The following is a 70800-nucleotide window of genomic DNA, read 5'->3' on the forward strand; positions in this document are numbered from 1 at the left end:
CAACTCATACAATTACAGATAAATAATAATGGCTTGGATTTATATAGCGCTTTCTTCAAGGAGACTCAAAGCCCTTTACAGGAACCATTATTCATTCACACCAGTCACTCACACAGTCATACCGGTGGTGGTAAGCTACAATGTAGCCACAGCTGCCCTGGGGCATACTGACAGAGGCGTGGCTGCCATTTCGCGCCTACGGCCCCTCTGACCACCACCAACATTCATGCACAATTTATACTCACTCATACAAGGCAATGTGGGTAAAGTGCCTTGCCCAAGGACACAACGACAATGACTCGGTTAGAGTGGGATTTGAACCCCCAACCCTTCAGTTACTGGACAACCCACTCTACCACTGAGCCATGGTCGTCCCGATAAAGGGGGTACACATGATATGACAAAAAAAAAGTTACTGTAGTACAACAGGTTAAAAAGGTCGGCACAACAATGACAAACGCCTTCTTGGGGAAGACGAAAAGTCAATCATTGGCCGTCTTGACATTGTCTTAATCATATTGGCATCTTGAACTGAAGAGTATGATACCAGTTGCAAGTTGCTCCTTTGGCATTGACAAGGGTTCGATTGCTAAAGTTTGTCCACTTTCAGAGAAAAGATGGAGATTACAGTCAATCCTTAAATTTAATTCTACATCAGGCACTTCATTGACTACATAGTTCCATATTTGAGGTGTTGCACACACACACACTTAAAGCGCTGCCTAAACAAAGAAGTCTTTTGAATATTATTGCACAAAGGTTCCAGTCATTGCAAAGCTGGTGAGGTAAAATACACAACAACAAAAAAAGACAACATAAAGAAATTAAACCAGTTTGACCAAAGAGAAGAATATATAGTTGTACATCATCAGGTGACGCAATAAAGGTTTGGTCTGAGTGCAGGAATATTTTTGAGGTAACCCTAGTGAACTTTGGTTTATTGAGGAATAATATACATTTAGTAATTTTTCGTTTGTTTGTTATGGTATCCATGGATTGTTTCATATTGGAATCAAACTAAGCCTGGATATCTCAGAAGTCTTACCCAGGTTTTGTCTTCGGGTACATTTTACAAATACAAAGCTTGACTTCGTCTAATGTGTAACGTTTCTTTGGAGTAGATTTATGTCTGTGTTAGTTTTTTATCCCCTTCTTGTGTTTTTTTATGTCCATGGCGTGTTTCTTTTTGAGAATAAGTAACACTAATTGTCAAAATTCTTCCGCCTGTTCTGTTTTTAGGTTAAGGGCCCTTTTTGTATGTTTATATCTATTTATTGGACACGAGTAAGACTAAGCCTTGATGTCTAAGAAGTCATCCATGTTTTGTGGTACAGTTTAGTTCTCTTCTTTCAAGTATGTGTTACATTTCTTTATGGAGAAGATTAGTGTCTTTTTCAGTTTTTTGAGTCAACTTTTGTTCATTTGGGGCTGTTTTATGGTTTCTACTAAATTATAGTCCAAACCGTAGTTTATCCCTCTGAATAAACTATATTTATCCTCTAATGCGTCCACCAAGTAGACAACAACTATAGCTTTTTTGTCTAAAAGACAAAAGAAAACAGAAAAATAAGGCAGCACATTGTTGTCACATTTCAAACTAAACAAGACCTCCTGTTTATCTCAAGGAGTTCCTTCGAGTTCAAGACACTGTTACTCAACAGTGGAGTTGAAATGCTTTGAGTGAGTTTGTGACGACAGCAGTGGAGGATTTTTTAAGTTCAAAGAAAGGCTTAGAGCCTCACAGAAGATTAGGATGGATTTGCTCTCCAACGCAGCGAGACAAAGAGGGGTTTGAGGTTTCTAGGTTTCTCAGTTCAGCAAAACTGCGAGTGTGACCGGTCCATAAAAAGATAAGCGTTTGGCACATTTGATGTCTTTGCACATTCTACTCAAACCATATTATGTCTTTTCTGGACTTTTCAGAAACAGCCAAAAGTTAGCGACAAAGGCCATGTTCGTAGAATCCGGTTTTATCACCTGTGATTAAGTGATCTGTTGCAATATGACAAAACTAGATTCTTGAGACTGAGCAACTTTAAAGGAGCTAAACACGAATCAACACAAGAAATATGACAATGTGCGTTCAAAAAGAAATTATACAAAAGAAAGCACCTTTCTAATTTCAGGTCAGAAACCTGAGTTCACAACATTGTATAAAATTACCCACATCTCAAAACCTGTAGAAAAGTCTACACCCAAACATTTTTACTCCAGAACTCAACATCCACCCAAACACTTTGACACCAAACTTCACACAAATATCCAGAACCATTCTCAGTATCCCACATTCCTTATTCTCCACAATTTGAAGTTCAATCCACCCAAAAGTTCCCCCATATGATGATATTCAAACACCCGTCGCAACTCTTACGTTGGTACGTTTTACGTGGTAACATTTTTTTCCTTTCTTTGGTTGTGTCAACTCTCCTCCAGCCAGGAGGGGGGGACCATGGTGGGGTTACTGAGCTGTTTGTTGGCTTGTTGCGTGTTTTGGTCCATGAAGTGGTGACACGAGGAGCTGTGAGCAGCAACTGCACTGTGAAGCAGCCACAGCTGATTGTGGAGGACTTTGACCTGTGGAGAACAAAACAGTTGGTTATTCCATATTTGTTCAAAGCATAGGCACCGATTTCTTGAGTGCTTCGGGGTCCGAGCACCCATGTAGATGGCTGAGCGTCGACGTGTGCCAGGCAGCCTACACTAGTGCTAATGACCACTCCCCCGCTACCTAATAATCAGGGGTAGACTGGCCATCTGACATTTGGGGCAGTGTCCCGGTGGGCCGTCGACCCAAGGTGGGCCGGTCTGGTTCGTAACCTTTTTTTTTTTTTTACATGACTTATCAGACGACTTATGTGGGGCGGTGCAAGTTTCTCCCTTTTCTAAATTCTCTCCTAATGAGCCGGCTAATCACTCATCATTGGCTAGCAGTGTGTTTCCAGCAGCCATGAACACATTATTGGTTCATTGTTTGTCATTGTCAATCAATCATCGGCTGACTGACAATGCTGTCAATCAGTACATGAGCCAGGCTGGGGTGTGGGACCTCATTGGAGTGACGGGTAAACTGTTTGCTAACTTTAACTAGTCAGGAAAAATGGACAAGAGGACAAATGCACGGGTTTTGCTGAGAAACAGCTGGCCAAAAAGATAGAGTCGCTAGAAACACCACCCAGCAGCGTTGTTAGCGCTGCTGCTGCTGCTGCTGGGCCAAGAGACGAGCAAGGATGGGGCTGACTCAACACCGGGAGCCGATGAAAGTTAGTGACCAGTGATGAATTGTAAGAATTGTAACTGAACCGCAACACTGCTCCCTTCATTAAACAGTCAAGAGTGCCAAAAGAATTGGCAAAAAAGGTGGTATGTTATGGTAAAAGGTAGTTTAAATTAACAAAATGTGGAAAACAATAGTGAAAAAGGGCAAAAATGCAAAATAAAAAGAGGTAAAATAAGAAACAAGTGTTATGTATTGGGCAAAAGGTAGCTTATTTGAATAATAAATGGTTAAATAAAGGACAAAAATTAGATTAAAGTATCAAAAAGTAGTGACAAAAAAGTGGTATTTATTGGCAAAAGGAAGTTAAAATCTGAAAAAGTGCCAAAAATGTTGAAAAGGGGCAAAAATGTGACAGAGAAAGTACTAAGAATTAGGTAAAGAAAGGGGTTAAAAAGCGGTAACATTCAATACCAATCCTAATGTTGATATCAATGCTATCAATATTTTTGGATCAATCCGCACACCGTAGTGAGCACCCACCAGCAAAAACATAAATCGGGGCGCCCCTGGTTCAAAGAGAAAAACCTTTACCAAGTTGGTAATCTATAACATTTCAGGTGTTTCTCATATACACACAGTCTAATTTAATGTAAACAACAGTTACAATTCTTTATTTTACTACGTTTAAACCAAAAACTGACAAATTTCCCATCATCTGTTGATCATCAAGAATGTATCGGAGGTTTCTCTTCCTCACCTTATTCTCCTCCAGCAGCTTCATTTTGACACTCAGATCATCTCTGATCTTCTGATATTTCTCTTTCTGACTCTGGAAGTCTATCTGAGCTTGTTCCAGTTTAGGTAAAGTCACAGCATCTCTGGGCCCCAAGTTCAGCTCCTCCAGGTTGACTCGGTATGCGTCGTAGGCAACCCTGAAAGTCATGGAATTTTGGGCATTCAGTCTGTTGTCTGGTGTATCAGGCGTCTTGTGTGCACGGACGTCCTACCTGGTTGTCTCGTATTGCTTCACGTTGATCATTGTGTCCTCGATAGTTTTGTTGACCAGGGTATTCATGTTGGATGAGAAGGCGTTGATGGCCATGGTCAAGGTCTCGCCATTCTTGGACAAAAACTTCTGTGCGTCTGCGTTCATGCCAAACTCCACCTGGAGTCACATGGTTTTTAATCAATGAATGTTTAAAAAAAACAAACTGTTTTTAAGACTTACATGTAGTGTAGGGGATTTGAGGCTGAGGTCGGTAAAGGCATCACCCAGTGACTTCTGGGTCACCGTGAACTGAGCAAGTTGATTGGCCAGTGTCTGCGCCAGCTTGGTCATGTGACTATAACGCAGCCGGTTCTCCTTGAGGACTTCGAGGCGGGGCTCCAACTCCAGGTCCACCGTATGTGATCCAAGGCCGAATTTCTCCGACAGAGTCTGTTTGGTGCACTGCAAGGAAATAAGACCATTAGAAGCAAGGGACGTTCCCAGATCCCAGATCTATGCTGGGATCAGGATCAGGTCAATTACAAAGGCGCACACTCGGATTTTTGTTGATAAGACGTCATTTTAAACTCGACAGATTTCATTTCTTTTCTATTAATGAGAAAGTGTTTTGGTGAAAGAAGAATGTCCGTAATTTTGTAAATACATTTCTTGGTGTTCCAAATAAAGTTGTAGAAAATGGAGTGATGTCAAATGTGTGGAAGCATTTCGAGAAGAGCATCATAACAATTTAATAATAATATGGAGTTCATATTCTAAAATAGAAAAAGCTAACTTGTTCCACCTCCTTATTTAAAGTCAGGCCCAAATTTTACATGAATTTACCTTGCATGTATGTTTCGAGACAATATCACACATTTACAAAGTATTTCCACCATGAACCGAGTGATTGAATGTCTAGCAAGTGTAGCAAACAAAAAAATACGTCAAAATTTGCTCATATTTCATTCAAAATCATAAACAAAATTTTGGCAATTCCAGCAAGTTCATTTCGTCTTCTTGTTTTAATAATATGTTAAGGTTTTATTTATTCATTTCCCTGAAAAAAAATTGTCTGAATAAATGAAACTAAGGTCATTTTTGGAGCCCCTACTCGTATAGGTAACTGGTATCTTTGAGAACACAAATCTGAGTACCGGTGCTGGTAATAGTGGTATCACGACATCACTATTTGAATCCAAAACAAAGGTTAAAAAAGCCAGCTTTGACTCCGCCCACCTTGTACGTGATTATGCTCCACTTGCGGATTCTCTCCAGCTTCTCGCTGGCCTGGTTCTTGTTGCCTGGAATGATGACGGGGCCGCTGAGTGGTTTCAATGGTGTCACCGGCAGCTCTAAGGGTTTGGATGGATTAAAGGTTAGAGTTCAAACAATGGAAAACATCAAAGGAAATCTGACTTTCAAAGATTTACCTCCAGTCTGTTCAACAGGTCCACTGTTGACCTCTGGGGGGAATTCAGAGGGAGCAGCTGTCGCTTCGGGGCTGGAGTGATTACACTTTGGTTCCTGTTGGAAAACACCACAAATACAATCTGTACACAATCTCATGACATTGGCTTTAAATGTTATATTTAAATGCACAATTTTATTACAATTTAAACAATTTTCTTGATTTTGGTTGCATACGACATTTAAAGGACACCTGTAGTGGAAATATAGAAAACAAAAAATGTGTTTAATGTATTAGAAATTATACGAAAGATTTGATAACTTTAATATTTGAACTATTAAAATACAATCTATTGGGGACAGCCACGTTGGGTTGATTCTGGTACAATGTTTACATTGGGTCCTACCCAATTCCTCTTTATTTAGGTTTTTTAATGTGCTTTTCTCCACATTTTCTTTAATATTCTTATGTATGATCTTTAATAGAGCTTTAAGTTTGTGTCTTCATACCAATACCATTGAGAAACAGGGGTTTAGGGTTTGACGATGGGACGAGAAGGCTGCAATATCTGTATCATATCGGAAATTAAAAAACTGTATCGGAACATCACTAATTTCTATGCAGAACAATATTTAAGTGTTGATTAAAATTCGCTTGGACCAGAATTTTAATGACTATTAATAATTTATGATAATCTCTAATGTAAAATGTTGTGCTCATGTAAATTGTAACCAGTGAAGACACACTTTGCCCAACACGTCTAAATAACGCTTTTTTTCTTTCCAACTATCACGTCCTTTTGCAGGTGTCTCACATTCACAGCTGCAAACGTCTTAAGCCTCTAAAGGGCGGAAGTTACCATGGCAACCACACACTTCGTTAACACCTGTGAGACTATTTTTGCTCAAGTTCAAGGCCGTGAAACTCATTTCATTTCACAGGGACAAATACGAACGTCTTTAATGTGAAGTGGGCCACAGATTTTATATGAGAAAGTGAGAAATGTGAACATTAACGTGACCTGGTTTGCGCTTCCACGTATAAATGATACGTGAAGTATGTGAGACATCAAAGTGATCAGCAGACACCTCTGAAGAAGACTGGCAGTTGACAGTCGAAACGCGTCGGGAAATTTTCTAAAAAGTTAATTTTGTCTTCTTTTTGAATAATATGTTAAGGTTTTATTAATTCAGACAACTTCTTTTCATGTAAGAACTCATAAGGACACATCACAGTGATCAGCAGACACCTCTGAGAAAGTCAAAAAACGTATTTTTGAATATGTTATGGTTGTATCAATTTAGGTGACTTTTTCAGGAAAAACTCATAAGGAGTTATCAAAGCAATCTGCAGACGCCTCTGAGGAAGACTGGCAGCTGATAGTCAAAACTTGTCAGGAGATCAAAGTTAATTTCCTGAAAAAAGTGGTCTGAATAAATGTAGCCTATATAAACATGAACTTTCTGTAATTATTCTTCTCTTGGTGCTTTTTCCCCTTTTTTCTTATTTTTTTTTGTACTTAATCATTAGTTTTCAATTAAATAAACTAATTTCAATGAGGTATAGCAAAAGTTAAGGTGCAAAAATCTTGAAAATAAAACAAAGAAACCCCGCAGTATTTTTTAGTCTGACTTTAGGTGTAAACAAAAACAACGTCGCCCTCTGGAGGCCAAATAAGGTAAACAAAGAAGGAATCTCACCTCAGGAGTGTCTTCATCTTTAATGGCTTCAATCTGCTCACCCTCCATCATCATCATCATCATTCAGTTCTTCCTCTGCTTTGTCCTCAAATCTAAACGTTTGTTAAAGTCATAAAAACAGTTTTTACTTTTGAATATTCAAAGATGAGTTAGGAGGACATAGAGTCACACTAATGTAAATATTAATAACACACACACACACACACACACACACACACACACACACACACACACACACACACACACACACACACACACACACACACACACACACACACACACACACACACACACACACACACACACACACACACACACACTTATACCTTCAATCAAACTATTTCCTCCCCAAGTTTCAGTTCTTCATCTTTCTCAACTTTAAAGGAAGGAACAATCAAACACACCCGGAAGTAACGAGCGAACTTTTCTTCCTGCCTGGGAACGCTCGGTCTGAATTCCAGCGCGCACCGGAGGGGCGGGGAGATGTCGGCCAGTGTTGATTTATCGACTAAAAAGATTTTCAAAGTAAACTAAGTGAAATAAGACGAAACGCAAACGAAAGCAGAGTGACTACAAATGTGACTGAAATACGTGAGGCAACATAAACTGAACCAGATAATGTACGCACCCACATATAAGTTAAATTAATATATACTAAAAAATCAATTAGTTTTACATTTTGTTGATTTTATTACATTATAATTATTAGAAATATAATGATAATTATATATTAAATGTAATTTCAAAATTATTATCAATATCAAATGTGTAAAATAAGCCTTTTCACACTCTCGCTCTGGTTCAGCACTTCCGCATTAGGTCAAAGGTCAAGAGGGATAAACTCACCACGGCTGTAGGAAGCGAGTCTGACAGAGATTTAGATGATTTTTCCCGTTGGATCGTTGATTCTTTCAAAGTTTTTTTTTTTTTTTGGTGAAAACGTGGCATCAGCGTCCAAGGCAGAAAGACCGAGTTAGCTGCTAAAGCTAATGCTGCTCACGAGCTGAAAAATCCGGTTTTGCCTGTAGTTTGAACGGAGAGCCAGGTTGTCACACTTTGTAAACATGAATCAGCTGATCAGCGCTGTTTCACTTAATCAGAATCAGAAAATACTTTATTGAACACCGTGGGGTTTAATAAAGTATAATATCAGTATAGTATAAACGGCAAAGAGCGGTGTGTTTAAAAAACAAAACAAAAAACAACACTAATAATGATAATTATACACACACAGAAAAAAGGAGCAAGATTACACAAAGAAAATCTGCAAATGAAATGACCTGTCCATCTTGTGCATTTCCTTCAAATTTGTAAATTAATTAATTAAAAGTAGTCATGTAGTCTGAAAATGTTAATTATAAAAACTTCACAAATCAGTGATAAACTGAAAATGTTATTGTGTCTTTAAAGAAACGATCAATTGATAAATCCAATTTTTACAGAGTATACTAATTAATAATTTATTTGTATTTATTTATTTTAAATAAGTAAATTGTTGAGGCTCCATAAAGTTTTCTAGGTATTGACCCCTTAATTGCTACGTCACGAGTGACGTGGCTGGAGGCAAAAACAGGAAACGCCGCTGGCTAAAGCATAGACATATACAAACTAGCTGACGCAAGCGGGATTCACCAGCGTAGCTCAACGGCGGCCATCTTTCCTCAGACAACTGACGTTCCGACATTCCGACGTGCTCTACTGTAGCTGTTGGAAGGTGAGTGATCAGTTTAAACAAAAATACCCTCAACTCGATGAAATATTGACGGATTTACAAACGGTTTGTCTTATTACAAACCTTATTATACGTAGGGATGACATAGGATGCTTGTACATGTTGAAATTTCCGCTCGCCGTTTAAAAAATGGTTGAAAATTGAGTAAGTTATGGTTATTTAAATAGTACATGCTCCATTGACGTCGACGTAATGAGCGGGGCCAGCTGTCTGAGGTAAGATGGCCGCCACGTTGCTACGTCGTTCCTCATTGTCTAACAACGCGAGTAAGTCATCTATCGTGGTTTGCCTCCAGGCTAAGCCCCGCCCAACAAATTACGTCACAATGTTTACAAACAATCAAAGGGTCTACATTGCACTTTTATGATGTACAGTACTTAACAAAAAGCCAAAATAATGGTGAGATTCAAGTGATTAGAAATAGGCGATACAGTATATTTGGTTCTTCTCTGTGTATTTTCACCATCTCACATTATCACTACCATTAATATATGTTTAGTTATCATGTATAATAATAAACAATATAATATACAATTTATATTTATCAATTTTATACACATTCAGCTAACCATAGATTATGCCAGGCACTTTTTTTTTTGTCACTCCTCATCCATTATGAATAAAAGCGCAAATACTCGCATACAGTATATATAGTGAAATTTCATTATTTTATCTTATTGTTTTGCACATCCCAAATGTACCTATTTTTTTTTACATTTAATCTTATTCGTGTGGCATGCTTTCTCATGGCAATAAAGCTGTTTTGAATTGAGAGAGAGAGAGAGAGAGAGAGAGAGAGAGAGAGAGAGAGAGAGCGAGAGCGCGCGCAGCGATTGCCTCTGGCTCGCACGTGATTGTGGTTGCTCTGTTTTTTTGGACCAGTTTATGAAATAATGAATTAACGGTATCACTGCAGTCCAAACAAATCCGACGTTGCACACTATTGAACCAAGCGGCAGCCATGTTGAAACTCTCAGGTCAGTTTGATCCGGATTCGCAGAGATATTTGAGGAACACACAGACAACTGAATATCTAAATACTCATTGTAACACAAACAGCGTTGTGTTGACATTTTTGTCCCTCTTGACCTATGACCCTAGCCCGTCACGCATGCGCACTTCCAGAGTGTGAAAAAGCTTATAACCTCCTGTGTGTTGCTTTTATACTAGCCCACCGTGCACACTTAAAAAAATGTCTCCATATAGTATACATCCAAATATTTCTTGCGTACGCTCGTATTTTGATGTCAGACTTAGTATGAGTAGTACGTTAGTATGCGATTTCGAACACTAGTCATACTCAACCGCTCCATGATGCATTGTGAGTGGAACATAAAATATTTCCTGGAATCTGCTACAAGCTTTTTTTGGTGCTTTTATGTGTGTGTGTGTGTGTGTGTGTGTGTGTGTGTGTGTGTGTGTGTGTGTGTGTGTGTGTGTGTGTGTGTGTGTGTGTGTGTGTGTGTGTGTGTGTGTGTGTGTGTGTGTGTGTGTGTGTGTGTGTGTGTGTGTGTGCCAGAAAAATGTATTAAGAGGATTATTGTTGAGGGTGCTTTCGTGTATGGCAGCTTTCCAACACACACACACACACACACACACAGAGAGAGAGATGTGTGATTGGATGACACGTGCACATTTCAGATGAAATTTCCTCGGCTTCCATTTCCCATGATGCAAAGGGACGAGCGTTTTTAATCCCATTGACAGTTGATAACCAGTGAACGTCAGTTGGTGTGAGATGGTGTGTGTTAGTGTGTTATGGTCTGTGATGGTCTGGTTAGGAGTGAATGAACGTCATTGATTATTTGGACATTCCTACTCAGTGTTTCCAAACTGGAAAAACTGAAGATTTTAAACACACTTTTTTCTTTTTTTTTCTGAAACAAGCCTCTGTTTGGATTTTATTTTTTAATTATATGAGTGTGAAGGTGTTTTAGTTTCCTGCTTTTTCATGTCCAGGCAGTCGAGGCTTTAAAAGAAGGAAGTAGGAAAGTGTTTACCTCAAAAACAAACTAAACAGGGAGGATCTTTATTGGTTCATTGTTATTTTTATTCTAATCTTGAGATGCAAAGTGCATGGAGCGCGTGCGTCGACTGCTTCCATCCACCAGGAGGCGATACCAGTTCTCCTTCTGGACAGGTAAGGGACTGCATGCAGTGCATCAAACATCTGGATACTTTTTGCCAGGGTTGAGGTCAATTATATTTTGAAATTAAAATTGTGTCTTCAATTATCCATGTTCAATTACAACTCCCATGTAATAGTTCCAGCGAGATTCATTTTGTCTTCTTTTTGAATAGTCCTAGTGCATTGTCCCCCGTAGAAAGTCTGTATTCATACATGCACGGGCAGACTATCTATATATACAGTTTGCCCATGCATGTATGAATATATACATATGTAGGTTTTTGTGTACATGTACTGTATGTATATATGTACTGTATGTACTTATGCAACTGAATGCATGTGTGTATATTGATATGTAAAATTCTGTTCATAACCTTTTCCCCTTTTATAACACTCATAACGTAATTGTAAATTTTGTTCCACATCGAGTATATATAGTGAAATTCTATTTTTATTTTTATTTTATTATTTTATCTTATTGTTTTGCACATCCAAAATGTAGCAATTTTTTTTTTACATTTAATCTTTTTCGTGTGGCATGCTTTCTCATGGCAATAAAGTTGTTTTGCTTGACAGTCAATTACAATTACATTCTCAATTACTAAAGTTCAAGTGCAATGAATTGTACAAGTACAATGAAAGCTTGTGTTAGCTTTCTGTTAGCATCTCTTATAGGTTAACGGCCATATCTCAAAAGGGCCTTATTTGGGGAGATACCTCTCCCTCCCCATGGTAGAACAAAACATAAAAATATGACATGAAAGAAGTAAGAAAATTATTCTTGTAATCTCCGGAATTGGTGGAATGGGTGTTGGCATCGAGAAAGATTGTTCCACCAAAATTTAACGGTATATTTCTACGGTGCTGACAATAAAGATTGAAGGCCCGGGGGCCAAATACGACCCTTTCCAGCATCCAATTCGGCCCACAGCAGAACGTATAAAAGTCAGAGAAACCATGAATCAGAGCATTTTTCTCCAGTATTGGATTCCCTTAATTGGCTTCCTGTAAAATCTAGAATAGAGTTTAAAATCCTCCTGTTAGCATACAAAGCTCTACATGATCAAACTCCTGTGTATTTTAGAGACCTGTTAGTGCCCTATCGTCTGAGCAGAACACTCGCTCTCAGTTTTGAATGCCGGTGTAATTTTCATTATATCTCCCACCACATGTTTTGTCTAATTTAGCTATTGTACATGTACTGTTTTGATTCTGACATATTACTGTTAGGTTCATGTCACTGATGATAGTTCTACGTCAAGTGTGTAGTATATGTTTTCAGTGAAATGGTTCCAAACTTTTGAGACTTTAGGTTGGTTCTTCTTCTGTTGCGCAATTCTTCTTCACAGTGTAAATGGTGAAGCAACACTGCACCCAGCAGTTCATCTATGGTACTGCAGCAACAATGAAGCAGAAAGATTTCATCATGAATTCACAACATTAAATGATGCGTTAAACCACTTTTTTGCATTATTGTATATGTTACACATGGTGGTTGGCACGAATCTCAAGATGGTCTATATATTTAATTCTATTTTTTCTTTTGCCCCCCCCCCCCGGCCAGAATCTCAAACTCCGCCTATGGTTATAAAACCAATAGATGGTCCTGGCGGGGCTCCCAAATGAAACCAGCTGGCTTTTACTTTGAAAGGTTAAACCACTTCTTTACTGGTTCTCTCTATCCTGGAAGTGTTTCCTTGTAGAAATGATGATAATTCCTAAAGTAATTTCATTAGTTACCAGAATAAATGTTCTTTTATTTAAATTTAAACTGTGAGAAAACCCAAACAGGCAGCAACTACATGCTGAGACACAAAATAAAAAATAAAGAACCTAAAGCAGATTTTAATCTAAAGTGGGAATTTTATTGCAATCAAGAAAAGATATAAAACCTTCATCCCACTCATTGTGTGCGTGTGCGTGCGTGTGTGTGTGCGTGTCTTGATCGGTTGAGTGCGTCAAGGTAATCCCCTGAGCTTTCGGTTATCGTCATAGCAACAGAGTGATTTGATGACTGTTGAAGAGGGATTTTTTTTACGTGCACATGACTTTGTGTGTGTGTGTGTGTCAATCTCTTCCAGGGTTGGGGTCAATTATAATTGTAATCGCGTAATTGATAATTAATTGCAATTATGACCTAATCGTAATTGTAATTGTATTTGAAAAAATCTATTGCTGTTGTAATCATAAATGAGTTGTAATTGAGGTAAGGCTATCATAAGACCCTAAAAACTAGTTAAACATGATGAGCACACTGAAACTGGGGTGAATAAGGTTGTATAAAGTAAAGCATAAAAATGGAAAAATATTCGCTTTTTTTGTGTGTGTTGAGATAATTTTAATATTTGAAGAAAAAGACACCCACACGAAGAATATTAATACCAATATTTTTCATTGATAAGGAAGCCCAACAAGGTAACCAAGAGATGAAAATATAAAAAGACAATACATAATGTTTTTAGTGTATTTTACAGCTGATTTAAGACATGGGTCAAAACCAGAACAGACCAGTTAGAGTTAGAGATGCTAACAGAAAGCTAACACAAGATGAATGGGGTTATTTATTAAAGGCTCAGTAATTATGATTAATTGTAATTCAACTTTATTGATTGAGAACATAATTGTAATTGACTTTCAGGGGGAAAATAATAATTTTAATTTGAATTGTTATTGGAACAAATGCTGGTCAAAATACTCATAATTGAGTTGTTATTGAACATGGATAATTGAAGACGTAATTGTAATTGAAAATGTAATTGACCCCAACCCTGATCTCTTCACACAGTCACAGTTTTAAAATGAAAGAAATATGTTCTGTTTGTATTGCTTTTATTTTGAAGGGAGGTGTCATTGCGCACTTACTTATAAATAATATTTTTCATAGAAGAAGAAAAAGTAAATAAAATAATTTCCTGTTGTATTATCGCTATAATGATTTCCTATTACAAATGTTATCATAAATTCAGAAAAACCAAAAAATATTTCCTATAAAAACAGAAAAATGGGGCTATTTTTTTTTTTTTGTTCACTGATTTTTATCTCATCAATTCAGAAAAAACAAATACAAAAAAAATATTCTGCGAATGCAATAATCTTCCTTCCGGATGCATCCTTTTATAAATGTAAACTATAGGAGGTTTTTTGGTGCTTGTTGTTAAAACGTGAAGCCTTCAGGGTCGAGGGCCATAATAATACTGAACTGTAAAGATAAAAAACAGGACTTTGGTTTATGAGTCAAACAACAAATCATGTCGTCTAAAACACGGCCATCTTTGTTTGTCTTTCAGGGAACTTTCCTGGGCTTCGTCTCCACCATCAGTGACCTGCTCCGGTGGAAGGAGTCGCTCAGCCTCAGGTCAAGCTTCACTTCTCTTTATTCTGTATTTATGTCAGAGATCCACAGAAACAGACTCCAATGACCAATTATTTTGAATTTCAATGAACTAAAAAAAAAAAAAGGTTTTCTCCACATGGTCCTTTGTCATCATTCATATTATGTTTTAAAATCAATTTACACTTATTCTTTTTTTGCTGGTGACAGACAATTAAAGATGATTTTTATAGTATTTGTTTGTTGTATTGTTGTAGTTTTTCTATATTTTGATGGGTTTTTTTTATCCATTTGTGTATTTTTGCAATCAAATTTAACAATTATTGTAATTTTTTTTCTTTGTTGTCCTTTTAAAGCTCTTTTTGTGTTTTCTTGCCGTAATTTCAGCTCCGTTTGATAACTTTTAGTGTAATTTTGTTGTTTTTTTTGTATAGTCTGAGCAGCAGTTGTTTCATCTTCCTTTTGCCATCATTTATATTACATTTCAAAATTGGTTTACACTCATTATTTTTTCTTGTGACGGAAAAGGAAAGATGATTTCCCACCTCTGAGATTTTTGTTGTAGTTTTTCTATATTTTGATGTTTCTATTTTGGTCCTTTTGTGTATTTTTGCAATTAAATTGTGAGCTTTATTGAATTATATTGTTTCCCTTGTCCTTTTAAAGCTGTTTTTGTGTATTATTGCTTTTTTTTGATAACTTTTAGTGTAATTTTGTTGTTTTTTGGACAGTCTGAGCAGCAGTCGTTTCGTATTCCTTTTGACATCATTTATATTACTTTTCAAAATCAGCTTACACTTGTTTTTTTATGACTGATAAGAAAAGAGGATTTCCCCACTCTTTTTTGGTCCTTTTGTGTATTTTTTAAATTAAATTGTGAGATTTATTTAATTTTGTTTTGTTTTTTTTGTGCTTTTAAAGCTCTTTTGGTGAATTATTGCGGTCGTTTGAGCTCCATTTGTTTTTTTTTGGACAGCCAGTGCAGCGGTCGTTTCATATTCCCCCAAATGTTGTTATTTTAAGTTTTTCTTTTCAGGTGAACAACAATAATAATAATAACAATGCATTGGATTTTATATAGCGCTTGATCATAGAAACTCAAAGCGCTTTACAGAATTAAGGCATAATTCTTTCACTCCACACTTATTGATGGTAAGCTACTATTGTAGCCACAGCTGCCCTGGGGTAAACTGACAGAAACAAGGCTGCCATAGTGCGCCATCACATCAGCCCCTCCGTCCACCACCAACACTCACTCACACACTGCATTCATACTAGGCAATGTGGGTAAAGTGCCTTGCCCAAGGACACAATGACAGATGCCACTGGAGTGACTGCTGCCCACTGTGGCCCCTGGAATTCTCAGTGGTCTCCATCCATCTACTAACCAGGACCAGACCTGCTTAGCTTCAGAGATCTAACCAGATGACACATGATGAAACTTAAACACAGTTTTCCTCCATTCCTCCACAACCTTTGTATGTATTTTATTTATGTGTTGTATATTCTTGTTTTTATTGTATTATAGTTGACGTGTTGCTGGCACAGGCAGAGACATAAAGTGTGTTGAGTCAGAGGTTGAAGCAGTCTTATCAGCCGTACACTAAGAGGAAATGGGGCGGTTGGCTCCGCCCCCACAGACTTGAACAAACAGTGCTTCCTGTTTTGGTTACACAGCAGCTTCAGAGAGAGAACTAATAACATCATAATGATGTTTGAACCGCTGACGGGTCAAAGGTTGTAGCTTTGGTTCTGACACGTCAACGAGACGCCGTCAGGAGCTACGACACCTGAGGAACTGCAGCTCTGTGGTCAGTATCAACCTGCTCCAAGTCATAGATGAACGAATGATGAAAGGGTTAAAGGTTCGGATCCCACAGACCACTGAAGACCATGGTCACCCTTCTACAACAGAACAGAAGCTGGATTTAAATAACCAGGAGAATAGATTCATGCAGACAGTGTTGGGTTCACAGTCCTTTCAGTAATCTACAAACAGGAATATTCAAAAGCAGGGATTCTCAACCTTGGGGTCAGGACCATGAGAGGGTTGCCAGATGCCTTCAAGAAACTAAGAATATATTTTTTTGAACAATTTGAGCCCATTTAAGCTTATTTTTATCCCTTTTTCTGCAACTACGACAAACTTGCCATATTTTAACCTATTTCCATCACTTTTTCTTGCCATATTTTTGCTATTTTTAATGCACTTTTGCTACATTACTCCCATTTCTGCCACTTCTCCATCAAATTTCAATCACTATTTTCCACTTTCAATACATTTTCAGCACATATAAACCCTTTTCCACTAAATGTCACATATTTTGACCCATTACTGTTACTTTTAACCTCTTTTCACCATATTTCATGCTTATTTTTGCAAATATAACCATATTCACGATTTGTCATCCATTATCAGCCAGTTCCTGCTTTTTTTGGCCACTTTTAAGCCAATATTGACACTTTGAAGTACCATTTTTACCACTTTTTCTGTCTGTTTTTGCCCACTCTAATTAGCAACGTTTAACCAACTTCTGTGGTTTTTAAAATCCCATTTCACCATTTCATCATTTTTGGTCACTTTTAACGAATATTTGCTTTTTTTTAACCCTTTTTATGCAACACCAAACTTTCCATATTTTAACCTATTTTCATCACTATTTTTGCTCATTTTAATGCATTTTTGCTACAATACTCCTATTTCTGTCATTTTCCCATCAAATTTCAAAGCCTTTTTTGCAAATTTTTTCCACTTTCAAGACATTTTCAGCACTTATAAACCCTTCTCAATTACTAAAGTTCAAATTTAATCAATCACAATTACTGAGCCCTAACTAAATAACCCCATAAAAATGTATGCCTTAGAGCCTTATCTCAGAAAAAAAATAGCCTTTGGGTTTGAGTGTTTTTCACATTTTTCATGCCTTACTGCAGTTTAACCCCAGTTTAAGTGTGCTCATCAAAATTAACTCGTTTTTAAGTTTTTATGAAGGCCTTATCTCAGAAAAAAGTTCCAATTTTACAATAATAATTGACCCCAACCCTGGTGAGCACCATTCTTAATATGGAAAGAAACCAATTACAACTGAAGTATATCATTCTAAACGCTCTTTTGAAAGATTTTTTGCAGAATGACTTTGTACTTAGAACAAAAAAATATCACTTTGAGGGTAAGATTATGTGTAGTTTTTGCCCACTTCCAGTACTTCCTGTATCTGTGCCTGGAATCCTTGCCTGGAGGGATCAGGAGTGTTTTCTAAGGGTCAGGTGCTCTTATTGTTGGGACTGTGTGAGTCTCACTCACTGTGATCTGTGGTTTCCGCTCGTCGTGTTTCTACACGTAAGACTTCCTCATTCCTCCTGAAGTATGTTCAACCTGCGTGTTTTAAAGTGAGAGCAGGAAAGACTGCTGTAGCACAGAGCAAACATACGTACTACGGTTTGTTTTGGTAAACATTTACGTTTTCTTCTGACTCATCAGGACGGTGGACGGGGTGAAGGAGGTCCAGGGAGGGAAGGTCCAGGTTCCAGGTCTGCAGATGGAAGGAGAAACCCAGGAGGAGGACAGACCCTCTCAGGTACTCAGGCTTCAACCTTTGGTCTGGTTTCCTTTCCTCACTGGCTTGAGTAGAAAGTACCACCCTGCAAGTCTGTTTGATGTTTGCGTTTCCAGAACGTTTTAATGTGCTACAACTCTGCAAACATGCAGGACTTCATCCTGGCCAGGAAGCTCCTGTAGTGCCTGGACCTGGTTTAGATGACCTTCATCATTCAGATGATAACCAATACTTAATTTATAAATAAAATCAATGCTGAGCAGTGGGCGATGGACTTGGCAGAGGTTACACGCTTCAACCAATTAAAAGGAGTATTTACGAGAATCATCTCTGGCTGTAGGACAGGCTTTATATTTGGCTGGGAACCTGGAAGGGGTGGGGCTTACAAAGCCCAGGTCTAATTAGATGATGTGTATTTGTAGCGTTTATCAATCTGTACAACAGAGGCTTCGTCAGCGAACGGATTGACCGGACGAGATTCAGGTGCTACTGATCATTCTTGAATCTTGATTAAGATGAACTTCAGCGAGTTTCTCCTGTTATTTCTTAGAAGAGGGGTTCTCAACCTTGGGGTCCCAAGACACTGGAATGGGGTCGCCTGATGCCCTTTCCACCACTTTTTCACCTGATGTCACATATGTTGACCCATTATTGTCACTTTTAACCTTTTTTCATCATATTTCATGCTTTGCCAATTTAACTACATTCATGATTTTTCATGTCCATTATTTGCCAGTTTAAATGAATTGTTCCTACTTTTTCTCAGTCACTTTTAAGCCACTATTGACACTTTGAACCCTTTTTACTACTTTTGATGTCCACTCTAATTTGCAACTTTTAACCAATTCCTGTGGTTTTTAAAATCATAGAACAATAGACCATCATTTTGCTGACTTTATGGATGGACCCCATAAAGCGCTCCCCTTTATTCCCCCTTATAGATGGTCCTGTCTCCACATGACTGTTCTTCAATGTTCATGTCTGTGTTCAACCACCTTCAGCTACAGTGGGGGTCCCCGCTCTCTAGAACCTATGTTTTGAAATTGAAAAAAATGTGCAGAAAAGGCATTGAAATATGACAAGTTTGGTGTAGTTGCAGAAAAAGGGTAAAAATAAGCAAAAATGGGCTTATATTGTTAAAAGAATATTCTTAAGTGTCTTGAAGGCATCTGGTGACCCCCTCCCAGTGTCTCACCAAGGTTGAGAACCCCTGTGCTAAAGCACATGTCTGTCACCAGTTATATTGATCACCTTTATTTTGGAGGTCGTGGGCTGAAAAGGTTGAGAACCACTGCTGTAGACCACGAGTCACACAGACATTAACAGTAAAATATACAGTAGTTGGGAGGAAAACACCACAAGCTACAAACATCCAGGAAATGTTGGTGGAAACTGCGAGACATTGTCTTTGCCTGTTACCAAAGTTTCTGAATGATTTCATCTTTTCTTTTCTTTATTTATCCTTTCTTATCCTGAATATATTATCTCTTCTCATCCTAGTTGATCTCATTCCATCTCATTCTTGCATATGACGTAAACAGACCCCTTTTTTTTACTTGTTCAAGAGGTAAACCTTTTCCAATGCTTCTCAAACTGTTTTAGCTCAAGTACCCCCTTTGTCCAGCTACAACATTTTGCTTAAAAAACAACTATAGATCACAATGATGGAATGATCGAGTGATAACACACATTTTAAAGAATCTCATTTTGTAAATAAGTGGAAATAAACAGTATTTAGTGCAGTGGTTCCCAACCTTTTTTGGATCGTGACCCCATGTTGATATCAAGCATTTCTGGTGACCCCAAAGACTTTTTTTTCTAGAATTAGATTTTGATCATGTTTGAGCTCAGATTTTTTTTTCTTTTACTGAATTTTAATAGAGCTATATTTATATTTCACAAAGTGAAAGTATATAAATACAGTTTTTTATGATTGTGTGTTGTTTTGATTTATTTTATTTTTTTAAAGAATAATACTTAAAAAATTTCAAAAATCTATTTCAATTTGAACAGATTTATTTCTATAGTTTTTATCCTTTCCAGTCATCTCACACCTGGGGTGGGACCAAGATTGACACTTTATTTGTTCTTTTTCCACTCTCTCTCTCTAAAGTACCCCATGTAGTACCGTTGCATACCCCCAGGGGTACACGTACCCCCATTTGAGAAACACTGACTTATTCTATCCTAGCTTATCTCATCTCACCTCACTGCTGCATATCTACTGGCAGTATCGGCTCTACTCTCTTTTTGCGCATTTCCACTTGGAAAAAGTACCTCCTCCGTGGTACCTGGTGCTGCTTTTTTTAGTACCTAGTTCCTAAAAAAGCAGCCCTGGTCTGAAAATGTGCCGTAGACACAAAGCAGACACTGATTGGTTCAGAGAATCATCACGGCGAAGAGTCATCAACATTTGGCCACCATTGATAGTTGGTGCTCAATGGAAACATTCCAGAAAAACTGTATTGGGTCCCAAAAGCGAGGAGTGAGGAGCCGTGTAGAGCTGATCCCACCAATAGAAACACGCCTTAAGTGTCTGTTTTACTTACATCTGACCTTGTCTTCTTGCCGTAGCGTCTAGGGCTGTGCGACAGCCTCCACACCTCCGTCCACGACCAAGAGAACAGTCCCACAGTGAGGGCAGGTGGGTTGATGGTGAATTGACGGTGACGCCCCCTGTGAGGGTTTCCTTCTCTGACCTTCTGTGTGTGCAGTGCTGTGCTCTCGGGTGTGTAGAGTCTACAGGTTTCAGACGAATGACCAGCGGTGGTTGCTGGTACGGGAACAGATGTCGGAGACACCGCTGTCCTTCTCTCTACCCAAGAAGCTGATAAGGATGCTGATCCACGAGCTCACAAACAGGTACGTTCTGCCTCAATGGTTCCAAGGAACCACTTGGACCAGCTAAAAACCAATACACGGAACGTTATAGAAAAAACATCTCCTCCACATCATTTTGTGATTTTTTGTTGTCATGTTGTGACTTTGGTGAAACTCTGAAGTATAACATCTGTAAAATCGTCATTGTAGATTAATGGAGTGGCTACAACCTACATCTTTTTTTGTTCAGGTCGCAGGAAGTGAAGGAACTCGGTGACCTTTCTCCGCACTGGGACGAGCTCCGCCTTGACGTCCTCGACCACTGCAACGACCTATTGAGGTGCTATCAGGAGACGCTCATTGAGCTGGATAAGCTCTCAGGTGAGGACGAAGTCAGAGTTAGTGTTGACCAGGGGATATTTGCACCCAAAGGTTCTCAAGGTTTCCAGGTAAACGTCCAGAATGACTTTACATTCCACGGACTAGTACAAGACAATTGGTCTGAACCTGTGGGAATGTTTATAGGGTTATGGTTCTCTTATTTTTTTTATTCTGTTTTTCAGAGGGGAAAGTAACGGATTACAAGTACCCACGTTACGGTAATTAATTTATGGGTACTTGTACTTTATTAAGTATATTCCCGAATCATTAATTTTTCTTGTACTCAAGTACGTTTTAAAAGAAGTAAAGTTATTTGTTCCATTTCTACAACCAACAATTACTGTGTAAATTATATTATTTTTTGTGTTAAAATGATCAACGGACATTGTGAAACTACAAAAAATGAAATAACCAGACAACAATCATATGCATCACATCATAGCCGACCAGTCAGATTAAATGTAATTATGGTACCAAAACAGCATTGAATGCTGGTTATTTTCTTAGTTTTAGAGTTCATAAATGTAGCTATACTAAGTGTGATAAAGTTTTTATTTTTAATTGACTTAATTGGTGTTATTTTATTTTATTTTTTAAATGTACATTTTGACAATCTTTTATTTTATAGAGATGCCTTCATGGAAAATAAATTAGGTTCTAATTGTGGTAAATTTCATCTCTTCTTTTTTAAGTTTCTACATGAGATGTTTACTGTATGCAAGGGATTTATTACCAATAATAAATGTGGGGGGTGAAAGTAACTAGTAATTTTTACTTTGAGTAATATTTAATTGTACTTGTACAATTTCAATGAAGTAACAGTACTTGAGTAGAATATATCAGCACTCTTTACACCTCCACCGTTTTCAGAGTCCTGACAATAATAAAATGTCTAAAACAACTGGTGCTCACTGTTACAATTACGGTTCATTTACGATTATAATGACTTGCATTTTTTCCGAATTACAATTAAACTACAATAATTTTTTATCCTCAGAAAGTCAACTACAATTACGTTCTCAATTACAAAAGTTCAATTACAATTCATCACAATTACTGAGTCTAAAATAAATAATCACATTAAAGTTAACCTTCCTCTTGTGTTACCTTTCTGTTAGCATCTCTTATGTCAACAGGTTCTAAATCAGCTGTAAAATACACTAAAAACATATATCTATCATCTAGTTTATTTACTATCTATTGGTTACCTTGTTAGGCTTCCTAATCAATGAAAATATAGGTTTTAATATTTTTGGTGTGGGCATCTGAGCCTTTTTTGTGTCAATATACCTCTGGCAGTGACGTGCAGTCAGGGTAGGCAAGGTTGGCAGTGCCTACCCAAGGGTGAATTGATATTTTGATGATTTTCTTTAATTATAATGTAATTATAAATGATTTATTTTTCAATTTCCGATTGCCTACAGTACCTATAAGTTTGAAAGTGTCAGCATTTTGTGCTTTTCATAGCCCAAATGACTAAACATTGTTAAAAGCACATTGCTGCTCTGCCTCTGTTCCCATGGTGTGTTTTCATGTGTTTGCGCATGCGCAGTCAGTTCCCCAAATGAAAACCATTTAGGTAAAAAGGCAGCTCTCTACGCTGCCTTTGGAAGTAACTGTGCTATGCTAAATGCTATACTTAAATTCACAGTGCATTAGTGAATTGATAACGCGTGGCCGCTGCTGCCACATTTTCTAGCTAGAAGCGGGATAACACTAAAGGTAGGATGACAGCGCTAGAGATGATAAATAAACTTTCTTTTGAGGGAAAATGACAGCTTTTAAAAGATGGGAGACCAACACCTGAGCTACCAGACCTTCAGCAAAGGTCAGGTCTGAACATTGTTCGTATTTTCGACAGTGAAATGAAGGATTAGCTTTGTGGATGTCTCACTGAGGCTGTTCTGAGTTGTTGTTGTCATTTTCTCCGTGTTTCTGTGTTTCCAACACAAACAACGGATGCGCTGCCGTGTCATGAGATATATTTTGTTGGAGAGTATGGAGGCTATATTAAATAATTGTTTATGTTTTTTTAATGGTGTTTTATGATGTTGATTTTGTTAGATGGCTAAATGCTTGTTCATGTGGATCTTATTGGGTTTTTTCTTTCTTATTATGAATTTTATATTTTGATAAGCGCATTGAGATGACTGTGTTGTAAATTGCACTATACAAATAAAGTTGAATTGAATTGAATTAACACTTGCCAGCAGAAACATATGAAATTGTCATTGGTGGTCTCGATTTTCAACGTGCCTACCCAACCCTAGTGGTCATGGCATGTCAAAATAGTAAAATGTTGGAAAAGCTTGACATACTGTAAAACATATTTTAATAACTGCTAACTACATATGTGTAGAACTGTACATAGAACTGTAACATGGTTCCCCAGTTTTGCATTAAATTATAATTGACCATTTTATACAGTTTTTATGGCAATTACAATTACAAAGTTAATCATCTAAACTCAATTACAATTTCATTACAATTACAACAGCAACAGATTTTAAAGACACAATTACAATTATAATTACACTGTATTTGTAATTCATTATCAATTACGTGATTACAATTATAATTGACCCCAACTCTGCTTTCAATTTGACAACAAAAAATCATCACCTGTCTTTTGTCATTATTTTTTTGCCTTTCAGATCAAAACACAAATGTCCTGTTTTGTACTTGAAGGATTTTATTTTGTAATTGAAGAAATAAAATAAAATAATTGAAGAGATGTTTCATTGTCTGAGTAAAACATGCTGCATTTGATTGATAGGTATGTTGTTTATTTACAAAAAAATAAAGTATTCCGAGTTTGGTTGTGGATCGTTGGCCTTGAGTAAAATATGTTTTGTGTGTTTGTGAGGTTTGGTCAGGATTTTAACTCCATCGTCTTCTCCCAAAACAGCCTCCTCCTGTTTCAAGTCCAGCACCAGTAAATCTGAGCAACACCTTCAGTTCATTCCCACCAACCTGCACACACAGAGGATGGAGGTCACAGGTCCGGACGGCCCAGGTCGGTCCTTTTCTCTGGCAGAATCACAGCAATCACAGCTCGCTTTCCCCTCCAGTCACTGTTGTCTCCGCCCCCTCAGGCGTGTGGTATGATGTCATCACGTTTGGCGCTCCGGCCGACCACCACCAGGCCTTTAAACACGGCGGTCTGAGGCGACTTCTCTGCAAACACACCAAACACCAGGACAGGTTACAACCTCTAATAGCATTTATGTCCTTCTGAGATTAGATAATCCCTGTAATCTCCTCTGCGTCCGGATTACTGAGGCTCTACTCTGGATTAGTTCACCCATTCTTTACATTTCTATCTCAGTATAACAATACTACCTGCCCCGTAGATTAGCTTCTTCCCCCGTGACTTGGTTGAGATATGTTAGTGTCACTTTCCTCTGATTACAATTAAGAAAAAACTGTAAAAGTAGAAGCTAAATAAATGAATTTGGGTGAGCGCGCATGAGCTCAGTTTCCATGGATACAATTCCAATGCGTTGGGTCACAACTGGCAAACCTGTTTTTATTTACCATTAGATCAAACACGGTCATGTTTAGTAAAGTCTTATAACCCGAGCTATTTCACCTTGTGACAGTAAACATTAATTCCATTCAGTTTTTACTTCTCATACATTTTTACAAAAATTACCTAAAAAGTGTTGCAGTTGAAGAACTTGGAGGTCATAATAGGGAAGCCCAATGCGTCAGTTGTTAATCTGTACACCCCCCACCCTGCTTGGCCGCAATATTCATGCTCTGTACAGGAAGATAACTTTTCAAAAATAAAAAAAAAAACAATCTTAAAACACTTATTAAAGCAAAATACATATATATTTTTAAACATTTTGCTTTCTTTGTGGCCATGTTACAAATTGTCCATGTAGCCTGATGTAGTCTAGACTTTCTACTTTATAGGATTCTGAGTGTCTGTAGTTTAGACTTCCTAAGCTTTAAGGTTTTGAGTGTCTGTAGCATATTATCGTTTACAACCTCGACTCTGTTGTTACAACTTCTCAAATCTGTTGCTATAGACGCACAAACAACTTTTCTCGCGTGAATCTGCGCTGCTTGAATTTTGCAACACATTTTGCGAGACATCTGTTGCAAAATGAGATTTGTACCTGAAGAAATCGATTTTGTTTTTCTCATTGATGCAGGATCTCAAGTGTTTCTTTATTTTTATGAGACAGATCATATACGTGTTCATTGTTTTATTGCTTCGTCACATTTTACAGATTGTAGAGTTTGTAAAAATATGTTAACCGCTTGGCCACTGCATCAGCTGTCAGCTCTCGATCCATAATCTCCATATAGTGTTAAATTTAATCAAATTTAATCAAAGAGAAGCACTCTCCATGACTCTTTTTGTTCAGAAATGACTCTAACAACCTGTTTCAAACAATCTTTGGAGACAAACTTCAGTGCGCAGCATTTAGAGTCCCAAACAATGACGTTGTTTTGGCCCCATAACACCAGCTGGTGCGCTAAAGCGACTCAGCTTTTCATCTCCAATTCTCCCTTCTGATTGGTCAATCCCCCTCCACACTCACGGGGGAGGGGGGAGGGAATTTCTTCAGGTACGTCATTGTGTAATAACACATTAATGATCTAATATTATACATTCTTTAACATTCATATGATTTTTATTATCATACGACATTTTCAAAACCACAAAAATTCTAATACAAATTTATTTTCTATATTAAAACAAAATATAAATAAATTTGCCCATTGTACCCATGTGGTAATCCGATGGTCGGTAGTCTAGACTTTCTACTCTTTAAGGTTTTGAGTCGCTGTAGTTTAGACTTTCAACTCTTTAAGGTTTTGTTTTATGGAGTCTAGACTTTCTTCTCCGTGAGGTCTGAGGTTTGGTCGTTCCACTCTTCCAGCTTTGTCTCCTATTCCCGGGACGAGAGCTTCCGAGCTCGGGAGCTTCTTGACAGCTTGGCCCAGCTTCAGCCGCTTATTTTTGGACTAGCTGAGGAACTCCTTTCCATCTCATTGGAGATGAGTCCGGCCCGGCTGAAGCAGATTCTAGACAGCCTCGTTTACCAGGTGAGCGAATGGTGAGGAGGAAGTTGGCTAACATTTACGCTCAGGCTCAAACCATGACGGTGCCACTTCTAAACGCAGACGGAGCAATTCGTCCACGCTGTGAAAGACGAGTTGGTAAGGAGTGCGCGGCAGGAGATCCACAATCACTGCAACATAAGGCAGCTTCACGCCAACGGGTTCCTCTGCGACAACATGCCAACTAATCAGAACGGCCTGCAGTATAGCAAAGAGGAGGAAGAGTATGACGAGGAAGAGTGGGCAAGTCTTGAGCTTCATTGCTGCAGGTTCAGGATGTTTTAGTACACATTGGCAGTATTACACGTGTGTGTCTGTGTGTTTGTGTAGGACCGGGCATGGGCAAACGTCACCAAGAGCATAAACTGCATCGTGGTCATGGTAGATCGACTGCAGGGGAAAGAGGCCCGCCTCCGTGGGGACATATCACCCAATCAGCAGGAAGCAGCAAGAGAGAGAGATGCAGATTGTTTAACCAGTAAGACAGAAACTAGTTAATTACTACATTGACTAGTATCTATAGCTCTACAGCTAAGTTTCCTTGATCCATTTCTACCAAGTCTCACCTTTTAAAACAAGTTGTCAGAGCAGCGACAGGTTTGAGAAAGGTTTGTCCATGTCTGAGATCCATGTACCATATCACCTCTTTGTCTTACAATAATAATGATAATAATAATAATAGTTGGTTTGTGACTGTTGATGAGTTATTTGAGGTACACTGGTGTCTTACAACTGTGGTGGTTACGAGGTGTTAGCATCTCAGGATAAAATCTTCTTTTCATTCCTCAATATTGTGAGTCCAACTATTGTTTTTGTTGGTGCTTTGATAGTTAACCTGAGTTGAGAGAGCTTTACAGCATGTATTCACCTTGTAATGCAGAAACTAGTCTTTTCATCGTAGTGATGTTCGAAAGCTGTTTTGTTCCATGAAGTTCTTAAACTCTCCAGCTTCTCCTCTGTTTTCCATTGTTCTTTCAGCCTCCTCCACCTCCTGGCAGGAGCAGCTGCTCCCTCTTGTGGTAACACTCAGGGACTGCGTACGTGAGGCAGTAGAGAAGGCCCGAGCATCAATGACATTCGTGGTGCTCCAGGAAGCGGTAGCAGCGTCCGTTGGTCAAGGGCCAGCCAATGTACTGCAGAGGCGTCACGCTGTCTTCAGCCAGGCGGTCAGAATTATCACATAGGATTTTAAAGCTGACTTGTCTTTTCAATTTGTCTGTGATGATAAAACTTTGCATGCTTCGCAGCTGTCAGCAGTTGTATGTGGATTCATGCTGAAGCTACAAGCAGGTCTGGAGGATCCTGAATTTCTGCAGCAGCTTCACAAAGTAGGAGTCCTGGCTCAGTTCGAAGGCCTTCTGAGCACCTACGGTACATAAACAACTGCCATCGCACTGAACACAGTATCTGTGACAGTAACCACCACCATGTGTTTGCCTGGGTCAGGTGAGGAGATAGGAATGCTCGAAGATATGGAGGTGGGCGTGGCCGACCTGAGAAAAGTCAGATTTAACCTCGTTGAGGCCAAAACGGAGCAAGTGGATGACCTGCTGCCGACGCTCAGTGGCACATGGTGAGAAATACAGGCAGTAACACATTGTCCAGAGAAGAGAGTTGTCACATTATTGTGTGTTTGCCTTTTCTCAGGAACGGTGTTGTCATCAATGTGCCATTACCCTCAGAGTCCTTTGCTTCCCTGCCATCAGAGCTAAAAGATGGATGCCTGATACCAATCTGTCCGGTTCTATTCAACATTGGGATCAACCAGCAGCAGAGTTTTGCCGAGAGGTATATATGGACTTTACCAGCAACAAATGTCTTTCTCAACACCTCATAGATTCTAAAACAAACTCCTAGGAAAACCCCAATGCATTGTAAACTGTATAAACTGTTTGTGTTGGCCAAATTTTTTCATTTAGACTATTTTCAGACAGCAACAGTTCTAGTTCTGCTGGCAATGAAAGATTCCACATGCCAGTCCAAGTGGGGAGCAGGTGTTGTATAAAGATATGGTGGATGTAAACAAATTAATTTTTTTTGCGACGTAACAGACATTTGTGCTCAAACGTTGACTTTAATGATTATTCTTTCCAAAATACATTGCAGTTGAGTCTGAATGTTGTTTAAAATACAAATTTGTTTGTTAGGTTACTCAAGTTTTTATGTTTGAAAAACAATTTGTACACATGAAAACTTCTTAGAAGGTAAGCAAGGGGATGTGAACTATCTGAAAGTTCATCACAGACCACAGTTCAGGATGTTGAACACAATATCGGTTCTAAACTATACCTGCATTTCAAGTTCTGAACTGATTTATTTATTGGTTTTAATGTGCTAGGTAGCTTGGTTCGGGAACTGGCATGGTACCATGTGGGACTGAAACTGCCCACAATGTTGATTGCTTTACTTCTTTTTCAAGGTGCTAGAATTTCATGAGTGTGGCTTGAGGCAGAACCAGAATTGGGGCTAGCTCTGAAACATCAGTTTGACATAGATTGAGAGCCATATGAAGGTGGCCACCCCACACTTGCTCTCTGCCCCTCCCTGGTTACCAGTGACGTGCCGTCAGGGTAGGCAAGGTTTTTTTTTTTTTTTAATTATCATATAATTATAAATTATTTATTTTTCCATATCCAATAGCCTACAGTACCTATAAGTTTGAGTGTCCGCATTTTGTGCGTTTCATAGCCCAAATTACTAAACAGAGCTATTTCCTGGAACAGCTGCACAGTCTTTTTTTTTTTCTTTGCTCCGCTGTAAGGCAGAGGGAGGCCACGCCCCCTCCCAAAGGCACGTCGCTCTTCTGCCTCCGTTCTCATTGCGTGATTTTACGTGTTCGCGCATGCGCAGTCAGCTCCCCAATATGACATCCATTTACGTGTAAAGGCAGCGCCTTTGCACGTAACCGCGCTATGCTAAATTCTATACGTAAGTTCACAGTACATTAGTGAATAGATGACACGTGACTGCTGCTGTTACGTTCTCTAGCTAGTGGGTGGGATAACATTACAGTGTGGATGACAGCGCTAGAGATGATAGAGAAACTTTGTTTTGAGGAAAAACGACAGCTTTTAAAAGATGGAGACCAACACCTGAGTTACCAGAGCTTCAGCAAAGGTAAGGTCAGAACATGTTTCATACTTTTCACAGTGAATGGTACAAAAGGAAGGATTGACTTTGTGGATGATCCTCACTGAGGATGTTCTGAGTTGTTGTCATTTTGTCGGTGTTTCTGTGTTTCCATGTGCTGCCGTGTCATGAGATATATCTTGTTGGGAGAGTATGGAGGCTATATCAAATAATTGTTTATGTTTCTTTAATGGTGTTTATGATGTTGATTTTGTTAGATGGATAAACACTTCTTCATGTGGATCTTATTGGGTTTTTTCTTTCTTATTATGAATTTTGTATTTTGATAAGCGCATTGATATGACTTTGTTGGAAATTGCTTTATACAAATAAAATTGATTTGAATTGAATTAACACTTGACAGCAGAAACATATGAAATTGTCATTGGTGGTCTCGATTTGCAATGTGCCTACCCAGCCCTCGTGGTCACGGCACGTCACTGCTGATTAAATTCTGTCCCTAATGCACATGGATACGAGTTCTCCATTATAAAAGTCCTATCATGTTGATTTTTCCCACTCTGGCCAGGTTTAGGTAAGATCCAGCAGTTTTCTCTTGTGTTCAGGTTTGGTGACAGTTCACTGCAGGAAAAAGTGAACCAGCAGAACTGTGAGTGTCTCAAAACGTACTGTCAGACTCTCCAACAGGCTCTTCCTGACATGGGTACCTTTATAATTCTTACATACTAATTAGCCTCTGATGTATAAGACATCAACAGAGTTCACTGACCCATCTTCTTTCAGCTGGTATCCAGTCTGTTCCAGACATGTTGTTATCCCTGGATCGCAGCCTGGAGGCTAAGAAGAGGAAGAATGTGGAAGTTCTGTGGAATGCCGCCATGGTAAGCAGAGCTATGACTGGGAAACTGAAGCATGTGATTTAGATTAGATCCAGAGACGAAACTCTATCAATTATTGTGATGACGTAGGATCAATGTTCACTTTCATAAGCCATGTGCTCAGAAAAGGGTTCTGCCATCACAAATGAACTCCTATCAGAGGTGGCTAGGGGATAGTTGTTTTCCCAAGCCCCTTGTAATCTAGCCTGGAATCCATCCTAATCTCCTTCTATTATTCAATGATTAATACGGGCGATTAGCCTGGAAGCACTCACAAGGCGTTTGAGTAACCAATTAAACGATGAGAAGACGTGATGAGAATAGAGCGACAAGCATAGATCTTTTTCACTAAATGAAGCCGGCAAAGGAGAATAGCATTTAGTACAGTACAGACAGCCGGTTTAAAGCCTCTTGTTGTTGTGGTTTCAACGATATATCCAGGTCTTTTAAAAACAAGTAGATAAACGTCTTCTCCGTGGAAGGCGACATGTTTGTTTTGACATTCCTTGTCGCAGGAGATATGACGTTCTTTCTGTACAGCTCTGATTGGCTTGGTGTTTTTCGAATCAAAGAAATTAGCAGAAACGGCTGAATTACCATACCCACTTTCTTACAAAAAGCAAGGAAGTGGGCGTGGCTTATCACCAGGCTACTTGTAATCTGCCTCCTGAAGCCTGCCCATTCATCCGGTGTTTCCTCAGCTCCAGTCCAAAACACCAGCTCCAGTTCCAGGCGCTCACTGGAAGATAAGGACAGAAGGGTAATTAGTCACTTCTTTATAGCTGTGACTATTTACCCACTTTGGAGCAGTTAGCTGGCCACCTCTCCCTTGTCCCTACCCGACTCTTGTGGCTGTGGAGATAATGACAGCAGCAACATGTAATAAAGAGTAAAAGTTTCCCAATGACTGCTATCAGTTGTGTTGTTTTGTGTGCAGGTTTGCCGTAAAGTGAATGGCATTCGTCTGACAAGCTGCAAGAGTGCAAAGGACCGCACCGGGATGTCGGTGACGCTGGAGCAGTGCGTGCTGCTGCGGGAGCGACACGCGCTCAGTCAGCAGCACTTCGGCAGAGCGCTGGACACCATGAGGAGGTGCGTTTGATTCTCAGACGCTGAAGCATCTCATCCCGTTGGTTTCTCTTGTGTTCGATTACTTCCACGTTCCCGGTTTAACGTTTCTCGTGCTTTCTGTTTGACTTCACCCTCCTCGCTTCTCCCTGTTCTTCCACCTTTGGACACAATCACTCCCATTTACAGATCTCATGCGTCCTGGGGACAGATGCTTGGATGTTTTGCTCAGTCAGGGTTTACTGACCCCGGCTTTGAATTCAACCAGCGTCCATCAGGGTCGACCCTGCTGCCAACTCATTTTGCCCCAAAAGCTCCCAGACGCCACTTTTATCCCGTGGCCTTCCTTCTAGTCACCTCTCACCTGCTGGTTCTTTGGCTAATTCTCAGCCTGGTCATTCTGTTGTCCAAATACCAGTAAAGTGCCACAGACGGGAGCACTGGGGAAGCGTTCCCTGGGCTTTTACCATCCCAAACATACCAACTAGTCCCAAATTTCACTGCCAGATGATGGTTGCAAGGAGGAAAAAGCTTCTTTGGTAACAGAGGAAGGCTACTGTACAGTCAGTGGTCTCTCCACACTGACAGACAGAGGTCAGGATCAAAGGTCATCGAAAGGATCTTTAGAAGTTGTTTGGAATTTTTATCCAAGCATGACTAGCAGGGGTCCTGGTCCTTGTCTTAAAGTAACAGTAACTGCAGTAATTGCTTCCGTCAGTGACGTAGAAAATGTTTTTTTGTATTGTAAATGTATTGTGACAAGCCGAGCCCTTTGTCTACACAGGTGGTGTTCAGGTGCAGCGATACTTAGCATTGGTGGGGACCACTTAGTAGCCTGGTGATTGTGCAACCTCAAAAACTAATACAACTACAACTTTTTTCACACTTTTCATCATGTAGTATAATCAGTCTTACTTCTTTAATGTAATATTTACTGAGGAGTATGACTTTGTGGGAGTTAATTCAGTAATGTTTTTTGTTAACAGAGAAAGAACATTTGTAATTTTGTGGTGAAACACTAAGAGCAGTTTGGAGTTTCTCTGGTGTTTTGGGTAAACTATTAGCGTGAGCTCATGACTGACTTCTGGTTTCTGACCCCTGACCTCTAAAATACAGCAGAGGGTCTCTCTGTTACTCATTCCCTGTCTTTTCTTTGCTTCCAATCATTAAAAGAAAGGAGCGAGTGTTTAACTGCGTGGCCGCTTTTCCGCAGAGACGGTTGCCGGATGGAGAACGTACAGAAGAACATTGGAAACAGGAAGTTTGCCTTCAGCGCCGTCCAGCTCCTTACCTTTCCCAAACTCTACAGACCCCCGGACGGCAGCTACGGATAGACGCTGACAATCTACGCTGTCGTCTGTTGACTCTGTGATGCACTGTGTACACTTTAAGTTCCAGTTGTCTGCTGTCCACAGCTGGAGCAATAAAAATTAAATGTCCCTACATTTATGTCACAATAAAGCTGGATTTCCTTTGTTTTGTTTTTTTTTATGTTGATCTGGTTTATTTTTCTAATTTTCGGGTTTTTAACTTGTAGGACGAAAGCATTTGCCTTGGCAAAAACAAACAAAAATATTGATAAAATAATCTTGGGCTTTTATTTTGAAGAAGGTAAATCGAGCAGCAGAGGATAATGAATGAACGCATCAAACACATAGACTATTATTTTTTTTTTAAATTGAGTCAGCGCTGGGTGCTCGGCTACTTGGGGCCTCCTCGGATGTGTGTGTGGGGGGCGGTGGCTGCCTCTCAGCCTGAGATCTTGGGGGCATCTGGGGGGTTGCTCGGCCGTGGGGGGTGGCCTGGGGGTCCCTGGCCCACACTCTTTCTGCTGGCCTGGCTGCATCTGCGGGTCTGGGGCAGCTCCTGGGTTTGCGGTAGCAGTTTATTGCACATATACTGGTATACGATGCACTGGCACGCCTTGGGATGTGGGATAAAACTCATACTGGGCTTAACTTTAGACACGTCAATCCCAAATACCTGCTTTAGGTACTACCACTCACTCATTCCCCCTGTCCACAGCCACCACCATTATAGCTAAGCTTCACACTTGTCACTATACTGGCTTGATTACACAACATAAGCACAATATATTCTACAACTTCACATCTCACCCTCACTGTAAAACAATCTATTCTTCCCCACCCTTTCTATTTCCCACCTTGAGTCTCTCCTCCCTGCTGTCATGGGCATGTGTGGGTGCAGACCCAAATGCAGGGACGGAGGCAGAGCACAAGTCCATAATTCCAACATTTATTGATTCCATAGGCATGGTAAGTCCAGGGAGGCAGATGCAAACAAAAAAAACATAAAGCAAAACCAAGAAGCGAGGGTAAACAAGAATGTCCAAAAGTCGATCCAGGAATTACCGGTAACCAACCGAGCCAAGATCACAAGTAACAGAACCATAGTCACAGCACAAGTAATTTCCCAGCACTGAAGTGAACCAAAGCCTCCACATTTATACTCAGCAGTTTAATCAATTGCAGCTGGAGGCCAATCAGCAGGAAAAAGCTGCTGGAAGGGAGTCCAAGATCTCCTGCCTGCCCTCCAAAATAAAACCCCATCGTGACACCTGCTCCCTGTCCCCTCCCCCTCCCCCTCCCTCTCCACTTAGGTGTAACACTGCTCTCCCTTTTTATATCCTCCCTATAATAAAAGATTTCTTACCCTTCCTTAGGGAGGGCTGGTGATGGTCACAATTAAGCAATAAAATAAATCAATTTATTTTATTGCAATAACAAAACATGCATTGCTGTCTCATAATGATTGCACTTCTTGTAGTGTTGATCTTTGACAGCATGTGCAGACAAGAAAAAAATATATAAAAATTTAGTCAAATAATTTAAATCAGGGGTTCTCAACTGCTCTCACCCTGGGACTCACATTTTGCCACGGTCATTAAATCACGACCCACTTTTTTTCTTTTTTTTTTTAAAGAATTCAACCAACCAAATTTAGTTTTTCAAAAATAGCTGCTGAAAATACATATGTATTGTAATCTATTTTTAAAACATAAAAGTATATAATTTTCTGTGCAACATGCATTTCACAGCATGTCTGTCAAAGGAAAATTTCTTTTTAAATTTAAAAGACAAGCCCAAAATGAGAGCCATTAAGTATTTATTTATTTTTGACCAGCTGTCCGGGACCCACTCAGTTCAGGTTTGTGACTCACTTTGGGGTCCCAACCCACCAGTTGAGAATCGCTGAAGCAGATTATCCAGTGTTTACCAGTTATCAAAGAAAAAAATAAATCTAGCCTTTTTCTTTATCTATCGAGGGTTTTCAAAGTGCGTCATCAACATGGAAGTCGCCATTTTGGAGATAAGCAGCCGGTTTACAAACAGCACACAAACGAGCCAATCCACGAATTTTGAGAGGAAATTGTGAAATATTACTGTGTTTTTGGCTGTACTAATTGGTCAGAACATGAAAAACGTGGAGTTTTATAGATTGACAAAAGGCAGCTGGAGTAGCTGAGCCTTGTACCAGCGGTGTCCGCTACGAAGTAGCAGAGCCTCGTACCCCCGGTGTCCGCCAGTGGAGGAGACATAAGCGGTGTGATCAGAAGCCGAGCGGAGCGAGCAACCAAGCTAAAAGCTAATCCTCAGAGAACGCCGTATTTGGCCCCTGAACTAAAATGAGTTTGACACCCCTGCCATAGAGGGTAGTCACTCATATTTTACAACAAAATACACCAAACTGAAATGTCAATCAACAACAATACTTCAGACCAAATTGAAATTGAATATATGATCCGTTTGGGGAAGGCTGAGTGTGTCAGTTTTTTTAAAACTACTATGTATCAACAATGGCAAAGGGAGTGGGAGAATGAGACTAGAGGAAGGCACTATTTTAAGTGTCAACCTTGTGTACAGGGCAGTATAGACTCCTGCGGTCAACTTTCCGATTAAAAATCAAGTGAAAATAACCAGATTAAGACTGGGGCATTGTTGGCTTGCTGCATTTTTAAATAAAATGGGCAAGCATCAGGATGGGCTATGTCAGTGTGGTCAGTTTGAGAATATTTCACATGTTTTACTGTCCTGTGTCCATTAATCTGTTGAAAGAGGAATGTTATTTTAACAGTGTTTTCAATAAATTCGACGTTTTCGCCAAGAACAAATTTGAATTTAATAGATAAGGCAGTCGTCAGCAATCTTCTGTCCACCAACCTCTATTTGAGAAACTAAAGTAGAGTGATTCTATTGAACAGAAGAGGGCAGCATCGCGCTTTTTTAAAAAAAACAAAAACAAAAAAACATCCTGCCAGAAACCATTAGTAGAAGAAGAAGTGTGAGCGCGGTAAAAAAAAAAAAATAAAGTGTGCGAGCAGAGCTGTGAGAGACTCCAGTCTGTGTTTGTGAGGAGAAAAGCTGGAAGACACTTCCTGTGTTGTTTGTCAAAGACTCAAAGAGTGGTGAGTAAAGTTGTTCACATTGACTGTTTGGCCACAGGCACAAGTATTTATTCATTTTAATGTGATCATTACTTTATTGTTTTATCCCAACTTAACAGGGGGGGGGGGGCACACACTCACCGCAGCCCAAAAGGTATTTTAATGACGTAACTCGAGCCGTTATCACAGTTTTACAGGCTTTAATGGAGGTCGTAGTAAAACGCCAAAATTAACAATCAAACACACAAAGAACCGTCTTACACCGTCATACACTCACACGACCGTGGGAACAGAATTCGCTCTTTTCCCCGCTTACGCCCGCCCTTTCCTCAGCCTCCCAGCCAATCAACACTCAGAACACATGCAAACAAAGACACACATTGGCAGAGAAAGCTGCACGTAACCATGATGCCTTCACGGCCATAGGAAATCTCAGCATCAGTTAAGCACTTAAAGTAATACACACAAGTGGAACATAACCAGAACATAGAACCCAGTCCGTTCCAGTATGCAGACCAGACCTGAGTGAAGAACACAATCATATTTGTTCCCTGAGCTCCATCAGCACTTGAGGAATGAGCAAAATCAGCAAATATTATTCAGTGAATGTGAACACTGAACAACTAAACACAACACCGTCAATATCCCGTCCCACTCCTAACAGAAATCACTTTAGAAATGATACCACAACAATATAGAAGTGTTTTTGTGTTTATTAAAAAATAATATTCATGTAATACAGATTTTTTTTAAAAAAAAAGTTAAAAATGAAGCCCGAGCCCAATAATCTTAACTCTAAACTACTTGAATAGATGTTTATGTTTTATTTAAACAGTCTTTAAAGCTTTGTTTTTTTCTGAGCACTTGATGAAGTCGTATAGTTTTTAAATTCTGAAATAAATGCTTGGAAAACAGGTTTTGAGGCAGAATAAATAAAATATTAATAATAAAAGTCTGTTATTTAAAAATACCACATGACATGTAATAGTTGAAATAATAATATACTAGGGATGTAACGATTAAACGTAAGGCAGTTCAAAATCGATTCATAGGTATCACGGTTCACATCGATGCTCTGAAAGATGAATCGCAGTACTTTTTTTAAACAGCAGATATATATATATATGTGTCCTTCTCGTCTAAAAGTGTAGGCAGTGGGCGTAATCTGCTACTACTTTCTTTCTGGCCACCATCTACTCTTAAACATGTTCATAAATGATTCTTTACCTCTTTAGCACCGAAAGATTATCTGTAATATTACGTGAATATCTGAAAAGTCACATTTCTTTATTAGATCTGTCTGCTAGCATAGCTTCTCTTCTTCACTGCAAGGATATCTACATGCCAACCGACCACTGGGTTACCAGCGCCCTCTGCTGGTCCAAACAAATATCTGATGTAAATACAGTAAAATTACTGTTTTGTTTTTTTTTTATTATTATTTTTAAGTCCAATTGTTAGGGCACAAAATACATTTTCAGTTGCACTTTTAAAAAGAAAAAGAACTATTATGCAGTTTTGCATTGTTTACTATAGAACCAGAATTTAAATTAATAGGCTTCTTCATTTGTATTATTCCTTTATTTATTTCATTCAAGATTTATTTTTATTTAAATTGCATTGCTTTGAATAGTTTATCAAGGGATTCTTTTGACAATTAAATATAAAAGGAAAATAGTACAGTATTTTCTATTTTTTTTCCCCCCAAAAAATTGAGGAATATTTGTCTACAGTCCCATTTTGTAAAATAAATCGTGAGAGAATCGTATCGTGAACCCAGTATCGTGAATCAAATCGTATCGGGAGTTGAGTGAATCGTTACATCCCTATAATATACTGATCAAAAAACATTTAGAGGCATACATAATATAAAAATAAATAAATTGAAATAATACACCCAATGAGATTATTTTTTATTATATTTTTCATTTATTCAACCAGACAACCATCCATATCTGAGGCTAACACAAAAGCTAGAGATTGATGTTGGTGTTAGTGTGAATTGACGTAAATTTATATATTTTATTTATTTATTCAGTTTATTTCCGAGACATGGTTACATTCACTTTTTTTTTTTTACATTTTTTTTTTTTTACATGCCGAAAAAGGAGACGAGAGAAGCAGTTTGCTTATCTGGGTCCCGTCCCCTGTTTTACCATCGCAAATTTACATGGGTTTACATGTCTCTCTGGTCAAACATTCTTGAGTTGTTCTGAACAGTCCTTTTTTGTGTATTCTCATCTGTAGTCAGTGTTGTCTTTTTTTTAATTTTTTTTTTTATTCCTCCTTCTCTCTATCGTTGTTCGTGTTGGCCTTGTTCCCTGCCAGACGTTGTTAGCATTCCTCCAGTTCAAGAATAGTTCCTCTTTCGAAGGTGTTTGAAAGGTTTTTCCCTTTTCATCCATAATGTCACCACTCGGGAATGTCTCTTTTGGACACACAAGTTTGCAGCTTGTTTTGTCTCTACATCAAGGTTAATCCAGCTGTTGTTAGTTCTATTGGCAGTGTTGTATTTTCCACTGTTAGATTTAACTTGTATAAACACATTATTATATCTTAGTTCATAAGCAAGGTACTAATTTCATTGTACAGGAAAACGTGTTTCTAACTGCACATAAGACAATAAACACTTTGAATTTAAATTTAATGTAATCCTTAATCACCCCACCACCTAGCAATTGAAATGAATAAATGACAGACCTTTTTTACTCTTGGTTTCCACATTTAATTCAGTCTCCGTAAAATAATCACAGTCTGAGTTTTGTTTCCAGTGTTTATATAGATCTGGGTCCATATCCATGATTACCATCAGTAATGTTGTTGTTTAGGTGGATCCTTCGTATTTTCCCAAGTCTTCCATCGTTTTGATGAGGATTGGTTTTCCGTTCTCTTCTCCCAGTGGTGTGATATAAATCCTGCAGTTCCTTGTCCACGTCTAAATGAAGTAGCAAAATGTATTATTCTCATGAGCAAAATATGAAATAACTCATCAAAACCAAAATAAATCAGAATTCACTCAAAACATAAATTTCCAATAATTAGGGAAAGCTTGGTAGCAGGTTTAGATGCATAAACTGATTCTTTTTAAATATTATTTCAACTCATTAAAAAAAAAAGTGACTAACAAGGCTTTGTTTTTTTTTTATCTGCATTAGTGAATTATTAAAAAAAAAAAAAAAAAAAAAAAAAAAGCCAAATTAAAACATGGTTGTACAGAAAACTTTACTTTTATCCTTGTTTTTGAACCAAACCTAATGTAACCAAACTCAAGTGATTGAAAATCTAAATCCTCTATTGCTCTATTGTTGCCATGGCGACAGACATGGTGACAGACAACCCAACCATAAAATATTACAATGTTCTAATTTAATCCCTGGACAGCCCACTCCCACGCCACTCCCATTTTGGAACATTGGAATATTAGAACACTGGAACGTCCTTACCTCTACAGTGATGATGTCATCAGTCTTATCTCCACGGTAGGACCAATGTTCCAATGTTCAAATCCAATCACTGGAGAGCCCACCCCCACGCCCCACACAACACGCTTAACTTGGCTTGTTGTAATCGAGATTCATAGGACATCTTCTGTCTGACGGACAATGTTTGGTTTGGTGAAACTCTCTAACGGAGATAAATCCAGGATATAATTATCTAGCTTCGTAGTATAGCCCCTAAAGGTTTGTGCTATGTTAAACTTTAGTCTGTTATTACACAAGATTTTGGTTATTTTAAAGAAAACATGATTGTACCTGAAAATAAAGTGAGCAAAGAATATAACTTGTAATTTTGAAAAGTTCCAGTGTCAATATGAGAGAACCGTAGAACTAATTTGAACCTTAAACATTCAAACTATTGCACTTTTACATTCAGCTGCTGAGGCACAGCAGACTGTCCACATTACTACAGGAGGACTGAATCAGTGCTAAATACTAGAAGTGATCCCAGTGAGATGGACTCAGAAACATTAGTAAAGGAACGCTCCACAACAATGAGAGTGTCCTGTTAATGTGCTGCTTGTCTCTGTCCCTCAGTGTGTGGACATGTCTGCTGCCTGCAGTGGGACGTCTGAAGATCACTTCCTGTGCTCCATCTGTCTGGAGGTGTTCACTGATCCAGTCAGCACACCATGTGGACACAACTTCTGTGAACCATGCATCAGCACACACTGGGACACCAGTACCACCAGCAGGTGTCCCGTGTGTAATCAGGTCTTCAGCACTAAACCTCAGCTGAAGGTCAACACGTTTATCTCTGAGATGGTTTCTCAGTTCAGACGTGAATCTGAGCAGAAAGCAGCAGCACCAGGAGAAGTTCCCTGTGACGTCTGCACTGGAACCAAAGTGAAGGCCCTGAAGTCCTGCCTGGACTGTGTGATCTCCTACTGTGAGACTCACCTGGAGCCTCATCTGACAGCATCAGGCCTGAGAAGACATCAGCTGGTGGAGCCTGTGGAGAACCTGGAAACCAGGATGTGTACAAAGCACAGCAAACCTCTGGAGCTGTTCTGTCAGAGTGATCAGACATGTGTCTGCTTGATGTGTTCTGTTTTGGAGCACAAGAGTCACCAGTTAGTTCTTCTGAGAGAAGAGTGTGAAGAAAAGAAGGTGGAGCTGGAGAAGACAGATGCTGACCTTCAGCAGATGATCCAGAAGAGACGAGAGAAGCTGGAGGAGATCAGAGAGTCAGTGAGGATCAGGAAGGATGCTGCAGACAGAGGGAAAGCTGAAGGTGTGGAGATGTTCACTGCTCTGATGGAGCTTGTTCAGAGAGGCCTGAAGGAGCTGATGGAGACGATGGAGGAGAAACAGGAAGCAGAAGAGAAAGAGGCTGAAGGTTTGATCAAAGAGCTGGAGGAGGAAATCTCTGAGCTGATGAAGAGAAGCTCTGAGGTGGAGCAGCTCTCCCGCTCTGAAGACCACCTCCACCTCCTCCAACACTTCTGCTCCCTGAAAGCTCCTCCAGCCACCAAGGCCTGGACAGAGGTCATGGTCCGTCCATCATCATATGAGGAGACTGTGCTGAGAGCTGTGGCTCAGCTGGAGGACACACTCAGTGACAAGATGATGAAGATGAAGATGAAGATGATGCAGCAGTTTGCAGTAGATGTGACTCTTGATCCTCTTACAGCTCATCCTAAACTCGTCCTGTCTGATGATGGAAAACAAGTTTATCACAGTGATGAGAAGAAGAAACTTCCAGACAACAAAGAGAGATTTTCTAATTGTTCCTGTGTTTTAGGGAAACAGAGTTTCAGTTCAGGCAGATTTTATTTTGAGGTTCAGGTTAAAGGAAAAACTAAGTGGGATTTAGGAGTGGTTAAAGAATCTATCAACAGGAAGGGAAACATCACTCTGAGACCTAAGAATGGTTTATGGACTGTGATACTCAGAGATGGAAATGTGTATAAAGCATGTGATGATCCTTCAGTCATTCTTCATCTGAAGTGTGTTCCTGAGAAGGTGGGTGTGTTTGTGGACTATGAGGAGGGTGTGGTCTCCTTTTATGATGTAGATGCTGCAGCTCTGATCTACTCCTTCACTCACTGCTGCTTCACTCACAAACTACATCCATTATTTAGTCCCTGTAATAACGATGGTGGTAAAAACTCATCACCTCTGATCATCTGTCCTGTCAATCAAAGTGAATGATCAGTGTCATGATGAAGTCTCACCAACAATAGATTCAATGGTTCTCTGCAACCATTCACTTCTCCAGGTTGGTTACACACTCCATCCAACCTAACATGTATGTTTCTCAACAGTGGGAGGAAACATTTTATTAAAGAAGCTTCACATTTGGTGTTTGGATTGTGATGAAATATGTTTGAAAAAGTGATTTTTTTATTTAAATACCACAAACTTGTTAAATTGTACAAACATGTAAGTTGTTTAATGATTAGTTTAAAGGTGTTAGTGGATGGTAAAATAGGAACATGATTATTTTATATGAAATGTAATGAAAACAAAACAATTGCAGAAATGTATCAAAATAAAGTGTTTTTTAAGTCACTGCTACTCTTACTTATTATCTTAACCTTTAATTAAAGTAAAACTGTGAAGTTTTGGTGTTTAAGATATTGACATTTATTCAACCATCCTTTTACAACACATACAATAATAATTAGTAATTAGATAAATACTCAATGTAATAATATAAAAAGCAAATCTAAAAGAATAACTAATTTTAATAAAATAACTACATTTTTCACATTGTGCCTCAGATCATTTACACATTTTTACCTTTTTTACTTCATTTACTTCAAGCTGTTGGAGATGCAGCTGAAACCCATTTAATTCATTTTTCATTTGTACATTTATGTCTGACTTACACTTTTTATATTTTTCCACTGTTATTTTGTATTTGTTTCATTTGGACTGTGATATTATTTGATGTACATGGGGAATCTATGTTGGTTTGTATTTTCATGAAAGGAATAAATACATTTATGTTGACATTTACTTTGGTTTTTTACCGTCTGCTCTTGTTTAATCGTGTTACTGTAACAAGTGAATTTACCATCAATAAAGATCTATTTTATTCTATTCTATTGTATTTCTTTAACCAGCTCAGAAAGATGAACAACAGAATGTTATTTCCAACATAAACATTGTGTTGTATCCTAGGCTCACTGAAACAGAGCGCCCCCTGTGGTCAAACATGAAACTTATGTGTCGTAAAGGAATGTCATGTTGTAGCTGCTGCTCTTACAGTTTGCCCCCTGGTGGTCAAATAAAGCCATTGCAGTTGATTTCATCACTTCCTCATATCTAAGATTAGTCCTTAGATTTTTTAGACACAGCGTTGCAGCAACAATTGGTCAATGAATGTCCACTGGACATTTATGTTTAAGATCACTGAATTCATTGGAAGTTATAGTTTTTTTTTCATTATTACCTAAAATGAAAGATTTATTTTAAAACGATGATGTATATCCAAGTAAATATTTTTTAAGGATATGGTTTAATTTAGATTATAACACCTGCATGTTTTGTTAAACGGACATTGAAGCTCAAGAACATGTCTTTTGTACTGTTGTGAAGAGGTTTTGGGAAAGAGTTCATGAATCTGTGTATCATTCGTTTTTCATTACGTAACAAAAACATGAAAAACGAAAAAAAAAAAAACACTAATTATTTGATATTTGTTATCGAAACCAAAATTAAAAAACGGAAAACGCCTTGTTTTTCGAATTCAAGCTCTTTTACTTCGGTACAGAAAACGGAAAACGAACACCGTTTTTTGTTTTCTACATTACCGATTTGCCAGAGTTTGACGTACGCACGTTTTTGGGCGTACGTACATTTTGATATAATTTACTTTTTGCAAGTTAGCTGGTCCTCTTGAATGCTGGTCCCCCTATAATCCAGTAGGTGACGGTATGCACCTTGTTTGTAAAAAGAAGAATACGGGTAGTCTGTAGTAAGATGGCGGCGTCAGGACGACGTATCACGTACATTCTCGCGTGGATTTCTATAGGCTCCTCCCTCCCTCACAGACGTCGATAACTTCCTTTCTTTCTCTGTTACAGGGAGGAGAAGAACACGGAGCTTCATTCTGAGTCTGACACTCGTTTAACGACCAGAGCTCCCATTCCGTCAGGACTGAAGGTAAAAACACTACTTTTATGGTTTTACTGAAAGCTTTTGGTGGTTTCAGACCGGTTTTAGAGCGCATTTAGGCTGGTTTGTAGGATTCAGAGCAGTTTTATCTGACGCTAGCGTCCTCATCATGTTATTGTTTAAACTCCGTGAGGATGAAGATATAGTCATTGTTAATGTTCCTGTATTTTTTTCATGCGCAGCTGGAGCATATCATCTTCATATTCACTATTAATTATGGGCTAGAAACAGCGAGGGGACAACCGGCACGTTGTTAGCCTTTAGCCCGCTAGTTAGCCGGTGTTATAGATTAAATGTGTTTATCAAATCAATAGACCCCAGCACTATGGGTACGCTTTATGGACGTAACGTGCCTGTGTTTTCCAATAGTACATGTTTGCACAGCCGGAAACCCTCGGTTTAGGACCCATTGAGTGAGGACCCTCTGTGTAGGATCCAACCGTTTTTCACCACAGCACCTACTAGAGGCCGGATGTCTCAGCCAGAGGCTTGAGGTCTGGGAGCCATTGGTTTAGGACCTTGATATACCAAAATTACAGTTTTTAAACACATTTTTTATTATTCTTGAAAATTGATATGTATTAACACATATGATCATGCAATCGACATTTAGTTGTTAACCTTATACATAACTCAAAAACCTGCCAAATGTGTGTTGTGTTCAAGTATAATCTATACAGGATGCTCACTGGCTTATTTCACAGAAACTGTCATTGTATAGAATAAGCAAATAAATAAATGAAAATACCTTTTTTATTGTGAACACAAACCAACATATTAAAACCACAACACTTGGATGATCGCGCGCATACACTAATATAAATAATTTTTCACTATCAGTTCACATATATATATATATATATATATAGATACACTAACATAGTTTATAATCAGCTCACCAAACAATGTCATTATTTCACAAGCAGATGCTTTAATGACGAAAAATTCTGACCATTGCATTAACAACTCCTACGTTTAGCATTAGGGATGTAACGATTAATCGTTAAGGCAGTTAAAAATCATAGGTATCACGGTTGATATCGATTTTCTGACAATTGAATCGCAGTACTTTTTTTAACCAGCAGAGGGCGCTATCCGTAAGTGTTGGCGGCGGGCGGAGTCTGCTAATACTTTCTTTCTGGCTGCCTTCTACTCTTAAATATGTTAATAAATGATTCATTACCCCTTTAGCACCGAAATAATATCTGTAATATTACTTGAATATCTGTAAAAGTCACGTTTTTCTATTAGCTCTGTCTGCTAGCATAGCTTTTCTTCTTCACTGCAAGATATCTGCATGCCAACCGACCACTGTGTTACCAGCGCCCTCTGCTGGTCCAAACAAATATGATGTAAATCAGTGCAATGACGGTTTTTTTTTTTTTTTAAAGTCCAATTGTTAAGGCACAAAATACATTTTCAGTTGCACTTTTAAAAGAAATAGAACTATTATGCAGTTTTGCATTGTTTATTATTGAACCAGAATTTAAATTAATAGGCTTCATTTTCATTGTATTATTCCTTTATTTATTTAATTCAAGATTTATTTTTAGTTAAATTGCATTGTTTTGAACAGTTTATCAAGGAATTCTTTTGACAATGAAAAATAAAAGGAAAATAATACAGTATTTTCTAGTTTTTTCCCCAAAAAAAATTTGTCTACAGTCCCATTTTGTAAATGAAAAAATCGTGAGAGAATCGTATCGTGAACCCAGTATCGTGAATCGAATTGTATCGGGAGTTGAGTGAATCGTTACATCCCTATTTTGCATACGTTTTCTATTTTTAATTAACCACCAATTTTTTTTAACATGGTTAAATGTTGAGTAGTCTGCATCAGAGCTGAACAGTCTATCTCCCTGAAGGCATCGTGGCTCTGGGGCCACACTACCGCCCATGCCTCACTGCTCCTCTTTTCACAGCACATGGTCTGCCAGGCATAATTTACAGTAGATACGATTCAAAACTAAAACATAGACTTATCGCCATTCATTTTGACACTAAAGTCCACGCTCTAAATCCAGCTCATAAATCTGCGTTCCCAGCTGGCCTTTAGTTAGTGCTGTTGCGGAGAAAATGGTAGGGTCCTAAACTGCGGGTCCTAGATTGATGGTTTCCAGCTTGCCGAGTGGTCTAAGCGCCTGACACAAGAATTCTCCCTTCCGCAGGCGTGGGTTTGAATCTTGCTTTTGTCATATAAAGATTTTTTCATTTTAACATATTTAAGATGGCAAATTCCACCTTTGAAAATACATATACAATAAACATTAACATTTTAGGGTATTTCCTGGGTTAGGGCTAAAATAAAAGGGTTAGAGGGGTATCTAAAAATAAGTACAGGTATACACCTTTTCTTGTGACGTCAGCACTTGACTTAGCAATGCGCGCCGCCATTTTAAGAGTGGTAATCATTTGCCTGACAACCGCTGATTTTGCAGTCTGGCTGATTTTTATCGTATAATGCCCAAATCCTGCGTAGTATTTCGCTATCATAACTACGCCCGGCTGAAGGAAAAGATAGACTTTTACAGAATACCGACAGAAAAAGGCCAGAAACGGAAATTATGGATTCAAGCACTGAGGCAAACAAATGTAGATGGAACTACATGGAGCCCAAAATCAAAGTGTTTCTATGTTTGCAGTAGACATTTCGTTGATGGTAGGTTGTGTATTTTGGGGATCTAATTTTTTCCTGACTGATTTTCTGATATTGAATATGAATTAGCCTAAATTTAAAGTGTAATTTATTCAGTAATGACTGAAATGTTTATGGCTAGTATGTTTAACTTGAAGACAAGCAACGTGAAATTAACAGTAAATATGCAATGCATTGACTTGAACTGTAAGTATGTTAAATAAACAAATGTGCTACATATACCCATTTATGTTGTTGTAATGATATGTTATAGAATATGTAGTTATCTGATTTCGTAATCAGAAAATTTAAACTGTGTGTTGTTGCACTTTTGCTTAAACCTGGGTTAAAGCTTGAAATTGTTGAATTTACTTTTGATTTTGGGATTGTTCTATGCATTTTAACTTTTGAGGACAATCACAGCAATAAAGTTGCACTTTTGACAATAAATCTGATGTCTGCAGTAATTTTTAAGTGCATTAAAAAAAATCCAATCGAAAGATTTTTTTTTTTTTTTTTTTAGGCAAAATCGACCAGCCCTAGGAGATAAGAAGTGTTGCACGTTGAAACTTAAAAATGTTCATACTGGTAGCCCTTTGGACTATACCTATGAAGTAGCTTGGTGACCCCTACACTGTGGACTGGGCTTAGTATATTTCAGTTTAGTGATGTCACCGTTACGGATTTTCTTGGTACGATTATTGTCAGAAACATATATTATAAATAGGGATGTAACAATTTGATTCACGATACCGGGTTCACGATACGATTCTCTCACGATTTATTTTACAAAATGGGAATGTAGACTAATATTCCTTTATTTTTTGGGGGGGAAAAAATAGAATATACTGTACTATCCCTTGATAAACTATTCAAAACAATGCAATTTAACTAAAAATAAATCTTGAATGAAATAAATAAAGGAATAATACAATTGAAGAAGAAGCCTATTAATTTAAATTCTGGTTATATAGTAAACAATGCAAAACTACATAATAGTTCCTTTTCTTTTTAAAAGTGCAACTGAAATGTATTTTGTGCCTTAACAATTGGACTTTAAAGAAAAAACAGTGCACTGTCAGATATTTGTTTGGACCAGCAGAGGGCGCTGGTAATTCAGTGGTCGGTTGGCATGCAGATATCCTTGCAGTGAAGAAGAGAAGCTATGCTAGCAGAAAGAGCTAATAGAAAAACATGACTTTTACAGATATTCACGTAATATTACAGATATTCTTTCAGTGCTAAAGGGGTAAGGAATAATTTATGAACATGTTTAAGAGTAGATGACGGCCAGAAAGAAAGTAGTAGCAGATTCCGCCCGCCGCCTACACTTTTAGATGAGAAGGATATATAGCGCCCTCTGCTGTTTAAAAAAGTACTGCGATTCAATTTTCAGAGCGTCGATGTGAATCTTGATACCAATGAATCGATTTTTAACTGCCTTACGATTAATCGTTACATCCCTTTTTTAACTTATTCAAAATAAGGACCAGAAGAAAAAAATGTGAAATTTACTGAAGTAGCATTCATAAAGAGGGATGACTGTAGTCAATATTCGGCATGGGTTTGCCGGGTCCGCGCCGACACCGGCCAGACTGCGGGTTCAATGTTTCCAGAGCGCACACCTTATCCTCGTCTCAAGGACGAAGAGAATATGTATTGGGTGTTGTGGGCTGAAACGTTTGTGAACCCCTGTACAATTACTCTTTTTAGTACCGCAAAAAAAGCTTGTTCCTCAGGGCCAAAGTTGAAAAAATTCTGTTTCCTCCTTCACTTCTTATTCCACATTTTGTAAAAAGTCAGCTCCAAACGGGCGAGTTGGATTTTTCTAGCTACCCGACGTCCTTCTGAGTGGCAGGTCAGGAGAAAGCAGGGTTTAGTTACTCTTTAAGTAGAATTTTATTAACAAGTGTTTCCTCAAAAACAAATTGAAATCACTAGATTATGCTGCCCTGTTATGTAGCAAGTGTGCACAGTACTTTAATGTGCATACTTGCTACATCACTTTTGTTCAGCAAAGTAAAGACTATAGTTGTCACGATTCCAAAATGAGTAACCACGATACTATACCAGACAAAGTTTCATGGTTCCAGGTAATATCGCGACACTGAAGGCTTTTTTAATTAATATTTTTATGAACTGCAATGTATTTGTACAAATTAGAAATACTTATTAATTACTTACAGTGTTGTTTGGTGCATGATAAGAGTACATGAACAAAAGCATATAAGCAATAAAAAACTAATAAATGAAGTTAGAATTTATATGGTTGAAATTAAAAAATAATCATTCAGTTTCCTTTGCACATCAATTTATGTTTAACGAATCTAAATAATCATTAGAATAACAAATCCACTGTCTTAAAAAAATTATTTGACAATCATGCTTTTTCTCCAACCTAATAAACCATAGAGGATAAAATACAATAAAGAGGAACTTTGTATGCATTTTCTGGGTGACGTCACTGGTGTTTTGAGGTTGGATGTCATCCCTCTTTTGGCTCCTGGTGATGGCGCCTGTACAGTGGATCTCCTATTGTTTTACCGTCTCTGCCTCGTTTAAAGCCAAAATAGTTCCAAATGGGACTTTTGGAGTTTGGTGTTTTTGAACAAAATTTGTGATGCCACTGACAACGACGCCACCGCGGCATACTCGCCACTCTGGCCCAGTGCTTCTGCCATGTGTTGTCTCGTGTTTGTGACTGTAAGCCGTGCACTCGTCCAGGCGAGACAGAACTTTAGCTTGTTTGTTTTGAATTTCTATCGAAGCGGAGCTGTCTTCATGGAGTTCGTTCTTGCCGGCAGAAACACACAAACAGCCAATCAGCTAACAGACATGCGAACCCAGAGTGAGGAAACAGCCTATCATATCTTTGGACGTCACCAGTAACAGGCAAACAGCCAATCATTCAGCAGCTGTGGAGTTCAGTTGCAGTGGTTGCAATGTTGGTTTGTTTTCAAGCGAGTAGCATGCAATGAACGTAGACTGTGCAGTGAGAAGCCGGGAGGAGAGTAGAAGCAGCCGCTATGTAGCAGAAACTGGCACCGGTAGTATCGTAATCCACGGTAGTACCGTCGTGTAGATTTTTTAGTAAAGTAGGAACCCGTACAGTTTGGCACCGTGGGTATTATGCAACTATAGTTTAGAAAATAAAACATGTTTTGCATGTCAACTGTACTTAGAACAAGTTTAAGTTGCTTACAGACATTTTGAAAAGTACCCTGACTTAAATGATCTTTTATCCAGTTTTTTCTGTTTAGGGTGATGACTTTAAATAAGTACATTGGTTGTTTTTACTGGTCAATAACTTAAAAGTAGTCTTTATAATGTAAAAGAAAAAAAATCATGTGATTTATTTTTTTTTCTTTTTTTTTTTTCCCCCAATCTGGCCAACCCCTACTTTCCTAATATTTTATCTTATTTTTCACAAATGGTCCATGTGAACAGAATAATTTTTAATCAATTCCTTTTTCTTTCCAATCAGTTCATTCCAGATTCCACTCCAGCTCTTCTAATAAATAAGTCAGTTTTTCTCATCTCTGATGTTGCTGACTTTCGTTCTCTGTTTGAGTATCACTGGGTCAACATTTTTGAACGTTCTACACTACAAAATTAGTCATGAAAATATGTATAATTTGTACTGATATCGGATCGACCACTACGCAAGGTTGCAGTAACGGTATCATATCTGAAGTGATAAAGTTGTGTTGGGACATCCCTAGTTTAAAAAGTACCTTTCCTTGACCTTTAATAGTCCTCTAATTATTTAATAAGGATCAACTTGGAGCGTCTCTTTCAGGAGTTTGATCTCACTGCTGTGGTGAAATGCTGCACACACAAGCAAGTTGGACTTTCATTAGTTCACAGAGGGGAACCAATCAGTGCAGAGGAGGGAGGAGCTCTCAGGTCATTAGCCAATCATGTTCATTCTTCCTGCAGAACAAAGTCAAATCGTTTCCACTGAAAACATTCATTTACAAATCCATGGGAATTTAAATTATTCAGCCACAAAATCAAAGCATTTTCCTCCACATCATGTGATCTCTGATCCAAGTAAATTTCAAAGTGATAACACTGTCATGGATGGATGAATTAATCCTTCATGTTCATTCTGTCTCTTCCATCCTTCAGGTGGAGCTCATTCCATGCTGATGTCACAGGTGAATGGAGGCGTCTGAAGGAGGATTGTAGAACCACTCAGCCATGACAGCAAACATGGACTCCTCAGAAAAGGTGAGAAATGAGTGGATTGAAGTCTTTCAGCAAAGGTGGAACAAAACCAGTGAATGTGGAACCAGTGAAGGACACCTTAACTGGGAGTTTCCACTGGATACGTCTCCGCTGCACCACGGCACCCATCTGGTTTTCCTCCGCCGTCCGGTAATCCCCACCGGTTGCGTTTTGAGTGCGCCACGGTGCACTCTGGTTGAACGGCTGTGACTTCACAAGACGGAGCAGTTCTCACGATATTTATATAATCGCGCGAGAACGCAGTTAAATGTATGTGTTATAAACGCAACAATAAACAGGTCAGTGTTCCTAACGAAGGAGAACAAGAAGGTTGGACTCTGGATTTGTCATAGCCACATTTTTCATCAACAGCCAACAGAGAAGAGATAAAACTGCATCAGTATGAACTAAAGTAAAGTTGCTGCAGTTTACAGTGAGTTACAGTATGAGAGGAAACAATATAGTGAATGTGATTTTGTTTTTACACATTAAGACGTTTTGGTGATGTATTTACTTGAAATATCATCTGGAGGATTTTATTTTGAAAAGTAACCCGATATTTTATTGCGGAATACGTGCTTAACTTCCTGTTTAGCTTCATTTGCTCTGTGCCAATTGATGCGTTGTGCTCCGGTGTCCGCCAGAAATGGAAGCCCTGCGTATATCTGGCGGAGGGCACCAGACTACTGCATCTGGGAAGGAGCAGACACGCACCGCAGTGGACCCGGTGGAATTTAACACATAAAATAAAGTGGAAACCGGTGACGCGGCGGTAATGCAGCGGAGCCGCATCCAGTGGAAATTGGGTGTTAAAGCTGAATATCAGGACTTGTGGTGGAACATGTACAACAACAAATCAGCCATAACATGATGAACCCTGATAAGAAATGTCAGCTTTTACACATATTCTTTAATAATGCATTGTGTGAATAAGAAGATCCTCCAAGAATCACATGTTGTTGTTAGACTTTGTTTCCATTTCAGGCTCTAGAACCAGTTCAGATCAACTTGTTCTCACTGTGTGTGACATCACTGATCTGACTCTTATTGTTTAAATACTTTATTCTGAGCTCATACTGCAGTTTATTTGGGCAGCAAAGGAACAGCTACAGTTACAAGCAGCAACTAGCAACACAATCAGAAGGAGGTCATCATGCTGGTAAATTTTGGTTCCTGTCGTCCATGTGGATGTTCCATTGAAGTTGAGTTCCTACTGAAGCCTAATGCTATGTCTGACCCATCTTTAACAGCCACTGTTCTTTCTAGGGAACACATTCAAAAACAAATGTTTGTTTGGTTCCTTCTGTGTTTAATCTCTAACTGTTCTACAGGACTCTGGAAGCCAGAACAAAGTGACACCTCAACGCTCTCAGGACAACAAAGCTCAGCCAAAACAAAAAAACAAATCTAAGAGAAAAACTTCGGCCAAGAAGAAAAGAGTTAAACAGCGCCAAGCTGGAGTTAAAGCACATACATGTGGCCAGTGTGGAAAGACCTTTCCCAAGAAATCAAAGCTCATTAGACATAAACTAATCCATTCTGGTAAAAAACCATTCAGGTGTGATGAGTGTGGAAAGGCTTTTAACCAGATTGCTAACTTAACAACACACAAAATTGTTCATACTGGAGAGAAAAGGTTTAAATGTGACGAGTGTGGAAAAGCTTTTGCTCAGAAGCAGAGGCTGGAACGCCATCAGCTTGTTCACAGTGGAGAGGAACCACACGTGTGTGATGAATGTGGAGAGGCCTTTAGTCTGAAGGGTGACTTATTACAGCATCAACTTATCCATATAGAACCTAAACCGTACAGATGTGGGGATTGTGGAAAGACTTTTAGGCAATCTGAAGACCTCAGTAAACATGTATTCATTCATCGTGGAATCAAAGCCTACAGATGTGAACAGTGTGGAAAGGCTTTTACACTAAGATCAGATTTAACGACACACACGAAAACTCACTCCAGAGCAGAATTGTATCGCTGTGACCACTGTGGGAAAAAATATAAACAGAAACTAAAGCTCACCATCCATCTGAGATCTCACACTGGACATGAAGTGTATCGCTGTGACCAGTGTGACAAAGATTTTACAACATATGGAGATTTTAAACGTCACCAAATCCACCACTCATCAGAAAAGTCTCGTAAATGTGACACATGTGGAAAATCTTTCAAGAGCAAATTAAGCTTTCGTCTCCACCAACGAGTTCATGAGAAGAATGTTTTCAGACGTGACCAGTGTGGGAAGACCTTCAGCACTTCATCTGTTCTCCACTCACATCTCTGTGTGGATGGAGACATGGAGCAGCAATCATCTTCACATCCCAGCGACACACGGATGGTGATGACACCTTCTGGTTCCAGTGTTAAACTGAAGAACCCAGTGATCAGGCTGCGCAGGATTCCAATATAAACCTGCTGTCAGCTGGAAAGTGGACACAAACAGTTCATAAAGTTGTTGATCTTTAAAGGTGTGGTCTGAAAGAAAAGATCAATACAATGATCAGTTGGAAAAAGAGCAGGAAGAAGTTTCCCTTTGTTCAGTTTTTGAATCAGAATTCCTTTATTAATCCCAGGGAGAAATTGCTCATGTTACAGCCACAGAAAAGAACAACCAGGGGGGGTGAATCGTCATCATTGTCGTAGGCTGTTTACCGCTCCTTGCACGCTGGAGGTTCAATTTGTGCCACACATCTAGCATACACAAACGGATGTAGTTTCTACATATTACTCCACGGCGGACTAATATGTGGAGTAATGACCTGCTTGGAACAGGTCACAGGATTGGACTAGACCGGTTTCACTTGACGGGGAGAACCACAATAGGAATCATTTAATCGGCCATTAAAAATTGAATCCACTGAAAGTGGCCCCTTCATGATAAACGCTGTTTTCATGAAGGATTCGTTCATTAATTCTCCCACCCCGCACACCTCCCGCTCCAGAGCTAAACATGTCAGATCGACCACCTGCAACATCGACTAAACTGCCAAAAAAAACTATGCAACTCATCACGCACTCCTAAATACAGAGCCGAGCACTTCTCGCTGAACTTTAGTGTCTGTGAAGCTCCACCCGTTTCTGGTGAAGCTATAAACAGTGAGGGGAGGGGCATAGCAGCCTCCGTCAGCTTCACCTGCTCAGTGTTTAATATGAACATCTCATCAGTGCTACAGAAGATCTGTGGGAACAAGTTGTGTTTTTGTGGACCTGGACTCTGAAACATTGTATGTTCATAATAACTTGATAGTTTCTAATATTCTGGCTTCTAGTGGTGAAATAACTGATGCATCTTGTGTCTATATGTGTCTAATTATCTGGAATAATATCATCAGGATTATTTAAATTAAGTTGATCAAAACTTAGTAAACCTGCTCAGATTCATTCATATATCTTTATATGACTTTTGATTATAAATAATTAAAAAGGAGCAGTAAGAATAATCCATGTCAGTACAATCTTTAGCTACCTTTCAATTGGAGCTTACATGTGGTTTTAAATTACACTTTCATTTTGGCATAAATTTCTGTTTAATAAGGGTTTTCTTTTTTTTCTTTATTATTCATTTTGTTTACTCACAGAAGTTGAAATTAATATTATTTTTTTTTTGAAAAAAAAATAGATACAATTTCTTTTAAAAAAAAACAGAATTAAAAAAATAACAATGTGGAAAACGGAATTAGAAGGAAAAGAATAAAATGTATTTTATAGTGCCCGATGCATGTCCTGTTAATGTTTGCCAGTTAATTCAATTCAATTAAATTTTATTTGTATAGCACAGAATACAACAAAGTCATCTCAAAGGGTTTAGCAATATAAAATTCATAGTAAGAAAGAAAGAACCCTACGATGAAAGTGCAGCTGAGAACAAAGCAAAAGCAGTGGAGAAAGAAAGAGTGTCTGGTAAAAAGCTCATGGATCAATAAAGCTAGAGGCGTGTCCAGACCAAAAGAGGAAAGAAACAAGGCACATGATGGAAACTGTTAAAATGATTATAAAACCAGTAGCTCAACAGCAGTGGTGTTAAGTAACAAAGCAAATAACTGTACAAATGTTAGGTACTTTTACTTTAATAACACAATTCTTCATATATGTTTTTCACAAACCACAATTTAAGTGGCATGAAATACATGGTTTTTTTTTTTTTTTTTCTCGCTTGAAGAAAATGGTGTATTTTGTCTAAATGTACTCTTCAGAGTGTTCAAGATTGCTTGTGTTAAAATAAAAAAAAAATCTGAGAGGATCCCGTATGATGTATTTTTTTTTTTTTTGTCACCTTTTTCATGCCTTTGGTGTTTGCATGTCTGTCTATATCAGGGCTGTCAAACTCATTTTAGTGGAGGGTTCAAATACGGGCCAGTTTGGGGTCCAAAGGGCTGCAGATTATAGGAAAACCAGCACTAGTTTTTTTTATACTTCCACCTATAAATGTAAAGTATGTAAGGCACAACTATTTAATTAGTGACAGATATCAGTCCCTGTTGGATCTTAGTGAGCAACTTTGCTTTAATGTTGGAAAAGTTGTGGAATAATTTAAGAAAAATTGCAGAATTCTCAAAAATTGACAGTTTATTTAATTTTGGGGTGTTTAGAGGTGAAATATCTACAACTGAATTAGTTTATAATTTCCACAATAATTCATGTTTTCTGTAATTTTTACTTTCTCCTGTGCTCTGAATTAGATGCTCTAAAGGGCTGAATGTGGACCCAGGCCTTGATTTTGACACTTATTCCATATGAAAGACAGTCTAGGATGTTCATCATGTTTGTGTACTGTACATAATAAATAGTCACCTTCTCTACAGTTTATAAAAACTAGTGACATTCCAATAGATGTAATAATCAGATTCTAATTTCTAGATGAATATACATGCTGTTAATGCAGCCCTTCTTCATTCATGTACCTTTGTTTCTTTTCTCTGTAAAGGGATTCATATTTGTAATGAGTTTTAAATGAGTATCTAAGATGTCACATAACTGTATTTTCTTGATTTTAGATTAGATTTGTGTAAGGAAAAGTATGTTTTTCAGTTGAAGAGAGTGTGATCAAATGGTTCCTGATGGGGAAACCCTGCCTATAGCCTGTGAATGGATCATGCATTGTGCTGAATGAATATCAGGGGTAGGGGAGCCCAAAGTGTCCAAACACTCCCATTTTATCGCCATATTTACATTTCTATCAACTCATTGATTACAGCTCATAGATTTATTCTAAGTGATATTTGTAACTCTGAAATGTTATTTGATCTTTTCTCTAGCCTGTCTAGGCCTTCTTTAGAAGTTAGAATTTTCTATGAAATCATGATAAATCCTAAAGTTCTTTAATGTTTGTCTGACATGAAGTTGCCCTCAATGTGAATGTAATGATATCAAATGTTCAGTGAAGCTTTGTTCCTTTAAATAAAGACGTGTTATTGTCTGTGCTGAATTTCTTTGAACAGAGAAACATATCAGAGAGAGCTTTTGATTTGATAGCACATAATCCTCCATCAAACACACATGGTTCCCTTGAGAAGAACATCCACTGGATGGATCTAAGAACAGGCTTTGAAGGTTCCTCTGGAAACTGAGTGCTAAGTGAAGCTAGAGTTTAAAAATGACTTTTAGAGTGCTTTCACATCCAGTCGTGATGTCTTTCCAACACATTTTGACAAAATTAGTTGAACAAGTGCAGAAATTATTACATTTTTCCAACATTAATATATTTTCTTTCAGATTTAGTGTTGTATCAACATTGGCGACGGTTAAAGAGTTCCTGTTTTAGTACTAGAAGGGGATGAAGTTTTCCCTTTGAACACCACTGATTAAGGGTCTCCCTGTATATGGATTCAGAGTGGAGGTGTGTCCAGCTTAAGCACATATCTAAGTGTGGAAATGAATATATGAAGTTGTATATACAGATGTAAGGGATAGACAAGAAGTGATAATTATAATAGTTATTGTTTCATGCAGATTTAAATAAGGTGCCCCTTAAGTTGGAGTTAAAATGTCTTATGTCACTTAAGTAATTAATACCTTGAATTCTTGTCGAACTGTCTACTTTCCAATAACAAACCATATTATATTGCATAAACCACAGAAAACAAGTTCAACCTATTTACACAATAACTACAACAGCACTATGCTCACTAAGCTTGAATATATACAATTTGTAAGTCAAAAGCGTAAGAAAGAAATGAAACTTAACGTGGTTTCAGTTGTGCGAACATGTGTGAGACAGAACTATGAGATCAATATGAAGATGAGAACTATGTGACTGTAAGTACTTTAAGGCCCAATTGGAATTTAAGAAACAGGGTACTTCAAGTTTAGATGAAAAGTTTGGTCTGTCTCTGTGGCAGATGGTTGGTTGATGCTGGAAGTCTGAATCTGTGAATATCTGCCGACTTTACCGATCAGTGTTACGATCCAAATAGTATCCAGATAATCTGGTGACTTTTGCTCCCGCTCCGGACATAAAAAGAAGCAACGCATAAGTCACATTACTGGTGAATTGATAAATAAATCTACTGGTGCCCCTCATTTCTTATGATCAACTTCCGTGTGTGTTGACGGCTGCTGTTAGCGGTATTTATAACGTGCAAAATATTTTTTCACTACCCTAAAAAAAGCTGTAATTTTTTGTTGCTAAAGTGTCAAATGGTAGAAGTTCTAATATTGTTCCTCACACCAGCCTCACAGTTAATGGCCAGTCACCAGTTTATTTAGATACTATTTGGACCGTAACACCGCAAAACAAAACTACAGCGTGAGCAGCTTTTTATGAGCTAAAACATCCACAGACTGAATGAAAACATGAGTAGGACCAGAAAACTGCTGAAATAAATCCTAAACAGTCCTATTGTGTGAGGAGACCTGGTCCAGGACCTGGGACACCAGGTGCAGCTTACTTCAGTTCTCGTTCTCATTTCTCCACAAATATCACACAAACAGAACAAGATTAAAAAAAAACAAACAGAAAAACGCTGTTTATTTGTTTTTTCTGTATTTCTGTCTTGGTTTTAAATCGGAATAACCAAAGAACAAGGGGTACACGAATTCCTAATGCTATATAAACACAGCCACAAAAACAAAGTTAGCTTGCTAACATACCTTATTAAGTGGTCGCTACAGCATCAGCAGACTCTGCTCCTCCAGATCACAGATGTAGGTTTAAAATCCACTTTTTACAGCATTGTTCTGTGAGCTTTTTACATTTCTCATCCTTGTGAACGACAATCTTCGGTACTATATTAAATCTCTTTTCCTTTTCTCAGTTAGAACGATTGGAACAGTCGTAAACTACACAAAATATGGGCATTTTGATGATTTCAGATGTCACATTCTCAAGCTTCCTGCTCTCCATCTGAATTTAGCACTTTAGCTTTGTCGCGATGCAGCAATGTGAGTGATGTCACGTGAATCAACAGAGCAGGCCATAGACATATTAACATTACAGCAGCTCTAGGGTACGTTCAATAGCACAAATGTTAAACAATTACACCACAGTATAATATATCTATGTAGCAGACTCCCGTCCGCTGTCAGTGAATGGACAACCAGATATCTTTGATTAATAAAAAGCTCCCCTGTAGTGGCAGAGTGGAAGAGTGTGTGTGGGGGGGCACAGTAGGTCAGCTGGGGGGGCACTGCCCGCGAATGCCCCCCCATGACGCCGACACTGCCTCCAATTGGAGTCGTTTGATATTTTTGTACCAAAATGTATGCCTTACTGTAGCTTTACCTCATTTTCAAAGCGTCGAAAAAAAAATTTTGCACAAAATTTTAGAGCTCCATTTCGAGGCGATTGAAATTTTTTTGCCAAATTTTATGCCTCCATTTCGAGGAGATTGAAATTGCCTTACTATAGCTTTATTCTGTTGAGTGGTGTTTGAAATTTTTTTGCCTGTTTTTATGCCTTACCTCCCTTTCGAGGCGTTAAAAAAAAGGCATTTTTTGGCTTCCTATAGACTTACCTTTGTTTTGAAGCACCAATTTTTATGCCTTACGATAGCCTTACTGCTGTTTTAAGACGTTTGGAATTTTTTCGCCCAATTTTAGGCCTTACTATAGCCGTACCTGTGTTTCAAGGCGTTTGAAATTTTTTGCACCAATTTTTTTGCCTTACAAATAGCCTTACCTCCATTTCAAGTCTTTTAAAAAAAAATGGCTACAATTTTTGCCTCACTGTAGCCTTACCTCTGTTTTGAGACATTTGGAATTTTTTCACCCAATTTTATGCCTCACTATAGCCTTACCTGCCTTTCGAGGTGTTTAAAATTTTTGGCCCGTTTTATGCCTTATAGCCTTACCTCTGTTTTGAGGCGTTTGGAAATTTTTCGCCCGTTTTTATGCCTTGCTATAGCCCTACCTCCCTTTTGAGGCTTTTAAAATGTTTTGCCTCACTGTAGCCTTACCTGTGTTTTGAGGCGTTTGCCTTACCTCCGTTTCAAGTTGTTTAAAAAATGTTTGCCTTACTATAGCCTTACTTCTGTTTTGTGGCATTTGAAATTTTTTTGCCCATTTTTATGCCCTACCTTACCTCTGTTGCGGGTCGTGTGAAAATTTTCCGCACGTTTTTTTGGCTTCCTATAGCCATACCTCCGTTTTGAGGCGTTTGAAATTTTTGCACCTAATTTTATGCCTTACTATACCCTTAATTTTATTTCGAGACGTTTTAAATTTTTCCGAACGTTTTATGCCTTACTGTAGCCTTACCTCCTTTTTAAGGCTTTTCAAGAATTTTCGGCACATATTTTGCCTTACTTTAGCCTTACCTGTTTTAAGGTGTTGGAAAAATTTCACCTGTTTTTATGCCTCACTATAGCCTTACCTGTGTTTGTTTTGAGGCGTCTGAAATTTTTGCACCAAATTTTATACCTTACTATAGCTTTAATTCTGTTTTGAGGCGTTTAGAATTTTTTTGCCCATTTTTATGCTTTACTTTAGCCTTACCTTTGTTTTAAGGCATTTGAAAATTTTTTGTCAAATTTTTTGCCTTACTATAGTCTAACCTTCATTTTGAAGCATTTGAAATTTTTGCACCAAATCTTATGCTTTACTATAGCCTTAAATCTGTTTTGAGGCGTTTAAATTTTTTTTTTGCCTAACTATAGCCTTATTTTTGTTTTGTGGCGTTTGAATTTTTTTTTTGCCCATTTTTACGCCCTACCTTACCTCCGTTGCGAGGCGTTTGAAAAATTTCCGCCCGTTTTATTGGCTTCCTATAGCATACCTCCGTTTTGAGGCATTTGAAATTTTTGCACCAAATTTTATGCCTTACTGACACCTTACCTGTGTTTTGAGGCGTTTGAATTTTTTTTTTGCCTTACTATAGCCTTAAATCAGTTTTGAGGCATTTAAATCATTTTTGCACATTTTTATGCCTAACTGTAGCCTAACCTTTGATTTGAAGCATTTAAAAATTTTTGCACCAAATTTTATGCCTCACCATAGCCTTAATTTTGTTTTGATGCGTTTGGAATTTTTTTGCCCAGTTTTTTGCTTTACTATGGCCTTACCTCCGTTTCGAGGTGTTTGAATAATTTTCGCCACAGTTTTTGCCTTCCTATAGCCGTATAGCTGTACTTCCGTTCCGTTTTTAGAGTCAAATATTGGTCCTAAGTCAATTTATTTTTCGATTATTTTTTTTTGGTGATTTTATGTCTTACTACAGCCTAAGCTCCGAAGTTGGGTGAATTTTAGATTTTGCCATTTTTCGTGCCTTACTGCATTCTTAGCCCGTTTCAAGTATGTGCAATATATTTACAATATTTTTTAGGGTTTATTGATGGTCCTAACTCAATTTTTAATTTTTTTAATTTTTTTGATTACCTCCAAAGTTGGATGAATTTGAGATTTTTGCCATTTTTCGGGCCGTACTGCAATTTTAGCTCGTTTTAAGTATGTGAAATATATTTACAAAAGTTTTTAGGGTGTATTATTGTCTTAACTCAATTTATATTTTTTTTCAATTTTTTTTGGATTTTATGCCTTACTATAGCCTTACCTCCGAAGTTGGGTAAATTTTAGATTTTTGCCTAATTTGGTGCCTTACTGCACTTATAGCCCTGTTTAAGTATGTGCATTATATTTGCAGTAGTTTTTCGGGTCTAATGATGGTCCAAACTCAATTTCTTTTTTTTTTTTTTTGAAATTTTCAAAAAAAAATGCCTTACTTTTTATTTTGGGTGATTTTAGTTTTTTGTCTTTTTTCGTGCCTTACTGCTTTCTAAGCCCTGTTTAAGTATGTGCATTATATTTGCAGTAGTTTTTCGGGTCTAATGATGGTCCAAACTCAATTTTTTTTTTTTTTGGAAATTTTCAAAAAAAATGCATTGTTATAGCCTTACTTTTTATTTTGGGTGATTTTAGTTTTTTGTCATTTTTTGTGCCTTACTGCTTTCTAAGCCCTGTTTAAGTATGTGCATTATATTTGCAGTAGTTTTTCGGGTCTAATGATAGTCCAAACTCAATTTTTTTTTTTTTTTTTTGAAATTTTCCAAAAAAATGCCAACATATTTTTGGTGATTTTAGTTTTTGTCATTTTTTGTGCCTTACTGCTTTCTTAGCCCTGTTTAAGTATGTGCATTATATTTGCAGTAGTTTTTAGGGTCTCATGATGGTCCAAACTCAATTTTTTTTTTTTTGGAAATTTTCAAAAAAAAAAAATGCCTTGTTATAGCCTTACTTTTTATTTTGGGTGATTTTAGTTTTTTGTCATTTTTTGTGCCTTACTGCTTTCTAAGCCCTGTTTAAGTATGTGCATTATATTTGCAGTAGTTTTTCGGGTCTAATGATGGTCCAAACTCAATTTTTTTTTTTTTGGAAATTTTCAAAAAAAATGCCTTGTTATAGCCTTACTTTTTATTTTGGGTGATTTTAGTATTTTGTCATTTTTTGTGCCATACTGCTTTCTTAGCCCTGTTTAAGTATGTGCATTATATTTGCAGTAGTTTTTCGGGTCTAATGATGGTCCAAACTCAATTTTTTTTTTTGTGGAAATTTTCAAAAAAAATGCCTTGTTATAGCCTTACTTTTTATTTTGGGTGATTTTAGTTTTTTGTCATTTTTTGTGCCTTACTGCTTTCTAAGCCCTGTTTAAGTATGTGCATTATATTTGCAGTAGTTTTTAGGGTCTAATGATAATCCAAACTCAATTTTTTTTTTTTTTTTTTTTTTATTTTCAAAAAAAAAAAATGCCTTGTTATAGCCTTACTTTTTATTTTGGGTGATTTTAGTTTTTTGTCTTTTTTCGTGCCTTACTGCTTTCTAAGCCCTGTTTAAGTATGTGCATTATATTTGCAGTAGTTTTTTGGGTCTCATGATGGTCCAAACTCAATTTTTTTTTTTTTTTTTGAAATTTTCCAAAAAAATGCCTTGCTATAGCCTTACTTTTTATTTTTGGTGATTTTAGTTTTTTGTCATTTTTTGTGCCTTACTGCTTTCTTAGCCCTGTTTAAGTATGTGCATTATATTTGCAGTAGTTTTTAGGGTCTAATAATGGTCCAAACTCAATTTTTTTTTTTTTTTTTTTTTATTTTCAAAAAAAAAAAAGCCTTGTTTTAGGCTTACTTTTTATTTTGGGTGATTTTAGTTTTTTGTTTTTTTTCGTGCCTTACTGCTTTCTAAGCCCTGTTTAAGTATGTGCATTATATTTGCAGTAGTTTTTAGGGTCTAATAATGGTCCAAACTCAATTTTTTTTTTTTTTTTTTTTTATTTTCAAAAAAAAAAAAAGCCTTGTTTTAGGCTTACTTTTTATTTTGGGTGATTTTAGTTTTTTGTTTTTTTTTCGTGCCTTACTGCTTTCTAAGCCCTGTTTAAGTATGTGCATTATATTTGCAGTAGTTTTTCGGGTCTAATGATGGTCCAAACTCAATTTTTTTTTTTTTTTTTTTGAAATTTTCCAAAAAAATGCCAACATATTTTTGGTGATTTTAGTTATTTGTCATTTTTTGTGCCTTACTGCTTTCTTAGCCCTGTTTAAGTATGTGCATTATATTTGCCGTAGTTTTTAGGGTCTCATGATGGTCCAAACTCAATTTTTTTTTTTTTGGAAATTTTCAAAAAAAAAAATGCCTTGTTATAGCCTTACTTTTTATTTTGGGTGATTTTAGTTTTTTGTCATTTTTTGTGCCTTACTGCTTTCTAAGCCCTGTTTAAGTATGTGCATTATATTTGCAGTAGTTTTTCGGGTCTAATGATGGTCCAAACTCAATTTTTTTTTTTGTGGAAATTTTCAAAAAAATGCCTTGTTATAGCCTTACTTTTTTTTTGGGTGATTTTAGTTTTTTGTCATTTTTTGTGCCTTACTGCTTTCTAAGCCCTGTTTAAGTATGTGCATTATATTTGCAGTAGTTTTTAGGGTCTAATGATAATCCAAACTCAATTTTTTTTTTTTTTTTTTTTTTTATTTTCAAAAAAAAAAAATGCCTTGTTATAGCCTTACTTTTTATTTTGGGTGATTTTAGTTTTTTGTCTTTTTTCGTGCCTTACTGCTTTCTAAGCCCTGTTTAAGTATGTGCATTATATTTGCAGTAGTTTTTCGGGTCTAATGATGGTCCAAACTCAATTTTTTTTTTTTGGAAATTTTCAAAAAAAATGCCTTGTTATAGCCTTACTTTTTATTTTGGGTGATTTTAGTATTTTGTCATTTTTTGTGCCTTACTGCTTTCTTAGCCCTGTTTAAGTATGTGCATTATATTTGCAGTAGTTTTTCGGGTCTAATGATGGTCCTATCTCAATTTTTTTTTTTTATTTTCAAAAAAAAAAAAATGCCTTGTTATAGCCTTACTTTTTATTTTGGGTGATTTTAGTTTTTTGTCTTTTTTCGTGCCTTACTGCTTTCTAAGCCCTGTTTAAGTATGTGCATTATATTTGCAGTAGTTTTTCGGGTCTAATGATGGTCCTAACTCAATTTTTTTTTTTTTTAATTTTCAAAAAAAAAAAAGCCTTGTTATAGCCTTACTTTTTATTTTGGGTGATTTTAGTTTTTTGTCTTTTTTCGTGCCTTACTGCTTTCTAAGCCCTGTTTAAGTATGTGCATTATATTTGCAGTAGTTTTTAGGGTCTCATGATGGTCCAAACTCAATTTTTTTTTTTTTTTTTTGAAATTTTCCAAAAAAATGCCAACATATTTTTGGTGATTTTAGTTTTTTGTCATTTTTTGTGCCTTACTGCTTTCTTAGCCCTGTTTAAGTATGTGCATTATATTTGCAGTAGTTTTTAGGGTCTCATGATGGTCCAAACTCAATTTTTTTTTTTTGGAAATTTTCAAAAAAAATGCATTGTTATAGCCTTACTTTTTATTTTGGGTGATTTTAGTTTTTTGTCATTTTTTGTGCCTTACTGCTTTCTAAGCCCTGTTTAAGTATGTGCATTATATTTGCAGTAGTTTTTAGGGTCTAATAATGGTCCAAACTCAATTTTTTTTTTTTTTTTTTTTTTTTATTTTCAAAAAAAAAAATGCCTTGTTTTAGGCTTACTTTTTATTTTGGGTGATTTTAGTTTTTTGTTTTTTTTCGTGCCTTACTGCTTTCTAAGCCCTGTTTAAGTATGTGCATTATATTTACAGTAGTTTTTCGGGTCTAATGATGGTCCAAACTCAATTTTTTTTTTTTTTGGAAATTTTCAAAAAAATGCCTTGTTATAGCCTTACTTTTTATTTTGGGTGATTTTAGCATTTTGTCATTTTTTGTGCCATACTGCTTTCTTAGCCCTGTTTAAGTATGTGCATTATATTTGCAGTAGTTTTTCGGGTCTAATGATGGTCCAAACTCAATTTTTTTTTTTTTTTTTTTTTTTTGAAATTTTCAAAAAAAATGCCTTGTTATAGCCTTACTTTTTATTTTGGGTGATTTTAGTTTTTTGTCATTTTTTGTGCCTTACTGCTTTCTAAGCCCTGTTTAAGTATGTGCATTATATTTGCAGTAGTTTTTAGGGTCTAATGATAATCCAAACTCAATTTTTTTTTTTTTTTTTTTTTTTTTTTTATTTTCAAAAAAAAAAATGCCTTGTTATAGCCTTACTTTTTATTTTGGGTGATTTTAGTTTTTTGTCTTTTTTCGTGCCTTACTGCTTTCTAAGCCCTGTTTAAGTATGTGCATTATATTTGCAGTAGTTTTTTGGGTCTAATGATGGTCCAAACTCAATTTTTTTTTTTTTGGAAATTTTCCAAAAAAATGCATTGTTATAGCCTTACTTTTTATTTTGGGTGATTTTAGTTTTTTGTCATTTTTTGTGCCTTACTGCTTTCTAAGCCCTGTTTAAGTATGTGCATTATATTTGCAGTAGTTTTTAGGGTCTAATAATGGTCCAAACTCAATTTTTTTTTTTTTTTTTTTTTTTTTTCAAAAAAAAAAAAGCCTTGTTTTAGGCTTACTTTTTATTTTGGGTGATTTTAGTTTTTTGTTTTTTTTCGTGCCTTACTGCTTTCTAAGCCCTGTTTAAGTATGTGCATTATATTTGCAGTAGTTTTTCGGGTCTAATGATGGTCCAAACTCAATTTTTTTTTTTTTGGAAATTTTCAAAAAAAATGCCTTGTTATAGCCTTACTTTTTATTTTGGGTGATTTTAGTATTTTGTCATTTTTTGTGCCTTACTGCTTTCTTAGCCCTGTTTAAGTATGTGCATTATATTTGCAGTAGTTTTTCGGGTCTAATGATGGTCCAAACTCAATTTTTTTTTTTTTTTTTTGAAATTTTCAAAAAAAAATGCCTTGTTATAGCCTTACTTTTTATTTTGGGTGATTTTAGTTTTTGTCATTTTTTGTGCCATACTGCTTTCTTAGCCCTGTTTAAGTATGTGCATTATATTTGCAGTAGTTTTTCGGGTCTAATGATGGTCCAAACTCAATTTTTTCTTTGTGGAAATTTTCAAAAAAAATGCCTTGTTATAGCCTTACTTTTTATTTTGGGTGATTTTAGTTTTTTGTCATTTTTTGTGCCTTACTGCTTTCTAAGCCCTGTTTAAGTATGTGCATTATATTTGCAGTAGTTTTTAGGGTCTAATGATAATCCAAACTCAATTTTTTTTTTTTTTTTTTTTTTTTTATTTTCAAAAAAAAAAAATGCCTTGTTATAGCCTTACTTTTTATTTTGGGTGATTTTAGTTTTTTGTCTTTTTTCGTGCCTTACTGCTTTCTAAGCCCTGTTTAAGTATGTGCATTATATTTGCAGTAGTTTTTTGGGTCTAATGATGGTCCAAACTCAATTTTTTTTTTTTTGGAAATTTTCCAAAAAAATGCATTGTTATAGCCTTACTTTTTATTTTGGGTGATTTTAGTTTTTTGTCATTTTTTGTGCCTTACTGCTTTCTAAGCCCTGTTTAAGTATGTGCATTATATTTGCAGTAGTTTTTAGGGTCTAATAATGGTCCAAACTCAATTTTTTTTTTTTTTTTTTTTTTATTTTCAAAAAAAAAAAAAAGCCTTGTTTTAGGCTTACTTTTTATTTTGGGTGATTTTAGTTTTTTGTTTTTTTTCGTGCCTTACTGCTTTCTAAGCCCTGTTTAAGTATGTGCATTATATTTGCAGTAGTTTTTCGGGTCTAATGATGGTCCAAACTCAATTTTTTTTTTTTTGGAAATTTTCAAAAAAAATGCCTTGTTATAGCCTTACTTTTTATTTTGGGTGATTTTAGTATTTTGTCATTTTTTGTGCCTTACTGCTTTCTTAGCCCTGTTTAAGTATGTGCATTATATTTGCAGTAGTTTTTCGGGTCTAATGATGGTCCAAACTCAATTTTTTTTTTTTTTGGAAGTTTTCAAAAAAAATGCCTTGTTATAGCCTTACTTTTTATTTTGGGTGATTTTAGTTTTTTGTCATTTTTTGTGCCTTACTGCTTTCTAAGCCCTGTTTAAGTATGTGCATTATATTTGCAGTAGTTTTTCGGGTCTAATGATGGTCCAAACTCAATTTTTTTTTTTTTTTTTTTTAATTTTCAAAAAAAAAAATGCCTTGTTATAACCTTACTTTTTATTTTGGGTGATTTTAGTTTTTTGTCATTTTTTGTGCCTTACTGCTTTCTAAGCCCTGTTTAAGTATGTGCATTATATTTGCAGTAGTTTTTAGGGTCTAATGATGGTCCAAACTCAATTTTTTTTTTTTTTTTTTTTTTTATTTTCAAAAAAAAAAAATGCCTTGTTATAGCCTTACTTTTTATTTTGGGTGATTTTAGTTTTTTGTCTTTTTTCGTGCCTTACTGCTTTCTAAGCCCTGTTTAAGTATGTGCATTATATTTGCAGTAGTTTTTCGGGTCTAATGATGGTCCTATCTCAATTTTTTTTTTTTTTTTTTGAAATTTTCAAAAAAAAATGCCTTGTTATAGCCTTACTTTTTATTTTGGGTGATTTTAGTTTTTGTCTTTTTTTGTGCCTTACTGCTTTCTAAGCCCTGTTTAAGTATCTGCATTATATTTGCAGTACTTTTTAGGGTCTAATGATGGTCCAAACTCAATTTTTTTTTTTTTTTTTTTTTTTTTTTGAAATTTTCCAAAAAATGCCTTGCTATAGCCTTACTTTTTATTTTTGGTGATTTTAGTTTTTTGTCATTTTTTGTGCCTTACTGCTTTCTTAGCCCTGTTTAAGTATGTGCATTATATTTGCAGTAGTTTTTAGGGTCTCATGATGGTCCAAACTCATTTTTTTTTTTTCGGAAATTTTCAAAAAAAATGCATTGTTATAGCCTTACTTTCTATTTTGGGTGATTTTAGTTTTTTGTCATTTTTTGTGCCTTACTGCTTTCTAAGCCCTGTTTAAGTATGTGCATTATATTTGCAGTAGTTTTTAGGGTCTAATAATGGTCCAAACTCAATTTTTTTTTTTTTTTTTTTTTTTTTTATTTTCAAAAAAAAAAAAAGCCTTGTTTTAGGCTTACTTTTTATTTTGGGTGATTTTAGTTTTTTGTTTTTTTTCGTGCCTTACTGCTTTCTAAGCCCTGTTTAAGTATGTGCATTATATTTGCAGTAGTTTTTAGGGTCTAATGATGGTCCTAACTCAATTTTTTTTTTTTTTTTTTTAATTTTCAAAAAAAAAAAATGCCTTGTTATAGCCTTACTTTTTATTTTGGGTGATTTTAATTTTTTGTCTTTTTTCGTGCCTTACTGCTTTCTAAGCCCTGTTTAAGTATGTGCATTATATTTGCAGTAGTTTTTCGGGTCTCATGATGGTCCAAACTCAATTTTTTTTTTTTTTTTTGAAATTTTCCAAAAAAATGCCTTGTGATTTTAGTATTTTGTCATTTTTTGTGCCTTACTGCTTTCTTAGCCCTGTTTAAGTATGTGCATTATATTTGCAGTAGTTTTTCGGGTCTAATGATGGTCCAAACTCAATTTTTTTTTTTTTTTTTTTTTTATTTTCAAAAAAAAAAAATGCCTTGTTATAGCCTTACTTTTTATTTTGGGTGATTTTAGTTTTTTGTCTTTTTTCGTGCCTTACTGCTTTCTAAGCCCTGTTTAAGTATGTGCATTATATTTGCAGTAGTTTTTCGGGTCTAATGATGGTCCTATCTCAATTTTTTTTTTTTTTTTTTTGAAATTTTCAAAAAAAAATGCCTTGTTATAGCCTTACTTTTTATTTTGGGTGATTTTAATTTTTTGTCTTTTTTCGTGCCTTACTGCTTTCTAAGCCCTGTTTAAGTTTGTGCATTATATTTGCAGTAGTTTTTCGGGTCTAATGATGGTCCAAACTCAATTTTTTTTTTTTTTTTGAAATTTTCAAAAAAAATGCCTTGCTATAGCCTTACTTTTTATTTTGGGTGATTTTAGTTTTTTGTCATTTTTTGTGCCTTACTGCTTTCTAAGCCCTGTTTAAGTATGTGCATTATATTTGCAGTAGTTTTTAGGGTCTAATGATGGTCCAAACTCAATTTTTTTTTTTTTTATTTTTTTTTTATTTTCAAAAAAAAAATGCCTTGCCTTACTTTTTATTTTGGGTGATTTTAGTTTTTTGTCTTTTTTCGTGCCTTACTGCTTTCTAAGCCCTGTTTAAGTATGTGCATTATATTTGCAGTAGTTTTTCGGGTCTAATGATGGTCCTATCTCAAATTTTTTTTTTTTTTTTTTTTTGAAATTTTCCAAAAAAATGCCTTGCTATAGCCTTACTTTTTATTTTGGGTGATTTTAGTTTTTTGTCATTTTTTGTGCCTTACTGCTTTCTAAGCCCTGTTTAAGTATGTGCATTATATTTGCAGTAGTTTTTAGGGTCTAATGATGGTCCAAACTCAATTTTTTTTTTTTTTTTTTTTTTTTATTTTCAAAAAAAAAAAATGCCTTGTTATAGCCTTACTTTTTATTTTGGGTGATTTTAGTTTTTTGTCTTTTTTCGTGCCTTACTGCTTTCTAAGCCCTGTTTAAGTATGTGCATTATATTTGCAGTAGTTTTTCGGGTCTCATGATGGTCCAAACTCAATTTTTTTTTTTTTTTTGAAATTTTCCAAAAAAATGCCTTGCTATAGCCTTACTTTTTATTTTTGGTGATTTTAGTTTTTTGTCATTTTTTGTGCCTTACTGCTTTCTTAGCCCTGTTTAAGTATGTGCATTATATTTGCAGTAGTTTTTCGGGTCTAATGATGGTCCAAACTCAATTTTTTTTTTTTTTGGAAGTTTTCAAAAAAAAGGCCTTGTGATTTTAGTATTTTGTCATTTTTTGTGCCTTACTGCTTTCTTAGCCCTGTTTAAGTATGTGCATTATATTTGCAGTAGTTTTTCGGGTCTAATGATGGTCCTATCTCAATTTTTTTTTTTTTTTTTGAAATTTTCAAAAAAAAATGCCTTGTTATAACCTTACTTTTTATTTTGGGTGATTTTAGTTTTTTGTCATTTTTTGTGCCTTACTGCTTTCTAAGCCCTGTTTAAGTATGTGCATTATATTTGCAGTAGTTTTTAGGGTCTAATGATGGTCCAAACTCAAATTTTTTTTTTTTTTTTTTTTTATTTTCAAAAAAAAAAAAATGCCTTGTTATAGCCTTACTTTTTATTTTGGGTGATTTTAATTTTTTGTCTTTTTTCGTGCCTTACTGCTTTCTAAGCCCTGTTTAAGTTTGTGCATTATATTTGCAGTAGTTTTTCGGGTCTAATGATGGTCCAAACTCAATTTTTTTTTTTTTTTTGAAATTTTCAAAAAAAATGCCTTGCTATAGCCTTACTTTTTATTTTGGGTGATTTTAGTTTTTTGTCATTTTTTGTGCCTTACTGCTTTCTAAGCCCTGTTTAAGTATGTGCATTATATTTGCAGTAGTTTTTAGGGTCTAATGATGGTCCAAACTCAATTTTTTTTTTTTTTTTTTTTTTTTTATTTTCAAAAAAAAAAATGCCTTGCCTTACTTTTTATTTTGGGTGATTTTAGTTTTTTGTCTTTTTTCGTGCCTTACTGCTTTCTAAGCCCTGTTTAAGTATGTGCATTATATTTGCAGTAGTTTTTCGGGTCTAATGATGGTCCTATCTCAATTTTTTTTTTTTTTTTTTTTGAAATTTTTTAAAAAAAAAATGCCTTGTTATAGCCTTACTTTTTATTTTGGGTGATTTTAATTTTTTGTCTTTTTTCGTGCCTTACTGCTTTCTAAGCCCTGTTTAAGTTTGTGCATTATATTTGCAGTAGTTTTTCGGGTCTAATGATGGTCCAAACTCAATTTTTTTTTTTTTTGGAAATTTTCAAAAAAAATGCCTTGCTTTAGCCTTACTTTTTATTTTTGGTGATTTTAGTTTTTTGTCATTTTTTGTGCCTTACTGCTTTCTAAGCCCTGTTTAAGTAAGTGCATTATATTTGCAGTAGTTTTTCGGGTCTAATGATGGTCCTATCTCAATTTTTTTTTTTTATTTTCAAAAAAAAAAAAAAATGCCTTGTTATAGCCTTACTTTTTATTTTGGGTGATTTTAGTTTTTTGTCTTTTTTCGTGCCTTACTGCTTTCTAAGCCCTGTTTAAGTATGTGCATTATATTTGCAGTAGTTTTTCGGGTCTAATGATGGTCCAAACTCAATTTTTTTTTTTTGGAAATTTTCAAAAAAAATGCCTTTTATAGCCTTACTTTTTATTTTGGGCGATTTTAGTTTTTTGTCTTTTTTCGTGCCTTACTGCTTTCTAAGCCCTGTTTAAATATGTGCATTATATTTGCAGTAGTTTTTCGGGTCTAATGATGGTCCAAACTCAATTTTTTTTTTTTTTTTTTGAATTTTCAAAAAAAAAAAAAAAGTCTTGTTTTAGGCTTACTTTTTATTTTGGGTGATTTTAGTTTTTTGTCTTTTTTCGTGCCTTACTGCTTTCAAAGCCCTGTTTAAGTATGTGCATTATATTTGCAGTAGTTTTTAGGGTCTAATGATGGTCCTAACTCAATTTTTTTTTTTTTTTTTTTTTTTATTTAAAAATGCCTCGTTATAGCCTTACTTTTTATTTTGGGTGATTTTAGTTTTTTGTCTTTTTTCGTGCCTTACTGCTTTCTAAGCCCTGTTTAAGTATGTGCATTATATTTGCAGTAGTTTTTCGGGTCTAATGATGGTCCTATCTCAATTTTTTTTTTTTTATTTTAAAAAAAAAAAAAAAATGCCTTGTTATAGCCTTAC

The 70800-nt window shown here is 36.9% G+C and overlaps 4 protein-coding genes across 11 annotated transcripts; 3 read left to right on the forward strand and 1 right to left on the reverse strand.

Annotated features, from left to right (window-relative positions):
• Positions 1-830: 830 nt before the first annotated feature.
• Positions 831-8359, reverse strand: LOC114480158 (arfaptin-1-like). Of its 3 annotated transcripts, none has more exons than XM_028474023.1 (9): positions 8160-8359; positions 7718-7821; positions 7314-7405; positions 5636-5729; positions 5442-5557; positions 4446-4667; positions 4225-4382; positions 3975-4149; positions 831-2574 (listed from the first exon to the last, which is right to left on the reverse strand). In XM_028474023.1, exons 3-9 carry the CDS (start codon positions 7374-7376, stop codon positions 2419-2421), a joined length of 984 nt encoding a protein of 327 aa, XP_028329824.1. In that variant the 5' UTR covers positions 7377-7405; positions 7718-7821; positions 8160-8359; the 3' UTR covers positions 831-2418. The 3 variants fall into 3 exon arrangements, with proteins under 3 accessions (XP_028329824.1, XP_028329822.1, XP_028329823.1); XM_028474021.1 differs by having other exon boundaries at positions 7640-7821; positions 8160-8357; XM_028474022.1 differs by lacking the exon at positions 7718-7821.
• Positions 8360-8935: 576 nt separating this feature from the next.
• LOC114480156 (type II inositol 3,4-bisphosphate 4-phosphatase-like) lies at positions 8936-32863 on the forward strand. 5 transcript variants are annotated; one of them, XM_028474020.1, is made up of 19 exons: positions 8936-9027; positions 14461-14528; positions 17986-18082; positions 20636-20705; positions 20776-20923; positions 21132-21262; positions 24171-24278; positions 24358-24466; positions 26161-26326; positions 26405-26584; positions 26672-26819; positions 27320-27507; positions 27589-27712; positions 27788-27914; positions 27989-28129; positions 30037-30134; positions 30215-30312; positions 31247-31401; positions 32591-32863. In XM_028474020.1, the coding sequence occupies exons 3-19, from the start codon at positions 18044-18046 to the stop codon at positions 32709-32711; spliced, it is 2151 nt and encodes a 716-aa protein (XP_028329821.1). In that variant the 5' UTR covers positions 8936-9027; positions 14461-14528; positions 17986-18043; the 3' UTR covers positions 32712-32863. The 5 variants fall into 5 exon arrangements, with proteins under 5 accessions (XP_028329821.1, XP_028329816.1, XP_028329820.1 ...); XM_028474015.1 differs by lacking the exon at positions 8936-9027 and adding an exon at positions 10641-11185; XM_028474019.1 differs by lacking the exon at positions 8936-9027 and adding an exon at positions 12808-12824.
• A 2829-nt stretch (positions 32864-35692) lies between these two features.
• On the forward strand, positions 35693-41536 carry LOC114480575 (E3 ubiquitin-protein ligase TRIM39-like). 2 transcript variants are annotated; one of them, XM_028474840.1, is made up of 3 exons: positions 35693-35803; positions 39817-40481; positions 40536-41536. In XM_028474840.1, exons 2-3 carry the CDS (start codon positions 39826-39828, stop codon positions 41431-41433), a joined length of 1554 nt encoding a protein of 517 aa, XP_028330641.1. In that variant the 5' UTR covers positions 35693-35803; positions 39817-39825; the 3' UTR covers positions 41434-41536. The 2 variants fall into 2 exon arrangements, with proteins under 2 accessions (XP_028330641.1, XP_028330640.1); XM_028474839.1 differs by having other exon boundaries at positions 39817-41536.
• A 1735-nt stretch (positions 41537-43271) lies between these two features.
• LOC114480581 (zinc finger protein 525-like) lies at positions 43272-54505 on the forward strand. Its single transcript, XM_028474849.1, has 3 exons — positions 43272-43392; positions 50171-50272; positions 51601-54505. The coding sequence occupies exons 2-3, from the start codon at positions 50243-50245 to the stop codon at positions 52678-52680; spliced, it is 1110 nt and encodes a 369-aa protein (XP_028330650.1). The 5' UTR covers positions 43272-43392; positions 50171-50242; the 3' UTR covers positions 52681-54505.
• Positions 54506-70800: the final 16295 nt, after the last annotated feature.

The sequence above is a fragment of the Gouania willdenowi genome, chromosome 18 (genome assembly GCF_900634775.1).
Source record: "Gouania willdenowi chromosome 18, fGouWil2.1, whole genome shotgun sequence".
Taxonomy (NCBI): Eukaryota; Metazoa; Chordata; class Actinopteri; order Blenniiformes; family Gobiesocidae; genus Gouania; species Gouania willdenowi.

Excerpts from the sequence above, each read along its gene's own strand:
- LOC114480581 (XM_028474849.1), top strand. The coding sequence starts at position 50,243 with ATGACAGCAAACATGGACTCCTCAGAAAAG. Across the intron at positions 50,273-51,600 it reads ACATGGACTCCTCAGAAAAG|GACTCTGGAAGCCAGAACAA; the intron begins GTGAGAAATGAG and ends ACTGTTCTACAG.
- LOC114480158 (XM_028474022.1), bottom strand. The coding sequence starts at position 7,376 with ATGATGATGATGATGATGGAGGGTGAGCAGATTGAAGCCATTAAAGAT. Across the intron at positions 5,558-5,635 it reads ACCTGTTGAACAGACTGGAG|AGCTGCCGGTGACACCATTG; the intron begins GTAAATCTTTGA and ends CCAAACCCTTAG. Across the intron at positions 2,575-3,974 it reads AGCTGCTGGAGGAGAATAAG|GTCAAAGTCCTCCACAATCA; the intron begins GTGAGGAAGAGA and ends TGTTCTCCACAG.
- LOC114480156 (XM_028474015.1), top strand. The coding sequence starts at position 11,111 with ATGCAAAGTGCATGGAGCGCGTGCGTCGACTGCTTCCATCCACCAGGA. Across the intron at positions 27,713-27,787 it reads AGGCCTTCTGAGCACCTACG|GTGAGGAGATAGGAATGCTC; the intron begins GTACATAAACAA and ends TGCCTGGGTCAG. Across the intron at positions 30,313-31,246 it reads TTCTGTGGAATGCCGCCATG|GTTTGCCGTAAAGTGAATGG; the intron begins GTAAGCAGAGCT and ends TTTTGTGTGCAG.
- LOC114480575 (XM_028474839.1), top strand. The coding sequence starts at position 39,826 with ATGTCTGCTGCCTGCAGTGGGACGTCTGAAGATCACTTCCTGTGCTCC.